Source organism: Pan troglodytes, chromosome 14 (assembly GCF_028858775.2).
Source record: "Pan troglodytes isolate AG18354 chromosome 14, NHGRI_mPanTro3-v2.0_pri, whole genome shotgun sequence".
Lineage (NCBI taxonomy): Eukaryota > Metazoa > Chordata > Mammalia > Primates > Hominidae > Pan > Pan troglodytes.
Window position 1 is genome coordinate 20,341,351 of NC_072412.2, and position 61,890 is coordinate 20,403,240.

The 61,890-nt window shown below is 42.1% G+C and overlaps 2 protein-coding genes and 1 non-coding gene across 5 annotated transcripts; 1 reads left to right on the plus strand and 2 right to left on the minus strand.

Moving 5' to 3' along the window:
- The first annotated feature begins 7,661 nt into the window (after positions 1-7,661).
- Positions 7,662-16,867, plus strand: SAP18 (Sin3A associated protein 18). Of its 2 annotated transcripts, none has more exons than XM_509567.6 (5): positions 7,662-7,722; positions 9,537-9,937; positions 10,142-10,251; positions 16,069-16,191; positions 16,450-16,867. In XM_509567.6, the coding sequence occupies exons 2-5, from the start codon at positions 9,809-9,811 to the stop codon at positions 16,604-16,606; spliced, it is 519 nt and encodes a 172-aa protein (XP_509567.4). In that variant the 5' UTR covers positions 7,662-7,722; positions 9,537-9,808; the 3' UTR covers positions 16,607-16,867. The 2 variants fall into 2 exon arrangements, with proteins under 2 accessions (XP_509567.4, XP_054521047.1); XM_054665072.1 differs by having other exon boundaries at positions 7,673-8,106.
- LOC112205273 (small nucleolar RNA SNORD27) lies at positions 9,151-9,222 on the minus strand. The gene has a single exon (XR_002939174.1). It is a non-coding gene; the product is annotated as a small nucleolar RNA SNORD27 (small nucleolar RNA).
- A 6,009-nt stretch (positions 16,868-22,876) lies between the features above and the next one.
- Positions 22,877-46,167, minus strand: SKA3 (spindle and kinetochore associated complex subunit 3). Of its 2 annotated transcripts, XM_009426703.4 has the most exons (9): positions 45,038-46,167; positions 41,581-41,642; positions 41,300-41,465; positions 36,958-37,369; positions 30,786-30,871; positions 28,899-28,984; positions 26,890-27,093; positions 24,973-25,091; positions 22,877-24,425 (listed from the first exon to the last, which is right to left on the minus strand). In XM_009426703.4, coding segments are annotated over exons 1-9 (1,959 nt in total). In that variant the 5' UTR covers positions 45,861-46,167; the 3' UTR covers positions 22,877-24,424. The 2 variants fall into 2 exon arrangements, with proteins under 2 accessions (XP_009424978.2, XP_003314118.3); XM_003314070.7 differs by lacking the exon at positions 24,973-25,091 and having other exon boundaries at positions 45,038-45,363.
- Positions 46,168-61,890: the final 15,723 nt, after the last annotated feature.

A 61,890-nucleotide genomic window follows, 5' to 3' on the forward strand; every position in this document is an offset into this window, starting at 1 on the left:
GACATGGGCAGGGACGAATAAAAGAATAAAAGCCGGCCATTTCTCCTCTTTACACCGCCCGCTTCCGCCAGCAGTTGCAATCAGCTCCAGTCTCTTTCTGGGTTGTGGAGGTTTTGCTCTTTCCCTCTTCCCAATAAATTTTGCTGTTGCTCACTTTTCGAGTCCCTGCAGTCATTAAGAGCTGTAACACTCACTGTGTCATCTTGAAGAGCTGTAACACTCACTGCGAGGGTCCGTGGCTCCGTTCTTGAAGTCACGGAGACCACGAACCCACTGGACACCAGCACTTTGGGGACACCAGCACTTTGGGAACCCTTGGAGGCTGAGGCAGGTGGATCACCTGAGGTCAGGAGTTCTGAGACCAGCCTGACCAATTTGGTGACACTCTCTCTCTACTGAAAATACAAAAATTAGCTGGGTGTCGTGTTGTGAGCACATAATCCCAGCTATTTGGAAAGGGAGACAGAACAATTGCTTGAACCCAGGAGGCAGAGGGTGCAGTGAGTGGAGATCGTGCCATCGCACTCCAGTGTGGGAGACGGAGACTCCGTCCCCCCCAAAAAAATAGAGTTCTTTTTTTTTTTTGAGACGGAGTCTTGCTCTGTCACCCAGGCTGAAGTGCAGTGGCGCGATCTCAGCTCACTGCAACCTCCACCTCCTGGGTTCAAGCGATTCTCCTGCCACAGCCTCCCGAGTACCTGGGACTACAGGCGCCCGCCACCATGCCTGCCTAATTTTTTTTTTGTATTTTTAGTAGAGACAGGGTTTCACTGTGTTAGCCAGGATGGTCTCGATCTCCTGACCTCGTGATCTGCCCGCCTCGGCCTCCCAAAGTGCTGGGATTACAGGCGTGAGCCACCAAAAAAGAGTTCTTAAGATAGCAAAAAGTAACCACCTGGGCTTGGTGGCTTATGCTTGTAATCCTAGCACTGTGAGAGGCAGAGGTAGGAGAATCACTTGAGGCCAAGAGCTCAAGACCATTCTGGGCAACCTAGCAAGACTCAATCTCTACAAAGTATTGAAAAATGAACTGGATGTGGTGGCTCATGCCTGTAGTACAAGCTGCTCATGAAGCTGAGGAGGGAGGATCCCTTGAGCCCAGGAGCTGGAGGCTGCAATGAGCTATGATCATGCCACTGCCCTCCAGCCTGGGAGACAAAGTGAGACACTTTCTTTCTTAAAATAAATAAATAAAAAGGCCAGGTGACATGGCTCACGCCTGTAATCCCAGCACATTGGGGGTGAAGGTGGCAGGATCACCTGAGGTCAGGAGTTTGAGACCAGCCTGGCCAACATGGTGAAACTCCGTCTCTACTAAAAATTATAAAAATTAGCCAGGTGTGGTGGCATGTGCCTGTAATGCCAGCTACTCGGGAGGCTGAGGCAGGAGAATCACTTGAAGTGTGGAGGCGAAGGTTGCAGTGAGCCAAGGTGGCCACTGCACTCCAGCCTGGGCAAGAGAGTGAGACTCTGTCTCAAAAACCGAAAGAGAGAAAAGAAATGGATAGTCTAAGTAGTAATTGTACTATCTGTAAGTTTAATTCTTCTAGGATTGTTATGGAAATTTACATATTTTTTCGACTCCTTTTTTGAGACAGGGTCTCACTCTGTTGTCTAAACAACAGAGTTGTACAGTTACACAATCACGGCTCACTGCAGCCTTGATCTCCTGGGCTCATACAAACCTCCCACCTCCAGCTTCCTGAGTACCTGGGACTACAGGCACGTGCCACCACAGCTAATTTTTTTTTTTTTTTTAAGAGACAGGGGTCTTGATAATGTTGCTCAGGCTGGTCTTGAACTCCTGGACTGAAGCGATATCCCTGCCTCAGCCTCCCAAAGTGCTGGGATTACAGGTGTGAGCCTTTGTGCCCAGCCTTTACTCTTGGTAACAAGTAGATGCTTTACTGAGACTGTTCACATACAACCCTTTGGGAAACAGAGCCCAGTAAATATTGTGCTTATAAATGCTGTATCCCGTGTCGCCTACAGATACACCTGAAGGAGAGAGTGTCATGAGAGGAATTTGAAAAGCATTAATAATCCCCTAGAGATTCAAATTTATAATCCACAACTTTTATAAACAACCAGAAAGTTCTATGAATAATACATTTCATTAAATCTTCTCCAGAAACACATTTTGTGTAGTGTTCACTTATTTCCCTGCCATTAAAAGGTCATTCTTCTTCATATTAACAGCAGAGAATGCCATGGAGTTGCAGTGATTGACCGAGGCATATTTTTTAGAACTCCTCATTACATATTTCTGATTTTAATTCGGAGAATCTGCCTTTTCCTAAATTCATAATGCTAGGACACACAAAAGAGAGAGAGTAGAAAAAGAAGAGTGGAGAGAGTCTGATGACTTATTTTTCACATACTTCAGATGTTCACTTTTTTTAATTTTTAAAATTATGATAAAATTTATGTAACATAAATGTTATTATTTTAACAATTTTTTGGTGTACAATTCAGTGACTCGAAGTATGTTCACTATGTTGTGCAACCATCCCCACCATCCATATCCAGAATTTTTTCATCATCTCATCTCAAAAAGAAACTCTGTACCCATTAAGCAATAACTTCCCAGTCCCCACGTATCCACCAGCCCCTGGCAGCCTCTCTTTTACTTTCTGCCTATGAATTTGCCTGTTCATTCTATGTGCCTCTTATAAATGAAATCACACAATGTTTGTTCTTTTGTGTCTGGCTTATTTCACTTAGCATAATGTTTTCTAGGTTCACCCACGTTGTAACGTGTCAGAATTTTATTCCTTTTGAAAGCTGAATATTCCATTCTATGTGTATCTTTCCATCTGTTGATGGACATTCAGATTGTTTCTACCTTTTGGCTACTGTGAATAATACTGCTATGAACACTAGTGCACAAATACCTGAGTCCCTGCTTTCAATTTCCTTGGGTGTATTACTTAGAAGTGTAATACTTGTCCACGTAAATTCTAAAAAGAAAGGAAAGATGCATACCCTTAAATATTACAATTTCAGGAGCAACTCAGAGCTGGTTTTACAAGTCCATGTAGGTAGAATGAGGGCTGCTGAAAAAGTATTCCAAGTATTCTAAAATATAGCTGCACTTCTACTGCCTCAAGATGTCGGAAAGTTTCATTTTGATGAGAGCTGGTTATTTGGAAAGGTCCCAAAATGAGAGCTTATATCTAAGAAATTAACCCTCCCCAGTATCACCAATAAAAGGTTGTGAAGTTCTTCATTTTCATAGTTTCAATGTTTTCCCTTTAATGGATTGATTAGAGTGCCCTCATGTGTCTGCATTATTATATTATGGAGGTTTTGAAAAAGATATAATACTAGAATCATCCTAGAATTCTTCTTTATTCAGAAAAATAAAATTTTTAAAAAAGATATACTAGAATCATAGAACTGGGGAGAAAATTTAAATATCTTTTTGAAAAAACAAACATTGCCTGCATGCAACTCTGCATGCATGCCTATTCTAGGCACAATGAAAAAACAAATTTTTTATGGCTGGGTGTGGTTAGTCACACTTGTAACCTCAGCACTTTGGGAGGCCAAGGCGGTGAATTGCTTGAGGCCAGGAATTTTTTTTTTTTTTTTTTTTTTTTAGACGGAGTCCCACCTAAGCCTCCCGAGTAGCCGGGACTATAAGTGCACACTATCACACCCAGCTAATTTTTTGTATTTTTAGTAGAGATGGGGTTTCACTGTGTTAGCCAAGATTGTCTCGATCTCCTGACCTCATGATCTGCCCGCCTCAGCCTCCCAAAATGCTGGGATTATAGGCGTGAGCCACCACACCCTGCCGAGCCCAGGAGTTTGAGACAAGTTAGGCAACATGGCAAAACCCCGTTTCTAGAAAACATTAGCCAGGCATGGTGGTGTGGCCTGTGGTCCCAGCCACATGGGAGGCTGAGGTGGGAGGATTGCTTGAGTCCAGGAGGCGGAGGCTGCAGTGAGCTGAGATTGAGATTATACCAATGCATTCCAGCCTGGGCAGCGGAGCCAGACCCTGTCTCAAAAGTAAGTAAGTAAATAACTATTTTAAAAGAGTAATCTAAATCACACATACAAAAGAGTTTCTAAGATGTACAGCTACAATGTAAAGAATAAAAAACACACTCCTCCTAGTGAGAAAGAGTATATTACCAGTATCTTAGAAGCCGTGGATGCCCTTCATAAATTGCATCACCCAAGCTTACCCTCAGAGGTAACACTAAACTGAATTTAGTGTTTATTTCCCCCTGATTCTCTTTATAGTTTTACTACTCATGTTTGTTTCCCTAAACAGTATTTTTAGGTGAGGGGTTCCTATTTTCCCCCCAAATTGAATAAACTGCATAAATTGAACCCTATTGTATGTGTTCTGTGACTTGCTGCTTCTACTTTTTAAAAAAAGAAGGCTGGGCATGGTGGCTCACGCCTGTAATCCCAGCACTTTGGGAGGCTGAGGTGAGCGGATCACGAGGTCAAGAGACTGAGACCATCCTGGCCAACATGGTGACACGCCGTCTCTACTAAAGATACACAAATTAGCTGGGCATGTATCGGGGGAAAATTCAGCCAGATATCGGGCCGAAATTCACCCCCGATATTTCACGTAGGTTCTTTTCTATTTTCCCTAAGTGTCGGCTAGTCTGAGAAATAAAGGGACAGAGTACAAAACAGAGAAATTTTAAAGCTGGGCATCTGGGGGAGACATCACATGTCAGCAGCTTCCGTGATGCCCCCTGAGCCACAAAATCAGCAAGTTTTTATTAGTGATTTTCAAAAGGGGAGGGAGTGTACGAATAGGGTGTGGGTCACAGAGATCACATGCTTCCCAAGGTAATAAGATATCACAAGGCAAATGGAGGCAGGGCGAGATCACAGGACCACAGGACTGGGGCGAAATTAAACTTGCTAATGAAGTTTCAGGCACGCATTGTCATTGATAACATCTTATCAGAGGACAGGGTTTGAGAGCAGACAACCGGTCTGACCAAAATTTATTAGGTGAGAATTTCCTCCTCCTAATAAGCCTGGGAGCACTACGGGAGACTGGGGCTTATTTCATCCCTACAGCTCAACCATAAAAGACAGCCGCACCCCGAAGCAGCCATTTTAGAGGCCTACCCTCAGGGACGCATTCTCTTTCTCAGGATGTTCCTTGCTGAGAAAAAGAATTCAGTGATATTTCTCCCATTTGCTTTTGAAAGAAGAGAAATATGGCTCTGTTCCGCCCGGCTCACCTGCGGTCAGAGTTTAAGGTTATCTCTCTTGTTCCCTGAACATTGCTGTTATCCTGTTCTTTTTTCAAGGTGCCCAGATTTCATATTGTTCAAACACACATGCTCTACAAACAATCTGTGCAGTCAACGCAATCATCACAGGGTCCTCAGGTGACATACATCCTCCTCAGCTTACGAAGATGATGGGATTAAGAGATTAAAGACAGGCATAGGAAATCACAAGGGTATTGATTGGGGAAGTGATAAGTATCCATGAAATCTTCACAATTTATGTTCAGAGACTGCAGTAAAGACAGGTGTAAGAAATTATAAAAGTATTAATTTGGGGAACTAATAAATGTCCATGAAATCTTCACAATCCACGTTCTTCTGCCATGGCTTCAGCCGGTCCCTCCATTCGGGGTTCCTGACTTCCCACAACAGGCATGGTGGTGCGCGCCTGTAATCCCAGCTACTCAGGAGGCTGAGGCAGGAGAATTTCTTGAACCTGGAAGGCGGAGATTGCAGTGAGCTGAGATTGCACCACTGCACTCCAGCCTGGCGACAGAGCGAGACACCATCTCAAAAAAATAAAAATAATAAAAAAATAAATAAAATTAAAAAAAAGAATACTGGTTCATTTATTTACTTTCAAGTCTTTATAGTATTTCATTTTATGAATATACTCTAGGTAGGCAGTTGAATTGTTTCTACTTATTATGACTAAACACATTATAATATTATTTAAACTGCTGCCTTGTGCTCATGGCCAACAGTTTTTCTGAGTTACACATAAGGCATAGAATAGCTGAGTCTTTTTTTTGTCTTGAGATGGAGTTTCGCTCTCATTGCCCAGGCTGGAGTGCAATGGTGCAATCTGGGCTCACTGCAACCTCCACCTCCCAGATTCAAGCGATTCTCCTGCCTCAGCCTCCCAAGTAGCTGGGATTACAGGCATGCACCATCATTCCTGGCTAATTTTGTATTTTTAGTAGAGATGGGGTTTCTCCATGTTCGTCAGGCTGGTCTTGAACTCCCAACCTCAGGTGATCCGCCCACCTCGGCTTCCCACAGTGTTGGGATTACAGGCGTGAGCCAACACGCCCAGCCAGAATAGCTGAGTCTTAAGGTGTACACATATTGAATCTTTCTAGGTGATGCCAATCAGTTTTCTAAAGTGGATGAGAGCAATCTGTAAGAATTCCCTTTTCTCCATATCCTTGTGAGTACTTAGTTGTCTGACTTTCACATTTTGTTTAATCTAGTAGAGTGAAATGTTATCTGTGTTTAACTTTGCATTTTTATGACTATTCTTGAGGTCGGGTATCTTCATATGTTTACCTTTATTTAATCTTCTATGAAATGTCCATTATTTTTTTGTTTCATTTTGTTTTGAGACGGTGTATAGCTCTGTTGCTAAGGCTCTCACTGCAACCTCCGCTTCCCAGGTTCAAGCGATTCTCCTGCCTCAGCCTCCAGAGTAGCTGGGATTACAGGCACCTGCCACCACGCCCAGCTAATTTTTGTATTTTTAGTAGAGAGGGTTTCGCCATGCTGGCCAGGCTGGTCTCGAACTCCTGACCTCAAGCTATCTACCCATCTCAGCCTCCCAAAGTGCTGAGATTACAGGCGTGAGCCACCGTGCCTGGCCCATCCATGTCTTTTGTCATTTTTTCTACTGAATTATGTATTTTTAAAATAGCAAGGTATAGCATTAGTACAAAGGGGTGCATAAAAAATAAATGGGGTTGAGTACAGTGGCTCGTGCCTATAATCCCAGCAGTTTGGGAGGCTGAGGAGGGTGGATAGCTTGAGGTCAGGAGTTCGAGACCAGCCTGGCCAAAATGGTGAAGTCCTATCTCTACAAAAATTAGCCCGTCATGGTGGCTTGCGCCTGTGTTCCCGGCTACACGGTCCCAGCTACCCAGGAGGCTGAGGTGGGAGGATCGCTGGAGCCGGGAAGTCAAGGCTGCAGTGAGTCATGATTGCATCACTGGACTCCAGCCTGGGTGACAGAGCAAGACCATCTCAATAATAATAACATAAATGTACTCTTTAAAGAGTAATTTTAATTCAGTCCGGGTGTGGTGGCTCATGCCTGTAATCCCAGCACTTTGGGAGGCTGAGGCGGGTGGATCACGAGGTCAGGAGTTCAATACCAGCCTGGCCAAGATGGTGAAACCCCGTCTCTACTAAAAATTCAAAAAAATTAGCTGGGCATGGTGGCGGGTGCCTGTAATCCCAGCTACTGGGGAGGCTGAGGCAGAGAACTGCTTGAACTCATGAGATGGAGGTTGCAGTGAGCCGAGATTGTGCCACTGCACTGCACTCCAGCCTGATGACAGAGCGAGACTCTGTCTCAAAAAAAAAAAGTAATTTTAATTAAAACAGCTATGTATCCACCACCTAGGTTAAAAAAAAATGGAATGCTGCCAACATTCTAGAAGTATTCCATTTGCCCCTCCCTTGTTACAATTCCCTTCTATACTCAGAGGTCATTACTACTCAGACTTTTCTGGTAATTATAATTACTTCTCCATTTTCTTTATAATTTTGTCACCTGGGAATTCTCTTGAACAATATATTTTAGTATTGCCTGCTTTTGAATGTTTTGAAAATGAATTCATACAGTAAATACAATTTTGTCTTTGGTTTCTTGTATTCACCATCATGTTTGTGAGATTCCCATTGTTTCATATGACTGTAGTTTGTAAATTTGTGTTGCTTTATAGTACTCACATTGTTGATTGGTAGTTTTATTGCTGTCTAGTACACCACAATTCACTGAACTGTCCTGTTGATGGACACTTGGGCTGTTTCCAGCTTTTTGTTCTCATGAACAATATAGCTAAGAACATTCTTGTAACGTCTCTGGATACACTTGAGCAATATTTTCTCTAGGGTAAGTACTACTTTCTAAAGCAGGTGTTCCAGTTTACATTCTTACCAGCAGTATATGAGAATTCTCAGTAGCCTACAAACACTTGCTACTGTCGGAGTTCCTAAATTTTTTGTTTGTTTTAAGACGGCATTTTGCAGTTTTGCTCTTGTTGCCCAGACTGGAGTACAATGGCGTGATCTTGGCTCACTGCAGCCTCCACCTCCGGGTTCAAGCGATTCTCCTGCCTCAGCCTCCCAAGTAGCTGGGATTACAGGCTTGTGACACCACGAGTGGCTAATTTTGCATTTTTAGTAGAGACGGGGCTTCACCATGTTGGTTAGGCTGGTCTCGGACTCCTGACTTCAAGTGATCCACCCGTCTTGACCTCCCAAAGTGCTGGGATTACTGGGGTAAGCCACTGTGACCGGCGGTATTTTTTTTTTTTTTTTTTTTTTTTTGAGACGGAGTCTCACTCTGTCATCTAGGTTGCTGGACTGCAGTGGCATGATCTCCACTCACTGGAACCTGTAACCTCCGCCTCCCGGATTCAGGCAATTCTCCTGCCTCTGCCTTCACAGTAGGTGGAATCACAGGCGCCTGCCACCACTCTCGGCTAATTTTTTTTTGTATTTTTAGTGGAGACGGGGTCTCATCGTGTTGGCCAGGCTTGTCTCAAACTCCTGGCCTCAAGTCGGAAGTCAGGAGGTCAAATAATCCGCCTGCCTCCGCCTCCCAAAATGCTGAGATTACAGGCGTGAGCCACCACCACGCCCGGTCAGAGTTCCTAATTTTTGCCAATCTAGTGGGTGTGGTTTAAAAACCAATCAATTGAAACTAATCGTGGTTTTAATGTACTTCCCTGATTTGTAATGCGCTTGCGCACCTTACATGTTTGTTGACTATCTGGATTTTGTCATTGCCAAAGCACCTGTTCAGTAATTTTATCCATTTTTCGATTGGGTTGTCTGTTTAGATCCTATATATTCTGGATAATTGCCTTTGTCAATCATATGTGTAACAAATTTCTACTGTGTGGCTTCTCTCTTATGATGTATTTTTTTTCCCACTCTTCAGTCGTAAGATGGTATCACTTGTAAGTTCAGTCATATACTTGGCATTTTGGGTTCATCATGGAGTTATGTATTTTGGAGGTTATTTTTGTCGTAACCCAGTCAAATCAATTGCTTCAAGTTAGTTGTTTTTGTATCATATATTGCCACCCATAGGTCCTGAAGATATTCTAGAACGTTATTTCCTACAAGTTCTGGATTTGCTGTACGCGTTCAGGTCTCTAAGCCACCCGAACTGTGTGTGGCTGGAAGGATCGCTCCATGACCACCTACGCTGGCGGCCTCTCTTCCGGCTTACCTCAGGGGCGGGTATCGCGGGCCTGTTCTTTCATCAGAAAGATCTATATTTTGCTAATAAAGGAACGTTTTGTGTCCAATAAGGTTTTCGTCATTACGCATGAAAACGCCACCTTAAGCTTACGTCGCCTGTGAATACTCAAGGGAAAAAAACATCCCGACAACCAATTGCTAGGCGACGGACGCTAAGCACCTCCTCCCCGCGGACTCCAGCACCCGCCTTTTCCCGAAGTCGCAACACGCAGGCGCGCCCCGGCTCGCACACCACGCACGGAAGTGCGCCTGCGCCAGGAGACGCCCCGCCCAGCCCCTGGCCGACTATAAAGTGTCGAGCTTCTCCTCGCGACTTAGTGCTCATGCTCGCTGCAGGGGTCGGAGGTCAGGGCGAGCGTCTCGCAGGCCGTAGGAGGAAGATGGCGGTGGAGTCGCGCGTTACCCAGGAGGAAATTAAGAAGGAGCCAGAGAAACCGATCGACCGCGAGAAGGTGAAGGCCCCCTCCGCTTTGGGGTCCGGGAAGAGGTTGGGGATGAGCCCCGCAGGGTGCAGAGGCGCGGCCTGTGTGCGGGAGGAGATGGTGTTTTTGGTCTCGGGGCGGCTCGGAGGCCGCAACGCCTCGGGAAGAGAGATGAGCTCCGGGTTCGCAGCTGGTGTTTTTAACTTCTGCCCTTCCGTTTTCTCTCTCCCTCAGACATGCCCACTGTTGCTACGGGTCTTCACCACCAATAACGGCCGCCACCACCGAATGGACGAGTTCTCCCGGGGAAATGTACCGTCCAGCGAGTTGCAGATCTACACTTGGTGAGGAGGGCGGGGTGGCCTCAGGGACCCGGGCCGGGAACCTGGAACAACAGTTAATTGCCTTTGCCAGTGTAGAGTTACTCTCCTTGATTTCAATTTCATTTCTCCACTTGGGGCCTTCGGACTCAGCTTTCAGGAAGTTAGAAGTTTTTGTTGTTAGGTGAAAGGAGATTTGCCCGTATTGTAACGCTTTTGTGATTAATGTTGCAACTTTTGGGCGGTTAAGAATGGACAGACCCAAGATTGCTATCACTGTTATGGCTGCTAGGTACAAAAGTGATAGGTAGATAATTAAGTTGTTGTATCTACCCTAAAGGGACTCATAGTCAAATAAATTGCCCTAGGACAACATGGTAAGGGAGAGTGATGCTGTCGAGTGGTATTTGTTATTCTCAAAGAGCATTTCCACATAATATTAAGCCTTAGGTACCAAAGCACCAAAAGTGAAAAATAAACTACCAAAACGCGAGTTATTTCTTCTCTAAGGGTTAATGGAAAAGCTTTTGATATGTGTTTAGTGAAGATGGTTCCTGAATGTTTATCTCTTGGGTGTACCTCCCTACAAACTACTGCAGGCTTGTCTTTAGCGCTGCACGTAACTCCTTGGATTGACACCATAATGGCTTTTTAGTATAAGTAAAAGGTGTGTAATTGAAAAATATATGTATATACTCTCTCTATATATTTTTGAGACAGAGTCTTGCTCTGTTGCCCAGGCCGGAGTGCAGTGGTGCCATCTCGGCTCACTGCAACCTCCACCTCCTGGATTCAATTGATTCTTCTGACTCAGCCTCCCAAGTAGCTGGGATTACAGATGCCCACCACCACGCCTGGCTAATTTTTGTATTTTTAGTAGAGATGGGGTTTCACCGTATTGACCAGGCTGGTCTCGAACTCTTGACCTGAAGTGATCTGCTTGCCTCAGCCTCCCAAAGTGCTGGGATTAAGGTGTGAGCTACCGCGCCCAGCCTAAAATAAATTTTTTATTGTGATGAAAAGATATATAACAAGCCAGGCACGGTGGCTTATGCCTGTAATCCCAGCACTTTGGGAGGCTGAGGCTGGCGGATCACTTGAGGTCAGGAGTTCGAGACCAGTCTGGCCAGCGTGATGAAACCCTGTCTCTACTAAAAATGCAAAAATTAGCCGGGTGTGGTGGCGCAGAATTGTAATCCCAGCTAATTGGGAGACTGAGGCAGGAGGATCGCTTGAACCTGGGAAGTGGAAGTTGCAGTGAGCTGAGATTGAGCCACTGTACTCCAGCCTGGGCGACAGAGCGAGACTCCGTCTCAAAATATATATGTGTGTGCCTATATAACAAAATTTGCCGTGTTAACCATTTATTTTTATTTTTTGAGTCTCACTCTGTCACCCAGGCTGGAGTGCAGTGGCGCGATCTCAGCTCACTGCAACCTCTGCCTCCCGGGTTCAAGCGATTCTCACACCTCAGCCTCCTCAGTAGCTGGGATTACAGGTGCCTGCCACCACGCCTGGCTAATTTTTGTATTTTTAGTAGAGACAGGGTTTCACCATGTTGGCCAGGCTGGTCTCGAACTCCTCCTGACCTCAAGTGATCCACCCACCTTGGCCTCCCAAAGTGGTAGGTTTACAGGCGTGAGCCACCGCACCTGGTCATTAACCATTTCTAAGTGTACAATTTGGTGGCATTAATAGCATTCAAATTGTTGTGCAACCACTGTTTCTATAAGTTTTTATCCCTCCCTCCAACAGAAACCCTGTACCCCATCCTGCCTTTTTTTAATTTTTAAAGAGACGGAGTCTTGCTCTGTTCCCCAAGCTGGATTTGAGCTCCTTGGCTCAAGCAGCTGGGACTACAGGCACACACCACCATGCCCAGTGTGCCGGTACCCTTTTAAGGACACTCTGTGCCTATTAATAATTTCCCATTCCTCCCCTGCCCCATCCCCTGGTAGCCTCTAATGTATTATCTGTCTGTATATGAATTTGCCTATTCTGCATGTTTCATTTCAGTGAACTCATTACAGTATTCGTCATTTTGTGACTGGCTTATTTCATGGTGTTTTTAGGGTTAATGTTGTAGCATCCATTTAGCCTTGTCAAGGCTGAATCATATTTCATTGCATGTGTGCATCACATATGTACTCATGTATTGATGGACACTTGGGTTGTTTCACCTTTTTTGCCATTGTGAATAATGCTGCTGTGAACATTGGCATACAAATGTGTTTGTGTCGCTGCTTTCAGTTCTTTTGGGTATGTACCTAGGAGGGGATTACTGGGTCATATGTTAACTTTATTTAATTTTTGAGGAACCACCAAACTTTTTCACAGCAGCTGCACTATTTTATATTCCCCAAAAGATGTATAATTTTAAACTATTTAAGCCCTGTACACTAGAGCTAATCCCTTGAAGATTGGGACCTTACTTGTCTTATTTGGAGGTGCTTGTTAAATTTATGTAGTAGTATGATACCTGTACTTAAGCATCACTCAAGGGTAAGTGTTCTAGGAAGGTTGATTTAGCTTATATGGAAGAACTGTTGAATAATGGCTTGATGAAAATCTCTTCAGAAATTAAAGTGTATGTTTCTTCCAACAAGAGTTCCTATTTGCCAGGTGCTGTGTGTGCTTAGATCCTGAGGGTATAAAGTCAAGAAGGTACTGCTCCTCCCTGTAGTAAGTCCTTTTATCAGGGAAAGCGGATCAATAGAGTGATTTTTAGGGTTAAAATGGCAGGGTGAGGTTGTTCCACAGACCTTCCACTCTGAATCAAGAAAAAAAATTACCAAAAAAATCCTGTCCTAAATTATACCATCCATAAATTGCAACCAAACAAAGAAGGAACAACTTTAAGTTATATCTCAAAATGGTGGCCAAAGAAAAGATTCCGAAAGACTGGATGATTGGTATGGGGGTAACACAAAGGCCTGCCCTCACTCCCAGAAATAGTAATGAGGGAAAATTAGTTAACATATACTGGAAATTCTCAATTTGGAGAAGTAGACTGTGGGGTTAAATAGGCAGTCCCAAGACAAGTTATGGAAACAGGAATGGAAGTCCAGAAGAGCCCAGTAGAGGCAGGCTATGTTCACCGAAGTCAATCAGGGCTCAGCCAGAAAAACAGAATTGGGAGAGATGTGTTAAGAGATTTATTTCTGCTGGGCGCGGTGGCTCACGCCTGTAATCCCAGCACTTTGGGAGGCCGAGGTGGGCAGGTCATGAGGTCAGGAGTTGGAGACCAGCCTGGCCAACATGGTGAAACCCCGTCTCTGCTAAAAATACAAAAATTAGCCAGGCATGGTGGCGGGTGCCTGTAATCCCAACTACTTGGGAGGCTGAGGCAGGAGAATTGCTTGAACCCAGGTGGCAGAGGTTGTAGTGAGCCAAGATCAGCACCACTGCACTCCAGCCTGGGTGACAGAGCGAGACTCCATCTCAAAAAAAAAAGGAGCTTTATTGCAAAGAATTTGGCTTACGTGATTGTGGGGGCTGTCTAGGCCCCTAACTGTCAAATCTGTAGGGCAGGTTCTCTGGAAGGAAAGGCTGCTCTTAGGGCCTTTCAACGAATAGAATCAGGCCTCCCCAGATTATATAGGATAGACCTCTGAATTTAAGGTCAATTGGTCGTTGACTTTAGTCACATCTATAAAATATCTCACAGCAATACCTAGGTTAGTGTTTGGTTGAATATCTGGGGACTGTAGCTTCGTCAAGCTGACACAAGTACTGAACCCCACCCTGTCCTCAAGCTTCTGACTAGTGATGAAAAAGCAACACTTGGCACTCCAATTGTTGGTCTGGAAAGACAGTCCTTAGAAGGTGGGAAGCTTGTGTAGGTTTCACACTGTCAGAACTGATAAAAGGTGTGATATAAATCCCCCAAATTAATTAAGAGCAAGACAATATTGAAAATATTTTTAGAAAGGAAAAAACTCTTTCTGGTATATATCATCATAAGTATGTACTGTGTATCAGAATATAGATTGAGCATCGCAAGTCCAAAATCTGAAATGCCACAAAATCTGAAACTTTGAGAGCTGACGTGACACCGGTGGAAAATTGCACACATAAGTTCTTGACACAAACTTCTTCCTTTTTTTTTTTTTTTTTTTTTTTTTTTGAGACAGAGTCTTGCTCTGTCATCCAGGCTGGAGTGCAGTGGCACGATCTCGGCTCACAGCAACCTCTGCCTCCCAGGTATAAGCGATTTTCCTGCCTCAGCCTCCTGAGTAGCTGGGATTACAGGCGTGCACCAAACTTCCTTTCATGCACAAAATTACTTAAAATGATGTATAAAATTATATTCCAGCTGTGTATAAGGTATGTTTGAAACATAAATGAGTTTCTTATTTAAACTTGGGTCACAACCCCAAGATATCTTACGTATATGCAAAAATTCTAAAATTTGAAAAAACCCAAAACACTTCTAGTCCCATGTATTTTGGGTAAGGGATACTAAACCTATAATTAATACAGAATAGTTAACATCAAAATATCAGGTTAAAAAAAGGTCACCTCTGAGACAGATAAACCAATGTGACCTCAGGTTTTTTTGTTTTTGAGACAGAGTCTCAGTCTGTCATCCAGGCTGGAGCACAGTGGCACAGTCTTGGCTCACTGCAGCCTCCGCCTCCCAGGTCAAGCGATTCTCTTGTCTCAGCCTCTCGAGTAGCTGGGATTATAGGCTACAGATGTGTGCCACAACGCCTGGCTAATTTTTGGATTTTTAGTAGAAACGGGGTTTCACCATGTTGGCCAGGCTGCTCTCGAACTTGAGCTCCTGGCCTCAGGTGATCCACCCGCCTTGGCCTCCCAAAGTGCTGGGATTACAGGCATGAGCCACCGCACCTGGCAAAAAAATGTATACTAGGTTATTTCTAAGATGCTTACATTTTAAAATATTTTTTCAGATTGTTCTCTATTAGCTCAGGGGACTATATGAAAGTTGCATTCAAATCAATATTTGCAGGGTAAGAAACTATTGTGACAAGAGCCTGTGCTTCATCGTAAAAAAATTTTGTATATTTCATTGGCTCTAGGACTCTTATCTGTTGTAAAACTTAAGATTCTATCTAAGAAAGAAGAAACACATCTGGCTGGGCGCAGTGGCTCACGCTTGTAATCAATCCCAGCACTTTGGGAGGCTAAGATAGGTGGATCACTTGAAGTCAGGAGTTCGAGACCAGCATGGCCAACATGGTGAAACCCTGTCTCTACTAAAAATAGAAAAATTACCTGGGCGTGGTGGTGGGCGTCTGTAATCCCAGCTACTCAGGAGGCTGAGGCAGGAGAATTGCTTGAACCTGGGAGGTGGAGGTTGCAGTGAGCTGAGGTCACGCCACTGCACTCTAGCCTGGGCGACAGAGCGAGACCGTCTCAAAAACAAAACATCAGTATGAAAATGCTTTCCTAGTACATTGATTCTAAGATACATTCCAATTTCAGAGATGCTAAAATGTGGAAGGGTACATGTCTTAGAACTAATGGGATACATCTATTTTGCATATTTGGATTTATTTGGACTAGTTACTCTTAGGTAAATCACTAGGCCATAAGGTGTTGTGTAGCAACAGAAGATAGCATATAGAATCTCTGAAGTCCCTTTTAGCACTAAGAGTCTAATTAATTGAAATTTCCAGCAGTAAGGCTGGTACATGGAGATTTTGGAGGCAAATAGTATTTTTAGCTGCTTTAAAATTAATCTCTGGTATAAGACCCTGGCAGTTTCTAATGTAAATCACAACTCAGATATATGTAATTAACTCATTGTCAGTATCCCTTTTAATATTATTGCTGATTAAGCAAATGTAAATGTCTTTTTTAAAAAAAATCCAGGATGGATGCAACCTTGAAAGAACTGACAAGCTTAGTAAAAGAAGTCTACCCAGAAGCTAGAAAGAAGGGCACTCACTTCAATTTTGCAATCGTTTTTACAGATGTTAAAAGACCTGGCTATCGGTAGGTAACTTCTCATTTTTAAGTCCTGTAATCTCTTTGTTTTTAGTATGTTTTAACTCATACAGATAACTCCTTCAATGAATCTTGTTAGTGGGAGAATATGGGTTTATATTAATACGTGGTTTGGCTTAATAAAGTAGTTAAATTTTGGAACTGTGTTATAAAATGATGGAGAAAATCCAGTGCCATATTCACTTTGTAGTACATACTGGGTTTCATTGATGTGGATCCATTAACAGTTGATTTTCTTTCTTACAGAGTTAAGGAGATTGGCAGCACCATGTCTGGCAGAAAGGGGACTGATGATTCCATGACCCTGCAGTCGCAGAAGTTCCAGATAGGAGATTACTTGGACATAGCAATTACCCCTCCAAATCGGGCACCACCTCCTTCAGGGCGCATGAGACCATATTAAATTCTATTTACTATTTCTTGAATTTATTTTTCCGTCAGTTATGTAAAATAAACGTACTCTTGTTCCTCCCCTGATTATTGCCATTAAGCCTTTAAATTCTAAACAAATTATAATGCATCATCTATTTAGGAATTAGATTTGGATGTGCTATTGTATGATTACTAATAGTCTGTATGTTTCAAGCCCTTCTGTAAAATATGAAGAAAAGTGCTCTTAGCATTCTGTGTAAAACTGTACTGTTAAATATATGTGTGTAATCAGCCTGAGTGTGAAAGTTAATGGAGGCCTGGGAACAGGGTTTATACTAAGTAGTGGAGGAGCGTATGGTTAAGCCCAAAGGGGCAGAACAAGAAAGCCACGGGATTGTATGAAATCAAACATGAGTTTGTGGTGTAGACTGCTGTATGCAGTTGGAAAGGACACGTGAGAGTGAGCTCAAGTGGCAGCAGAGGCAGTTTGGAATCGTATAAGCTGCGGCAAGTTGAAGAAGCTGTGTTGGACGAGATTGCCCCGCCTTGATCAGGGTACCATGACATAAAAGGTTAAAGAACAGGCAACACAATGAGCACTTAAGTTTTTAACGTGGGGAATACGGCATTTTAAAGGCTGGAACCAGTTCAGAGGAAACAAGCGTTTCGGTAGAGGTAGAAAGGTTTAACCCTGGAGATCTGCAAATGGAGGGAGGGGTGAAGGAGGAATCTTAAGACCGAGGGAGAAGAGCCAAGGACAAGGTCAGGTTGAAGGAGTAGGAGGTGTTAACACATCCTCTTGTGTGCTAGGTAGTGGCGTGCATCTGATCTGAGAGGCAGTAAAGCAGTGATGAAGACTGCAGCAGAACATTGAAGTCCTGATTGCAGCAGTGACTGCAACCTTGGATAAATTATTTCAATCTTTATTTTGTAAAACGGAGATAACGGCCTATAGGATTGTTAAGACTGAATATTTTAAAAGAGCTTAGAATAGTGTCTGACAAATGAGAAACAATAAATACTGATCATTGGCCATAAAGTGGTATTAAAACGATCTCTTCCATGGCACTACTCTCATTTTGAAGTTTATGAACAGTATGACAGTGTATTGTAAATTCCCTTTAGTTTGTTACAGTAGCCAATTGAAAATGTATATCCCAAAATTAAAAAAAAAAAAGTACTAGCAGCAATAAAATTGCACTAGTTTTATCTGGTACATACAAAAACAGTCATTTAAAATCTAATGATTCTGTGGAATTGGTGTCCCTGTTAGCAATGGCAGAGACCAGCCTGGAGCCTAGATCTGGTGCCTCTTCTGTGCTGTGGTTTACCCCAAACCTTTAGGTTGTTTATTCATTCAGATTAGATAGACTGGAGCCATAAAGTTAATTTGCACCTAGCTTTTTGGAGAATAGCCATGATTAACCTCTATTCGTGGTGGGGGTGGCGGGGAACCCTATGATTTACTATGCAGATGAAGAGGGTAGGAACTAAATAAAGGACTTTGTAAGCCAAAGTGGTTGGGCTGCTTTGTCAAATTCCACCCTTTGCTTGGTTCCAACATGGAATTTTTCCTTTAAAGATTTCAATATTCCACCAAAAGTACAGTTAGAGAATACCTAGTGAATTTATTGAATATAATGCTAAGAATCAAAAGACTTTTGTACTAGTTTACCTCTGGCTTTGGTAAGTGTGGCTTTGAGTAATAACGGAGCTGTTTCCCCACATATAAAATAGAAATAAGTAGTCATCATGACACCGTCTTGCTCAGTGCTTTAGTGTCTGCCCTGGTTGTCTTATTTGCTCCTAGGTATTTTGGAATTAACGTTTTCCCTTTGGGATATGTGTTACAGTACATGATATTGCCTATAATGTCTTTTTAGTTTTTCATGGTGTACAAAAACTGGGACAGTTATGCCCAGCTGATCACTGACTCAGGTAATGTTTTAGGTATCGGTTGTATGCATGTGAGGGGCAGGTGTGAATGTAGAAAGAAACATTATTAGGCTAGGTTTAAAATTCTCTAAAGTTGAACATAATAAGGAGCTGAACTTGATACACCTCTTTCTTGTTCAATTAAACACATTTCAGACTTGTTTTTGTGAAATAGAAGGCAACACTCTAAATCAAGTTTGTAACTATGATTTAAGTGTTTACTTGTGCCAAACACAGATGGTTCCCAAGTTATGATAGTTCAACTTTAGATTTTTCAGCTTTGCAGTGGCACATAAGCAATAAGCCATTCACTGCGGTCCTCAGCTTATTATGGGGCTACATCCCAATAAACCAGCTGCCAACTGAACATCTTATAAGTAGAAAGGGCACTTCTGACTTCTTAGGATATTTTCAACTCATGATGAGTTTATCCAGACATGACCCCCTAAGTAAGGAACATTGATACTGTGCTGAGGAACAACTTTACCAGCATTACCTCATGTAACCACAACTGAGATACAGTGACTACAGTTGCTATTTATAGGTGACAATGAGGCCCAGATTGAGGGGCTACTTTAACAGCTCAAAAATGGGGCATTGGACCTAGGTAGCCAAAAATAGAGGATTAGTTGAAACATTTCCAGAAATAATGTTCTTTCATACTCAGTTTCTTTTATCCTCAGTTTCTTATAGTCTGGCATCCACCCACACTACACTGACACACTATTCTTGTAGTGATGTTATTCCCTACAAGTAGCAATTTTTGCCTGGTTATCTAAAGTAGACCTCTTCAGTTTTTAAACTCAAAATGCCTCTCAAAAAAAAAAAAAAATGACATGGTCATAGTTTCCACTTTGAATGTGTTAAGAGCAGCCAGATGTCTGCCTGTTCTGGTTTGTCTTCTATTACTTAAATATAGGTTGCTTTTGCAAATAACTAATTTCCTGGAGTCTGTAATGGCACAAGCTTGAAGGAAGTTATGTTTATTCTGTTAGAAAGGATTAATCATGACTAGGCAACTATTCTGTGAAGACAAAATCACGGATTCTCCCCCTTAAGAAATCCTTAGGGGAAATAAGCTAAACATAAAAGTAATTTTAATACTAAAGAGTAGTTGTAATAAGCAAAAGTCCTTAGCCTGGGAATGTTAATGCAGACTTTATTATAGGAAGGTGTAATGATATCCCTACCTCATAAAACTTGGGAGGAGTCAGTGAAATTAGGGGAGAGCCTGGTGGGCAGTGAATATTCTGTAAAGGTAAGCTATTTTAAAGAGAAAAAAGGTATTTCTAGCCTCTTCAATTTGTGCCTTCAGCTGTTTAGAATTTCCTGCCCTACCCACGGTACTATGTCAACCCAGTTACAACTAACTCATAAGAAAATTTAACCAGGATTTGGCCGGGTGCAGTGGCTCACACCTGTAATCTCAGCACTTTGGGAGGCTGAGGTTGGCAGCTGACCTGAGGAGTTCAAAACCAGCCTGGGCAACACAGTGAAACCCCATCTCTACTAAAAATACAAAAATTAGCCAGGCATGGTGGCACATGCCTGTAATCCCAGCTACTCGGGAGGCTGAGGTGGAAGAATTGCTTGAACCTGGGAGGCAGAAGTGCAGTGAGCAGAGATTGCACCACTGCACTCTAGCCTGGGCAACAGCGAGACACCGTCTCAAAAAAAAAAAAAAAAAAAAAAAGGAAACGGAATTTGATGAAATTAGAGCAATTTAAGAATGAAGTGGGCTGGGCGCGGTGGCTCACACCTGTAATCCCAGCACTTGAGGAGGCCGAGGTGGGCAGATCACGAGGTCAGGAGTTCGAGACCAGCCTGACCAACATGGTGAAACCCCATCTCTACTAAAAATACAAAAACTAGCCAGATGTGGTGGCACGCACCTGTAATCCCAGCTACTCAGGAGGCTGAGGCAGGAGAATCGCTTGAACCTGGGAGGCAGAGGTTGCAGTGAGCCAAGATTTCACTATTGCACTCCAGCCTGGGCAACAGAGGGAGGCTCAAAAAACAAAACAAAACAGAACAAAACAAAGAATGAAGTGAACCTTCTGAGGGATATTCAAAAATCCTTGAAAATTTTAAATGAGTGCCTATTTTATGTACCAGATGCTATGAACCTGGCAATACAAAGATTTGACACAGATGCAGATCCTTCCTCAAAATCTTACAGTCTAGTAAGGAGGAAAAGGTGCAAATATTGATAAAAGGTGGACAGAAAAATGTCACAAGAAAGAACTGCTACTGAAACTGTGGTAGGATAATGAAAGGTTTTCTACAGATGGCATTTAAGCCTGTTCAACTCCTGAAAGTGGAGTGGGATCTACATTCCAATAAAGTGCACAGCATGAACAAAAGAGGAAACGATGAGCTCACCATCAGTAAAGCACTCACCTACTGACCTTTGGCAGGAGTTCCAGATAAAGAGGAGTATCAGATAATTCTAAAAAACTGTAATAATCTAGGTAAGAATCTGGGTAGTGGTAGAAAGATGTTAAAAGACGGAGCCTCTGTAGGGCTTGGCAACAAACAAGACTTGGGATGGGAAATCGGACATGGAAAGTTAATCATTAAAGCCTCAATTTCCCCATTTGAAAAATTGGATACCTACCTCAAAGAGTTAATTACACATGTTAATAAACGTATAGCATTTAGAACCATCCCTGGCATTGTAAGATCTCAACTCTTTGATGTAATCACTAATTCACACAATAAACCTTTTAAACTGCTAGGTGCTCGGGTAATGGACAAAGTAAGCAAACAAGGTCCTTGCCCTCACTGAACTTTTGTGGTCCAGTGGGGGAGACAAATATTAAATAAATGTATACCCAAATATTTTATTAAATAGAATTAAATTCTACCAAATACTATGAAGGATGAGAATAAGGTGCTGAGAAAGAACTAAGGGGGAAAGATGTCTTTTAAACCAGGAAGATAGGTAAAGTCTTTGATAAAATGATACTTAATCTGAGACATATTAGCCAGGGCTCAAAGTCTGAAGTAACAGAAAACTCCAGCTGGCTCAAGGGCAAGGAGTTTATGCATCATTTAACAGAAAAGTCCATGGTAGAGCTAGCTGACTTCAGGCCCAGCTGATCCTTGAGCCCCACCACCACCTCAACTCTGTTGCGAGGGCTCCTCCACAGGCCGGCCCTCCCTGTACCTCTCCATCGGCTCCAGCTGTACCTCTGCATCTCCAGAAGTGTGCTGCTCTTTCCCAGTACTTCCCCAGTCCCAGAATGGGCTTTCATTGACCTGACTTGACCAGTGTGGTCAAAAGTTGTGATGTTGCTTGGTTGAGCCTGGAGCTGGCCTGTAAGTTCTTAAGGGCAGTAGTTGGGGGGCAGACAAAAACATCAAGTGTCCACCAATTAAGGATGAGGGAGTGTTAGCACAGTGGGTGGGAAAAAGTATTCCAGGATGAGAGCAGCCTGTGTGAGGCCCGGGGGCAGGAAGAACGGAGGAGTGGAAGAGGGTGGTGTGGCTGGAGCACAAGGGGCAGGAGGGAGAAGCAAGCTGGGGTCAAATCACGTGGGGCCATGTAAGCCAAAATAAGGATCTTGGATTTCATTTTAAGAGCAGTGGGAAGGCACACTTGAAAGATCCAAATATTTGAAGCTTGACAAGCTGGAAGCATCAGTTCTAAGAAACAGAAACTAGGATCATAGGAGGGAGGTGGTAAGGGTTAGGGAAATATGACTTGGACAAACTGAGGGGCCACCACTAAACTGGTGCTCCCTTGCAGATAATCAGAAATGCTTAACAGTCTTTATTGCCCATCGATGTGGTTTGGCTGTGTCCTCACCCAAATGTCACCTGAATTGTAGCCCCCATAATTCCCACATGTCGTGGGAGGGATGCAGTGGGAGGTAACCGAATCACGGGGTCGGGTCTTTCCTATGCTGTTCTCATGGTAGTGAATAAGTCTCACGAGATCTGATGGTTTTATAAAGGGGAGTTCCCCTGCACATACCCTCTTGGCTGCCACCATGTAAGACGTGTCTTGCTTCCCCCTTTGCCTTCTGCCATGATTGTGAGGCCTCCCCAGCCATGTGGAACTGTGAGTCCATTAAACCTCTTTCCTTTATAAATTACCCAGTCTTGGGTATGTCTTTATTAGCAGCGTGAGAACAGACTAATACACTCATCTTTAAAAAACCTCTTCACTACATAACCTCTTCTAGCTACTACGCCTTCTCTCGCCTCCCTTCTTTAGCAAAGCTCCTCAAAAGAGCTGTCTAAAGCCACTGTTTTACCTCCTCAGCTGTTTTCTCTTCCATCCACTACAGACTTCTAGTACCAGCACTCCATCAAAATTAATCAATGTTGTCAATAACATCGACTTTGCCAAACCCAACAGTCAATTCTCAGTCCTCTTTTTATTTGAATTCTCAGCAATATTCACAGAATCATCACTCTCCTTGAAATACTTTCTTCCTACTTCACTGGCCTCTTCTCAGTCTCCTTTGCTAGATTACTCTGCCCCTTTCCATCCTCTAAAGTTGGGAGAACTCCAGGATTTGGTCCTTGGTACACTTTGAATATATTCCCTCCCTAAGCAGCTCATCCGGTTCTGTGGATTTATATACACACGGTACACAGTGAAAGGCTGGTATACATTTCAGAGTCAATGGCATACATAAGGCTGACTACAGCTTTACTTTGAAAAACAAAACTAAGTATCTTAACATTTTACATTATATTTAATAAAAATTATACTTACAACTACCCAGTAACTCCTAGAACAAGGACAAACTCAAGTTTTGTTTTGGTGACAGTTTTCTGACAAGATTAATAGAGCACAATGGACAGGTCCCCCATTTGACTTTCAAGGAACAATCATAAAACAGGGTAATCTTTACTGCATCAAATTCCGAAAACTACGCCTTTGAAGTAAGTTGACATAATACTTGTTGTTTCTTCTCAAATTTTTAATGGTTTTCCACAGTATGCTAGGTCCTTATTTTCTCATTGGCTGTAATTTGACAAGTTCTCCAAAAGCACTATCATGAACTTAATTAGATAATACTTTCCAGCTGTACTTAAATCAGAAGGCTCGTAGGCTTGATAAGCAGGTCAACCTGAAGCTACCAGGCAGCTCCGGAGGCTCCCGTGGCCATAGCTAACAGCGCACAGGAGGGCCCCTGGCCCAGGATGAGCCCTCAGAACCTTTTAGAGAGAGTGAAATTCAGGGTCTACTGGGTGTCCAAGCTGCAGAGTGGAGCGTGAGGTCAGCTGCCATGTGATAGAAAGAGCTGACATAAGAGAAAAGACCCCCACACAGTGAAAAGCTGGGAGAAAAGAGAAACAAAACTCACAACCTGACAGCAGAGTTCCTGGTTCCAACTGTTGAGACCTGTCTCCACCTCCAATGGTCACAGTATATAGTTACCCAGGCCTGCAAATCTCTCTCTTTTCCTAAGTAGTTTAACTGGTGTTCTTGTTGTTTGCAAACAGCAACTGCATCTTCAGACAGCACTGAGCAAGTAGAAGGTGTGGGACGGTCCTGAAAGGAGATGATGGGAAGGCAGAGCTGGCTGGCAGCAATGTCTCTCTGGCCAGAAGGTCAGGGGCGGCCTCATCTGAGTAGCAAACACCTTTATATTTTTAAAATCACTTGTCCTACTTCCTGGTACTACTTAAAGCATTCTGTTGATTAAGCTGGGTAATTTAATATCAATGAAACACTAAAGAATGAATGACTGGGCTACATGTTAACAAGACTAAGGTTAAACCTTATTGAAACTTCATAAAAAGCATATTATGATGTTAATGTTCATGTTTGTCTTTAAAATGGGTCAACGTTTAAAGGGGGACAGAGGCAGGGCAATGTGAATGGTAAAATCGGTCCAGCTCGGCTTTCATCTCATTCTGTTCAGTTTCTGTATTGGATAGATCCACTGGAATTTCTGCAACAGATACAAACAACAAATATCAATTTAATAAAATTAAAAGCCATTAAGACAAATGACACAATACTGTGGCTATATATTTTACACTTATAAAATAATTGAGGATAGATTCCCACTGATATCATTAAACTGGATAATTCGGGAATCTGAGATTCAGGGATCACAAGTTCTATATCAAAAGATAGAGACAGGCTATTAACTTAAGCTGGCAAATGTCAATTAAAAACAAAATTTTTACTAATATTCAAATGTTAATTTTTTTTTTTTTTTTTTTTTTGAGATGGAGTCTCGCTCTGTTGCCAGGCTGGAGTGCAGTGGCATGATCTCGGCTCACTGCAACCTCCACGTCCCAGATTCAAGCGATTCTCCTGCCTCAGCCTCCTGAGTAGCTGGGACTACAGGTGTGCACCACCACACCTGGCTAATTTTTGTATTTTTAGTAGAGACGAGGTTTCACCATGTTGGTCAGGATGGTCAAATGTTAATTTTTAAATGTCCTCCTCAAATAACACATGAACTTTCTTTACAAAGGTAACATACTCACCAGTTTTCTTTGTTGCTGACATCTCGGATGTTCTGTCCATGTTTAAGGAACCTTTTACTGGGTGGCACTGCTTTAATTGCTATTGGAGTAGCTAGGTTTGAGTTGTATTTTGATAAAAGCTAAAAAAAAAAAAAAAGCAAATTCCTTTTTATCGAGCCATATGAATAACATAACCTAAATTTGGAAGAAGTTACAAAATGTTCAATAAAAGCTATGGGGTGGGCATGGTGGCTCACGCCTGTAGTCCCAGCACTTTGGGAGGCCAAGGCAGGTGGATCACTTGAGGTCAGGAGTTTGAGACCAGGCTGGACAACAGGTAAAACCTCGTCTCTACTAAACATACAAAAACTAGCTAGGAGTGGTGGCACACACCTGTAATCCCAGCTCCTCAGGAGGCTGAGGGTCAAGAATTACTTGAACCCCAGAGGCGGAGGTTGCAGTGAGCTGAGATCATGTCACTGCACTCCAGCCTAGGAGACAGAGCGAGACTTGGTCTAAAAAAAAAAAAAAAAAGACATGCTAACGGCAATGAAAAGATGGAGATATTAGAAATTTAACTTGGATGCGAAGGACTGATTTTTAAAGCTTAAAATGTATTCTGACTGAGGTTAGTGAAAACAAGTAGCAATATATCCCTGAGAGGAAATTAAGCCTTAACAAAGATGTTAGGGAAAATACACAAAGGAAAGATGTAAAACGAATGCTCAAAAGGAAGGTCATCAATTATAAAAATTATGAAAGGAGAACATGAAGTATCAGCTATAATTTTTTCATGCATAAAGGGGTGATATAGTAAATATAAGGCTTCCTTCCTTTTACAAAGAAATAAGGAGAGATGAAGCAACCATAGGGAAGTGGAAACTATATAATTTTCATAAAGACAGAAGATGCTCCTTCTTCATGCAATTTATTATATCTTCCAGAAAAGCAGAAAAGACAGAGAAAAAAGGATAACAAGTACTTTATTGATATCCTAGCATGAGTCAGTTCTAATGGCATCTGAGTATTTTCCTAAGTGATTTATCCTTCTCATGGGTCTCCATAAGTCAGGAAGATTTCTAGAATGGCTATTAAGAATTCCACACGTGTAAGTAATAATTGCCAAACACTGTAACTTCTATTAAGGAGGGGGACTGTCAAAGAATCAGACTGGTTATTTAGAATTGGCAGTTGTTATAAGTCATTAGTAGACTAATGGTAACTGCTGTTAAATACTACAGAATCAGATATAGTCAGGCATCACTTAACAATAGGGATACATTCTGAGAAATGCATTAGGTGATTTCATCACTGTGTGAACATCACAGTACTTACACAAACCTAGATGGTATACCCTACCACACACCTAGGCTAAATGGTATAGCCTATTGCTCCTAGGCTACAAACCTGTACAGCATGTAACTGTCCTGAATAGTGCAGGCACTTGCTACACAGTGATAAGCACTTGTGTATCTAAACACAGAAAATGTACAGTAAAAATACAGTATCATAATCTTATGACTGCTGTGGCATATGCAGTCCATCATTGACCAAAATGTTATACAGCACATGACTATATTCTAATATACATCAATCAGTGTTTCTTAAACTGAGGTCCAAGAAGTCTCAAGTTCAAGAAACACTGGTATGTTATTCATGATACCCTGGCTCTGGGAAATTGTAGGGTAAATGACTTTTCTGACTTTGCCAGCAACACTTCTAATGGAACCATGATCGACATGGAAACCACAGTTGAACAAGTATTAGAAAATAAGGTCCTGACAGCTCAGAATTTAGAGTCTCTCATCACCAAAATTAGCACACTAGCCCAATGATAAATAAGACAGTTTATATGCAGTTTCAGGTCTTTAAATATTTCATATTGAAAAGAATATCAGCAAAAAAAAAAAAAAAAAAAAAAAAGCCTGGAAAAATAACCTGGAGAATATCTTCTGGAATTTTAGTTACTTCTGGAGGTGTAGGTGTTCTGAGCAGATTCTCATAAGAAGAAATCGTAGGTGAAGAGGGATCTGTTAAATTCTCAAAGCATGTGTCTGAATTTAAGACCAACGAAGTACCATCTTCAACTTCCAAATCATTTGATGAACTATTTGTTTTTGATAATGGGTAATTTGTGGATACCTATTGAATAAAAATAGACCATTAGTCTAGATATGGTAATATAACATAATGTAGTAAATAAAAATAGTTAATCATTTGTTACTTCTATTGGGGTCTCTAATAGGCTCCCATATGCCCCATCTTCTCTGACCAAGTTCTAAACAAAATCAAGAACAAATGGCATACAGAGGACAAAATATCATCTTCATTACTAATAAAGGCTGAGTTAAAGCTTAATGTCAGCAAGGTGCGGTGGCTCATGCCTGTAATCCCAGCACTTTGGGAGGCCGAGGTGGGCCGATCATGAGGTCAGGAGTTTGAGACCAGCTTCGCCAACATGGTGAAACCCCGTCTCTACTAAAAATACAAAAAATTAGCCAGGTGTGGTGGCGCCTGCCTGTAATCCCAGCTACTCAGGAGACTGAGGCAGGAGAATTGCTTGAACCCAGAGGCAGAGGTTGCAGTGAGCCAAGATCGCGCCACTGCACTCCAGCCTGGGTGACAGAGACTCCGTCTCAAACAAAACAAAACAAAACAAAAACCAAAAAAACGCTTAATGTCATAACTATATAGAATGAACCAAAGATTTAGATGGATACTCCCACCCCATCTCAGGAAACAGTGAGTGTAGTCAGACGAAAATCACAGCATGAACAAATGTTACCACATGCACTCCCAAAAGGAAGAAAGCAGATCAGAGGTAAGTTTAGTATGCAGATTATTCATGCTAAATCAGCCAGTTGGGTAAGTCGCTTCATCTCTCTCAGGTCAGAGTTAACAGAGAGAGAGGATAGAGTGTCACCTCAGTAGGGTACCTTCCATGTGAACATAAGGAGTAGATTAATTGTAAATGGCAGGTACTAACAGGCAGATAACCTGATACTTCAACTGATAACACAGCCCTGTGTTCATCCACAGCTGCACTGTCCAATATAGTAGCCACAGCCACATGGGGCTCTTTAAATTAAATTTTAAGCTAATTAAAATTAAATAAAATTTAAAGAATTAAATATTAGTTCTGCAGATATACTAGCCACATTTTCAGTGCTCAATAACGTGATTAGAGGCTACCATACTGGACAGTGCAGACTATAAAACATTTCCATCATTATAGAAAATTCTATTGGATACCCTAATACAGTATTGGTTTTCTATAGCATTGGTTAAGTGACCATACTGACTAAAGAGGGATAAGGTTTTGATTTGATGAAATCTGATTAAATTTATTTGTTGGTAAAATTTAGGGAAAAAAAGCACAAAATCACCCATAATTTTATCACCCAGAGATAACTACACTTTGCTGTTTCTATCCACTCTTTTTCCTTAAAATATGTGTATATATATGTGTGTGTGTACATACACACACATCATTTTCCATATGATTAATATTTCTTGAAAACATTCTTTTTATATGCTCTCATCTGTTTTTCAAAACATGATAGTATACGTAACACCTGATCTTATGGATATGCCTTGCTGTGTTTTAGTTCTTTGATATCATTCGATATTTATACTGTTTCCCATGTTTTCTGCTTATAAATAATGCTGTTCCTTACTCTATAACTTGTTTAAATCTTTGTCCCAATTTGCCTTAGAAAAAATTCTGAGATATGGTTTAAAGGTATGAAAAATATTTTTTAGAGCAATTGATTTATGCTGCCAAGCTACCCTCCAGAAATGCACTGTAAATACATTCCTAAAAGCTGGATTCATCCATGTCTTCTAAACAGACTCTTTGAGCCTGCAAGCAGTAGTGTATTTGAGTCTTTAGGAGAAAGATTGTGGCTTTCAATTTTATGCCAAATTTATGCCAAATTTCAAGTTACCAAAGCTATGCTGTTCTTTGTAGATGGAATTTTCAAACCAGGAGTACAGAATGTAGGTACCAAAGGAGAGTTGGTATATTCGGCATCTAAAAGACACATAAAATGGTCATTAAAAAACTATAACTATAGTATGCTTAACTGGACAGGAAAAAAATCTCATATTTACATATGTAATTATCATTAGCACTACTAAAGTTCAGCAAGGATGCAAGAGTAATACACAATAACAAATAGTTGTGTTGTAATATATATTAAACATAAAAGCAACAAACTATTACACATATAATTTGAAAAAAGATACTTTTCACAGTAGCAAGAAAGACAAGATACCTACAAATATATCTATTAAAAATGGTGTAAAACCTTTATGAAGAAAATTATCAAACTTCTGACAAAGGAGGAGGAAGAGGGAGAACAGGTCACTTGTCTTCCAAGATGGCAGGACTTACTCCAAAGGTACAGTAGTTAAAAACAGTGTAACATTAACCAGGGATGGAAAAATTAAAGATAAGAACAAGAGAGACCCATGCATATAAAGACAAGAGAGACCCATGCATATATAGACAATTGCTATCTAGAACACATAGTATCATTGAGGCAACCTTAAAAAACAACAAAGAGAAAAGGTAAATATGTTAGAAAAACAATCTAACTGGCAAAATATCTTAAGTCTAAAAATCATCAAGTACTGGAAAAGACGGAGAAACAGGAACTCAATACCACTAGTGAGAAGATAAATCTTAACAGCTACTCTTAGCTGACTATTCAGCATTTTCTAGAATAAGTAAAAATGTGCATGCCCTTTGACCTGGCAATTCTACTCCTAGATATGAGAAACACACATATGCACAAGGGAAAATTTCCTTAAGGCACTGCCTATAATAATAAAAAATAAAAACACTACCTCCTAATCAGCAAATGAATATGGCTCATATATACAGTAGAATACTATTTATCAATTAAAAAGGATGAAGTGCTTTGGGAGGCCAAGGTGGGCAGATCGCTTGAGTCCAGGAGTTTGAGGCCAGCATTGGCAACATGGTGAAACCCCTCTACCAAAAAAATACAAAAATTAGCTGGGCATGGTGGTGTAAGCCTGTAGTCCCTGCTACGTGGGGGCTGAGGTGGGAGGACTGGTTGAGCCCAAGAGGCGGAGGTTGCAATGAGTTGTCTACAGCTGTGACCAGCCTGGGCAACATGGCGAAACCCCATCTATAAAAAAAATACAAAAATTAGCTGGACGTCGTGGTGTGTGCCTATAGTCCCGGATACTTGAGAGGATTGCTTGAGCCTGGGAAGTTGAGGCTGCAGTGAGCCAAGATCGTGCCACTACACTCCAGTCTGGGCAACAGAGTGAGACCCTGTCTCAAAGAAAACAAAACAAAAAAATCATAAAACTCTAGGATTTTTTTATCTTGCTTTTTCATGAACACCAATGTTTTCATGTTTGCTGGGACAAATATGAAAACACTGTATGAAAATTTTCTTTAAGTTACTGAGCTATTTAAAAGAAACCAAAATTTAAATTGGCAGCTGATGTATTCCGTGCGTGGTTTATATAAGATAATGCACAACTCTAATCAATAGATTAAAAGAAAAAGTACTATGGCTCTACATCAAAAGATTGGTGAATATGTAAGTTTCAAATTAAAATGTTAATAACAAGCTGACAGATATTGAACATAATCAAGAGTATTAAAAAATACCAGAAAATTTTCTTTCTCTTGGACAAAATCATGCTGAATGAAATAGTACTTAATGTAATCCAATGTTAGGAATTAAACAGATGAAGAAAACTATTAGAATGTCTAAGATGATGAAATCAATTTTGTTCAAAGATAGTTTGGGAAAAATGTTCCTGAGAAGTAACTTGATTCTTATACTTACCACTTTTTTCCAACTGCTGGATGATGGGGCTGGGAGTGGCAAAAACATTATCATTGAGCCTGGATTCTGTATCTATGGCCTCCTCACTGGTGTGATTCATGGGGAAATTACAAGGTTAAAAAAGTTAACATTCAATCTCTGGGAAAAAAAATTTAACCTTACTAAATATCAAGTTTGGACAAACATTGAGTTATGCTTTATGGTATAGAAGTCCCACGAAACAAATTCTTTTCTTTTTTCTAATATATATCCATGGTACAAAAAGGTTAAGGACCATTAAGTTCAACTTATTAGTTCAAAAAGGGAACTATGTAACTCCTGGGGCTTCAAAATCCTAAAGTGGAATTTTATAACCAGTGTACACATATAGATTAAAAACTTGCCATTTTTTTAAGACTAAAATGACTGATCCTGTCATATGATTATCATTGTCCTAGCCAATTACACAGATGTCTGTAAAATAGTTATAAAGAGAATATCACTGAATACAAGATAGTTCAGGACTGATTTTCACTTACAAGTTTCCAGTTTTGAATTTAAACATAATGACCCATGCTGTCTTTAACATCTTGTGTAAACATTTTTTTTTTCTTTCTGAGACATGGTCTTGCTCTGCCGCCAGGCTGAAGTGCAGTGGTGCTATCTCGGCTCATTGCAACCTCCACCTCCCAGGTTCAAGTGATTCTCCCACCTAAGCCTCCCGAGTAGCTGGGACTACAGGCGTACACCACTGCGCCTGGCTAATGTTTATATTTTTTTGGTAGAGACAGGGTTTCACCATGTTGGCCAGGCTGGTCTCGAACTCCTGACCTCAGGTGATCCACCCACCTTGACCTCCCAAAGTGCTGGGATTACAGGTGTGGATTACAGGTGTGAGCCACTACGCCTGGTCATTGTGTAAAACATTTTTTAAAAAGTGTGTATACAGTATGGCACATATACAAAAGAATATATATGTTGTACAAAAGTTCTAAATATAAAAGGGCTGGGCATAGTGGCTTATGCCTGTTGCAGGGCCAAAGTGGGAGGATCTCTTCAGGCTATGAGTTGGAGATCAGGCTGTGCAACATAGCAAGACCCCATCTCTACAAAATATAAAAAAAATTAAAATTAGCTGGGAGTTGCGGCACATACCTGTAGCCTCAGCTACGCAGGAGGCTGAGTGGAAGAACCACTCGAACCCAGTTCATAGCTGCAGTGAGCTATCATCCTGCCACTGCACTCTAGCCTGGGTGTTGGGAATGTTTCATGGAAAGAGTTGATTTGTAAATGTCTAAAACCTTTTACCCAGTCATTTTACCTCTAAGAAAACTCAACAAACATTTGGGCACAGTAGTATTTATCACAGCTTATTTATAATAGGGGGAAATTGGAAAGAACCAAAATATGACAGTGAGACCCTGTCTCTAAAAATAAAAAGAAAGAAAGAATACTACTAGTACCTGTGTAGTCCTCTATGGAAGCTTCCCAACTTGGTACCCATCTCTGCCCTACAGAGGGAAATTTCTGTCTAGATTTGCTTGGTACTTTAACTACTTGTGTACTCTTAATATAATTTTTGTGCTTTTGAACTTTTGAACTATAAATGAAATAATAGTGTTATATATATAACACTATATGCACACTTTGTTTTCCTTGAATTTGTTCATTTAAGTAAAATTTCATAAAGGCTTTTATATACACTGACAATTTTCCCTAAGAAAGATTCACCAGTGGCCACCAGCATTATAAAAGCATTTTCTTATGTCTTATCAACACTGAATATAACCTGTCTTTTTTGGTATTCTCTCTCTTAACATTAATAAGCCTAGTTAAAACTTGGAAATAAAAACATCTGGATATGTTTTAGCCAAATATGCATCTGGATAGTTGAAAAATGACATCTCATTTTTTTATTTGAATTTCCTTGATTACCTGCAAGGCTAAAAGTGTTCATATGCTTATTAGTCAATTGTATTTCTTCTGGGGTTTTTTGTTTTGAGATGGAGTCTCATTGTGTCACCTAAGCTGGAGTGCAGTGGCACGATCTCAGCTCACTGCAACCTCCATCTCCTGGGTTCAAACAATTCTTCTCTATGAGCCTAACGAGTAGCTGGGACTACAGGCGCCTGTCACCACGCCCGGCTAATTTGTGTATTTTTAGTAGAGCCAGGATTTCACCATGTTGGCTAGGCTGGTCTTGAACTCCTGACCTCAAGTGATCCACCCACCTTGGCCTCCCAAAGTGTTGGGATTACAGGCGTGAGCCACCGCGCCCGGCCTCTTCTTTTGTTAATTCATGTCTTTGCTTGTTTTAAAAATTGGGATGTCTGTCTTTCACTAATTACTGCATATGGGTTTTTAAAACATGTTATGTATCTATATAACATATATATGCACATATATTTATCATGTTATAACACTTTTCCTGCTTTGTCGTTGGTCAAATATTTTATGATACAGTGGTTTAAATTTTGTATGTGATTAAATCTATCCATATTCTTTAGTATGATTTCTAGCTTTGATGTTATGCCATAATTTATCTACTTTCTACTGTTAGTTATTTTGGTTCTTTCCAATTCTCCCCATTTAAAATAAGGCTGTAATAAACACTACTGTGCCAAAATGTTTGTTAAGTTTTCGTAGAGGTAAAATAGTCATTTACCTAGGTAAAAGGTTTTAAACAGTTAAGAATCAACTCTTTCCATGACACATTCCTGACAATGATATATGAACACACGTTTCATTGTACTCTTCTAACAGTTAAAACAAATATGCTTTGTACTATTTTGATAGACAAAACTGTTTTTAAAATATTTATTAGTCATATCTATTCCTGTCCATTGCCTAGGCTGCTTTTGGTGTTAGTGGTTTCTTGTTAGTATGTGTGTAATAGCCCTCAATGCAATTATTTTCTTGGTTTATTTTTTGCCCTTTATATGCTTCATGTTCCAGTCTATTTATTTTATTTTTATTTTTTTAGAGGTGGGATCTAGCTATGTTGCGCAGGCTGGTTTCAAACTCCTGGGTTCATGTGATTCTCCCAGCTCAGCCTCCCAAGCAGGTGGAACTAAGGCATGAATCACCATGCCTGACTCATGTTCCCTTCCATATTTCTGAATAGAATAAACAAATATCGTTAAGATGTCTAATCATGTCAATTAATTTACAAGTTTCTTGCAATTACAAACATATTGGTAATTGCAGTATACTCTTTCACTGTTTAAACAGATAACTTATCTATATTTTTTTATTTTTTAAATAATTTATCTAAATATTTAACTTTTTGATCTATCTATATTTTATGTTGACTTGAGGCAGAGATGACTTGATTTTTTTTCCAGTTAACTAATTGTTCCAGTATAATTTACTGAATCATCTTTACTTCAAAAATACCTTCAGGATCACTTGAGGCCAGGACTTAGAGACTAGCCTGGGCAACACAGTGAGACCCTGTCTTTACAGAAAGTTAAAAAAAAAAAAAAAAAGGCAGGCATGGTGGTCCACACCTGTAGTCCCACCTACTCCTTGGGAAGCTGAGGCAGGAGGACTGCTTGAGTCTAGGAAGTCGAAGCTGCAGTGAGCTATGATGATGCCTCTGCACTCCAGCCTGGGTGACAGACTAAGAACCTGTCTCTAAAAATAAATAAATAAATACATAAAGAAAGAAATAGTTGCCCTGTGTAACTATATAAAATATATATCTTCTATCAGCCTCTTACTTGAATTTTATTATTTCTATACGTTTTTCATGTGATTTTCTTGAGTTGCCTAGGTACAAAATGGCCTAGAAGTGCAACACAGAAATATTTCTTATTTCCTATCTCATTACACTGGCCAGAGCATCAAGAATGATGTTAGGCTGGGCGTGGTAGCTCACACCTGTAATCCCAGCACTCTGGGAGGCTGAGGCAGGTGGATTACTTGAGCCCAGGAGTTCAAGAGCAGTGTGGGCAACGTGGCAAAACCCCATCTCTACTAAAAATAGAAAAATTAGCCAGGTGTGGTGGCTCATGCCTGCAGTCCCAGCTACTCAGGTGGCTGAGGCTCCAGAATCACTTAAACTGGAGGCGGAGGTTGCAGTGAGCTGAGATTGCCCCAGTGCACTCCAGCCTGGGAACAGAGCAAGACCTTGTCTCAAAACAGTAACATGACATAACATAACATTAGAAAGGATTCATCCAGAACACCATCTATGCTCAGAGCTTTTTGGAGCTCGTTATCTAATAACTTTTTTTTTTTTTTGGAGAGTTTTGCTCTTGTTGTCTAGGCTGGAGTGCAGTGGCGTGATCTCAGCTTACTGCAACCTCTGCCTCCTGGGTTCAAGCAATTCTCCTGCTTCAGCCTTCCAAGTAGCTGGGATTATAGGCGTCCTCCACCAAACCCAGCTAATTTTTTATATTTTTAGTAGAGAGGGTTTCATCCTGTTGGCCAGGCTGGTCTTGAACTCCTAACGTCAAGCGATCCACTGTGCCTGGCCTGTTATCTGATAACTTTTCAGTTTTCTTCTCTGATTACTGGTCTACCCAGGTTTTCTACTTCAAGTCAATTTTTATCATTTTGTATTATTTTCCAAAACTTTAATTTATCTGAAATTTTCAAATTTCCCAATACTATACCCTACCATATTTTCTGACAGCTTAGAAAAATAAAAACATAGGCCAGGCACAGTGGCTCACGCCTGTAAACCCAGCACTTTGGGAGGCCGAGGCAGGTGGATCACTTGAGGCCAGGAGTTCAAGACCAGCCTGGCCAACATGGTGAAACCCTGTCTCTACTAAAAATACAAAAATTAGCCAAATGTAGTGGTGTGCGCCTGCAATTCCAGCTACTTAGGTGGCTGAGGCACGAGAATCACTTGAACCCAGTGGTGGAGGTTGCAGTGAGCTGAGATCGAGCCATTGCACTCCAGCCTGGGGGACAGAACAAGACCATCTGAAAAACAAAACAAAACAAACAAACAAAACACACAATATAGTGCTTAGTTCTTAATGCTCTTATTTGTATTTATGTTTAGATAAGGACCAGTTCTTAGGTTTATCAATTCTACTCTTTTAAAAATCTTTTGGATTAAAATTTTATATTTAGTGTTTTTATCCCCAGAGTTGTGGGGGTTTTTTCTTTGACATGAATGTTTATTTTCCTTCTTTAATAGTAACAGTTTTTAATGATAAGTATTTATCTATAGACATTGCTTGGCTACTTTGATAAGTGGTATTTTCATTGTAACTCTTACGGTTTTAATCACCATTTCCATGCTAATGACTCCCAAATCTAGTTTAGCACTGAATTCTTCACTGAGCTTTAAACTGATATTAGAATGCCTAAGCATGAAGAGGCACTAACAATGTCAAAATCAACATGTAAACACATCACCTATCCTCCCATACTCCAGGTATTCTTTTCTTGTTCTAACATCATCCCAAGCAACAAAACAGAAACTTGGGGTTTATCCTAGATCATCCTCTTTTCCCATGTCTCCATAGCAAATCAATCACAAGTTCTTACTAATTTTACCCCTTTAATTTTATTCCCTCTTTTCTATCCCTACAAATATCTTTTTTTCAGGCCCTTATCACTTCTATAGTCTCTCACCTGAAGAAACTGACAGCTCACACTTTATTGATAGTATTGGTGATTCGAGAAGATCTGTAATACAAAGTATCTGAAAACCTTACCACTAAAGAACTTATTGGCCGGGCGCGGTGGCTCACGCCTGTAATCCCAGCACTTTGGGAGGCCCAGGCGGGCAGATCATGAGGTCAGGAGATCAAGACCATCCTGGCTAACATGGTGAAACCCCGTCTCTACTAAAAATACAAAAAAATTAGCCAGGCATGGTGGCTGGCGCCTGTATTCCCAGCTACTCGGGAGGCTGAGGCAGGAGAATGGCGTGAACCCAGAAGGCAGAGTTTGCAGTGAGCTGAGATCGCGCCACTGCACTCCAGCCTCGGTGACAGAGCAAGCCTCCATCTCAAAAAAAAAAAAAAAAAAAAAAAAAAAAAGAACTTATTGATGTAACCAAACACCATCTGTTCCCCTAAAACCTATTGAAATAAAATAAATAAATATCTGAAAACTTTTTAAAGCAAAAATGTTGTCTGAAACATTATATTTCTTCTGGAAAAAAAATCAATAAATACAAAAGGTTTAGAAAGCTAGATAAAATATGCCTTTTAACAGAGCTGCTTACCTTTTATTATTCCTCACATTTTTAAGTCCCATTGTGTAATCTTCATTTAAACACATAGTATATTCAGAGATACCAAAGTGTTCTAATTTAGGAGTTACACACTCAAAATCATCCATTTTTAGTGCACATTTTGGAGTTTTTAGTACTTTTACTAGTGATTGTTTGGTAGGTGGGGTTACAATTACGGGCTCTTCCTTATAGTTGTTCACTGCCTGTGGAGGGTTTGGTAGAACTTGGGATACGATGTACCGCTCAAGTCCAAAATCTGAAAGTTGTGGACTACGTGGAGACTTCTCAGAAATACAACTGCTTGCAACAGGAGGATCAGACAGATCATCTTTCACATCAGTCTTCTGAAAATTTTCACAATTAGACAACTCTGGGTCAGAGTTAATGGCTTCTTGCTGGTGTACTAGGAGGAAAAATCAGAATATTCTGGTCAAACTCAAAATGGAAAATTTCACGTTTACGAAAACAACAGAAAACAGCTTATCTGAAATTTCCCGAATCAGCAAAAGTTCCGATTGTCTAAACATTTTATTTATTTAGTATTTATTGAGACAGGGTCTCGCTCTGCCACCCAGGCTGGAGTACAGAGGTGTGATCACAGCTCACCGCAGCCTCGACCTCCTGGGCTCAAGTGATCGTCCCATCTCAGACCCTGGGGTAGCTGGGACTACACGTGTGCCACCATGCTCAGCTAATTTTTAAATTTTTTTTTTGTAGAGATGGGGTCTCATCATGTTGCCCAGGCTGGTGTCAAACTCCTGGGCTCAAATGATCCTCCTGCCTTGGCCCCCCAAGTGATGGGATTTCAGGCATGAGCCACCACACTCAGCTGAAATGTTATTTCAATTGTCCCTTTAATAAAGTTCTGACATGTATCTCTTGTGCACCCATATCCCATTGTGATTATACATTAGAGAAGGAAAGCAAGTTAAAGTGTTACAAGATGAAAAATTAATATTCACAAATAAAAGTCCAATTTTCTTACATCCTTAATGTGATTTACTAGTTTTTCGTAATATTTTTTCTTTCTTTTTTTTTTCTTTCTCAGACTTCAGTGAGCATCAGAATATATTTTCTGTAGCTTTGACTATTGCCCCAGGCTGGAGTGCAGTGGCACAATCACAGATAAGTAGCCAACAATGGGGGAAGGCCCCAGGTTGGGGAGAACAATGAACAACTGTTCTGAGAAAAGGCTAATCACAAACAACCTGCAGGCACAACAACTTTGTTTCTTTTTTTTTTTTATTTTTATTTTTTGAGTCAGGGTCTCACTTTGTCCCCCAGGCTGGAGTGCAGTGGCAATCTCGGCTCACTGCCGCCTCAACCTCCAAAGCTGGGACTATAGGCAAGCACCACCATGCCCAGCTAATTTTTTGTATTTTTGGTAGAGACAGGGTTTCACCATGTTGCCTAGACAGGTCTAGAACTCCTGAGCTCAAGTGATCTGCCCACCTCGGCCTCCCAACGTGCTGGGATTACCCATGTGAGCCACCATGCCTGGTCACAACAACCTTGTTCTGTACCTAGCCCGCCTCCAGCATGACCCTATAAAACTTCCCTTCAGCCTCTGCCTCTTTGCAGACAGCCCCTTCTCTGCTGTACTGCCCATTGCAACCTTGCAATGTATTTTCATACTTTCGCTAATAAATCTGCCTTTCTCTACCTACAACTGTCTCGGTAAATTCCGTTACCACCTGAGACACTAGCCCCAGCTAGTCACACCCACAACACTGGGCTCAGGTGATTCTCCTACCTCAGCCTCCCAGGCAGCTGGTACTACAGACATGTGCCACCATGCTGATAATTTTTTGTACTTTTTGTAGAGATAGGGTTTCGCCATGTTGCCCAGGCTGGTCTTGAACTCCTGGGCTCAAGTGATCTGCCTGCCTCAGCCTCCCAAAGTGTTGGGATTACAGGCGTGAGCCACTGCACCTGGCCTGAAACTATATTTTAAAATTTCATGACAGTATGGAATCAACTGTGTTCCAGATTTAACACAGAGTATGATATTATTTTAGATTCGTAACTTCCAGATGCCTCAGCTAAATAGCAAAGACTGCTATATAAAGATAAGTTTGTATCCTTAGTCTGGAACACCTATATAAAACACCTAGTTGAGAAAAATAATAGGTGAGCATTTCAAAGATATACAGTTTCTCAACCATTAATAGGTTATATACTTTTTTTTTTTTTTGAGATGGAGTCTTGCTCTGTCACCCAGGCTAGAGTGTGGTGGTGCAATCTCAGCTCACGGCAACCTCCGCCTCCTGGGTTCAAACAATTCTCCTGTATGAGCCTAACGAGTAGCTGGGATCACAGGCACACGCCACCACACCCAGCTAATTTTCGTATTTTTAGTAGAGACAGGGTCTCACCATGTTGGCTAGGCTGGTCTCGAACTCCTGACCTCAGGTGATCTGCCCGCCTTGGCCTCCCAAAGTGCTGGGATTACAGGCATGAGCCACCGTGCCTGGCCGGTTATATACTTTCTTGTTTGTTTGTTTTGTTTTAAAAGCCTTGAGTTTAAATCTCTAAAGTTTTATATTTTGATTTCATAGTTTTTGTTCCTTTGAAGAGCTTCTGAGTCACTGAGTTGTTTTGGCATTATGCTTTCTGTTACTTTTGAGAACAGAAAGTTCTTGCTACAAGAGTTGCCAAAAACCTACTGATGTATTTATCACAGGGCTGTCATTTCAGAGATTAATAAATCATCATTATCACTACTCCATAGGAAGATATTATTATCCCCATCTTATAAGTGAGGAAAAAGCAACTTAGAGAAATTACCCAAGGTCACGCATGTAATAACTGGTGGAGCCCGTATTTGAATCTGTGGCTCTTTCACACCAAAGTCAACTGAATTCTATGATTCCACGTGGGGGGTGGTGGTGGTGGTATGGGTTGTTTGTATGTAGGTATGTATGTATGTATTTTATTTATTGAGACAGGGTCTTGCTCTGTCATGCAGGTTGGAATGCAGTGGCGTGATAGTAGCTCACTGCGGCCTTGAACTCATGGGCTTAAGGGATCCCTTCTGCCTCAGCCTCCTGAATAGCTGGGACTCCAAGTGTACACCACCATGCCCAGCTAATTTTGTAAAAGAATTTTTTGTAGAGACAGAGTCTCATTATGTAGCCCTGGCCTCAAGTGATCCTCCTACCTCAATCTCCCACACTGCTGGGATAACAGGCATGAGCCACTGTGCCCATCTCACATGGACTGTTTAACTTACCTGCCACACACACCTTCAATACATACTTGTTCAATTTAATAATAGAAATGAAGACACTGGGCCAGGCGCTGTGGCTCACGCCTGTAATCCCAGCACTTTGGGAGGCCGAGACAGGCAGATCACGAGGTCAGGAGATCGAGACCATTCTAGGTAACACAGTGAAACCCCGTCTCTAATAAAAATACAAAAAAATTAGCTGGGTGTGGTGGCGGGCCCCTGTAGTCCCAACTACTCAGGAGGCTGAGGCAGAATGGCTTGAACCCGGGAGGTGGAGCTTGCAGTGAGCCGAGATCGCGCCACTGCACGACTGAGCGAGACTCCATCTCAAAAAAAAAAAAAAATGAAGACACTGAAGTTAGTCATTCAGAGGTATGGGCATAACAATAACAGTTAATAATTAATCTTGGGTGACTGACATGCTAGGAACTGCTGTAAGCAACTTTATCTTATTTAATCCTTATACAATCTCATGAGATAGATATACTAAACATTCCCACTTTACAAATGAGAAACTGAGGCACAAGGTTAAGTAACTTGACAAAGATAATAATACAGCTATTAAGTGGTGGAATACAGATTTGAACTCAGGCATTTTGGCTCCAAATTCTAAACCACTATGATAGACAGCCCTTCATTAAAATTTTAGAATCAAAAAAGGACTTCGTCAAATTTTATAGCCAATATCTCTTTCTATAGAAGAGAACACTGTGAACAAGAAAAATGAAATAACATGCCTCGAGGTCTCTCAGCTTTTATTGGCAGGGCTACCTAGAAACCACCTATCCCAAGTTTTGAAGATTTATCTTGTAGTTTTTCATTTAAATAGGCCATCTAGCCTAAATGTGCTAAATCTAGCATTGTGCTAGCTTTCATTTGGCATTTTGGAAAGGAGAACAAGGACTGTCTTTATATTACACCCCTGATTAGCACTCCAAAAGCACACCACACAGAGAGAGTTGACTAAATATTTATCAAATAAGCGTCAGATAACGACAGAGCTAGAACTAAAAACCATAGCCAAGGCTACAGTTGTCTTAGTTAATCATGCTGCCTTGTTTCTTCAATACTAAAACAAATGCTATAAAATGAAGTTATTCAAACCTGAATTTTTCTTGACACGTGGACTATATCCATACTTCTGGAAATACTCTCTTATTTTCATAATATCCATTGAATTTTTTTCCATTAGTACTTTTGTTGCCTTTATGAAATCAATGCCTTCTTGATTTTCCAATCTTGCTTTATCAAGAAGAATATTAACATCATCCTTTTATGAATAAAGAAAGTACATTTTAATTTCTCTAACTTCTGACTAAATCTATTTAGGATAAAAAAATTACTCGCCACAGAAAAATAATAAATCAATATTGTAGGAGTGATACCTTTAGAGTCTGAACTTCTGAATGAAGGTCATATAAAATTCTCATTGGATAATCTTCAAAGTCTTCAATATGAATATTGAAAGAAAAAAAGTCCAATAAATGTAAGGAAAAGGAGGAAGAAAAAGAATAGTATACAATCATATACCTTATAATGACATTTTGGTCAATGAAAGATCACATATGACAGTGGTACCATAAGATAATACCATATTTTTACTGTACCTTTTTTATGTTTAGATACACAAATACTTACCATAATGTTACAGTTGCTTACAGTATTCAATGCAGTCGCATGCTATACAGGTTTGTGGCCTAGGAGCGACAGGCTACACCATACAGCCTAGGTATGCAGTAGGTCATATCATCTACCTTTGTGTTACATATGCTCTATGATGTTCGCACAATAACAAAATTGCCTAACGTTGCTCAGAATGTATCCCCATTAAGTAACATGACTGTATAACATACATACTGAAAAGCATACAAATCCTAAGTATATAGTTTAATGAACTTTATAAAATGAGCATACCTGCACAACTGGCCCTCAGCTCAAGAAAAAGAAGGAGAAACAGAGCCTCAGTAGAACTCTAGAAGCCCTCTTATAGTCTCTCCCTTCCCCCCAAGGGTAAACTTTAGCCTGATTTCTTTTTCTTTTTTTGAGATGGAGTTTCGCTCTTGTTGCCCAGGCTGGAGTGCAATGGTGCGATCTTGGCTCACTGCAACCGTCACCTCCCGGATTCAAGCGATTCTCCTGTCTCAGTCTCCCAAGTAGCTGGGACTACAGGTGTGCGCCACTACATCTGGCTAGTTTTATATTTTTAATAGAGATGGGGGTTTCACCATGTTGGTGAGGCTGGTCTTGAACTCCTGACCTCAAGTGATCCACCCGCCTCGGCCTCTCAAAGTGTTGGGATTATAGGCGTGAGCCACCGCACCCAGCCACCTTACCCTGATTTCTAACGCCATGAAGTAGTTTTGTCACTTATGAACTTGATTTAATGGACTCAAATAATATGTATTCTTTTGCGACTGGCTTCTTTCACTCAACTGTTACATTCTTCCACGTTCATAATCTAATCCATGTTCATTATTGTGTAGCATTTCCACTGTGTGATACCAAATTTATTTATTCTATTGTTGAAACACTTTGGATTGTGCCTAGTTTGGAACTATTATGAATACTCTTGCTTTGAACTTCCTAGAACATGTCTTTGGTACCAATGTATTCATATTTCTGTATGTTAAGAGACTTAGAAAAAGTGCTGGATTATATGTTATGCACATGCTCAACTTCAGTAAATACTGCTAGTTTTCCAATATGATTTTTACAGTTCACACTCCCACCAGCAGTGCATAAGAAGTGCATTTGTTCCTGCTCATCATCACTGGCCATCAGAGAAATGCAAATCAAAACCACAATGAGATACCATCTCACACCAGTAGAATGGCGATCATTAAAAAGTCAGGAAACAACAGGTGCTGGAGAGGATGTGGAGAAATAGGAACACTTTTACACTGTTGGTAGGAGTGTAAACTAGTTCAACCATTGTGGAAGACAGTGTGGCGATTCCTCAAGGATCTAGAACTAAAAATACCATTTGACCCAGCCATCCCATCACTGGGTATATACCCAAAGGATTATAAATCATGCTGCTATAAAGACACATGCACACTTATGTTTATTGCCGCACTATTCACAATAGCAAAGACTTGGAACCAACCCAAATGTCCATCAATGATAGACTGGATTAAGAAAATGTGGCACATATACACCATGTGAGCCATAAAAAAGGATAAGTTCATGTCCTATGTAAGGGACATGGATGAATCTGGAAACCATCATTCTCAGCAAGCTATTGCAAGGACAAAAAACCAAACACCGCATGTTCTCACTCATAGGTGGGAATTGAACAATGAGAACACTTGGACACAGGAAGGGGAACATCACACACTGGGGCCTGTCATGGGGTAGGGGAAGGGGGGAGGGCTAGCATTAGGAGATATACCTAATGTAAATGACGAGATAATGGGTGCAGCACACCAACATGGTGCATGTATACATATGTAAGAAACCTGCACGTTGTGCACATGTACCCTAGAACTTAAAAGTATAATAATAATTTTAAAAAAAGAAAAAAAAAGTGCGTACTGCTCCAACAACAACAACAACAAAAAGCGCATTTGTTCCACATCTTTCCAAACACTTGGTAATTTTCTCTTTTTCGTTTTAGCTATCCTGCTGGGTATGCAACTGTACTACACTGAGATTTAATTTGCATTTCCTTGATGACTAATGAAATTTGCATTTCCTTGATGACTAATGAAATTGATGTCTTTTCACATTCCTAATGGCCATCTGAAGATAGTTTTTTCTTTCTTAGATGGAGTCTCACTCTGTCGCTCAGGCTGGAGTGCAGTGGCGGATCTCGGCTCACTGCAAGTTCCGCCTCCCGGGTTCACGCCATTCTCCTACCTCAGCCTCCCGAGTAGCTGGGACTACCGGCGCCCGCCACCACGCCCGGCTAATTTTTTGTATTTTTAGTAGAGACGGGGTTTCACCGTGTTAGCCAGGATGGTCTCGATCTCCTGACCTTGTGATCCGCCCGCCTCAGCCTCCCAAAGTGCTGGGATTACAGGCGTGAGCCACCGCGCCCGGCAGAAATAGGCATTTTCAAGTGACTGGAGATCATTCATTATATAATTAAAGTAAAAGTAGTCTGCAGGGTGTAATATTTTAAAGCACATTACAATTATGACATTTATGAAATAATTCCAAAATCTGAACTACTTTTTCAACAATTAAAAAAATCTCTAATAAAAAGGGGAATGGTGAATTTTGCTTTATTTATATACACATATTTTTTTAAACCCCAGCACTGTTGAGTACTAGTGTTTGTGTTGGCAACATGGTTTAGCGGGAAAAACACAGAGGTTTACTGCAACTGTGGACCACCTGAGTGAGAAAAAAGTCACTATATGTGTAAAGTATTGTGTAAAGAACGTTAAATAACTTGATTCTAAGAGAAACTGTTTAGGTTTACATGGTATTTTACTGACAAGCACACATATTGTATGTGACGAAAGCATATCACGTATAAATTAGTATATGTATTATGAGCTCAATCTGTTAATTTAGGTTCTTATTCTTAAGTGCTGCTGTCTCTGTTTATAACGTAACAGTGCTACTTTCATTATCTCAAGAGAGCCTTGGGGTTGTACATGGGTCTAAAACGGACACGCGACAAGGGTTCCTAGGAATAAACCATAAACAGGCCCGGGAGCTACGCTAACGCCAAACGCCGAGCATTGAGACGCGCAGCACCCGCCCTGCGCCTCGGTGGCAGCCGTCCACGCCGTCAGTGCCTGGCGGTTCCCGTGGGACATACCGTCCACTCGCCACGCCCCTCCGCCCGCGGCGCACCCCACGCACCGTGCCCTGGCCGCCCGCCTCACGCACCGCTTTCCTCTCCGTCCAGCGCTCGCTGCAGCCGGGCCGTCTCGCAGTCCAGCGTGCTGGCCAGAGACCGCAGCTTCCCGCAGAAGCTCCGGATAGGGTCCATGCTGAGCACAGCGGGGAAGGACTCCAGGCGTACGCAGACCCCACCGCTCAGCTCACAGCCTCCCGCCACTAGTTTGAATCTGGGCGCCGGACGCGTCCTCGGCTCTGCGCAGGCGCAGTCCTCTCTCGCGAGAGCCGAAGTCTCTCGCCGAGGCCCCAGGAGACCCCGCGAGACGGGTGCGCTTACGCCACAGCGTCTGCCGGCGGCCGCGGAGACGCAGAGTCTTGAGCAGCGCGGCTGGTGAGTAGCTCTGCGAATTCGGTTCTCTAGGAAGCGCCTTCTTCGCCTGCTGGCCTTACCTGGGCTCCCCGCTTCTCTGGAGGGGAGGCGGTGGGGAACTCCCGTAGGCGTGAGCTGGAGCGCGCGCCCGCTGCTCTCTCCAGGTCCGGCCGCGCCAGTTCGCCTCCTCAAAGCGCGTCCCTCTCTTCCGCAGGCACCATGTTCCTGACTGCGCTCCTCTACCGCGGCCGCATTCCCGGCCGTCAGTGGATCGGGAAGCACCGGCGGCCGCGGTTCGTGTCGTTGCGCGCCAAGCAGAACATGATCCGCCGCCTGGAGATCGAGGCGGAGAACCATTACTGGCTGAGCATGCCCTACATGACCCGGGAGCAGGAGCGCGGCCACGCGGCGGTGCGCAGGAGGGAGGCCTTCGAGGCCATAAAGGCGGCCGCCACTTCCAAGTTCCCCCCGCATAGATTCATTGCGGACCAGCTCGACCATCTCAATGTCACCAAGAAATGGTCCTAATCCTGAGTCGTCACCCTTGGATTTTATGGATCACGGAGCTGCCCATCTTTACCTGGTCCTGGAACTGAAAAACAGTAGCTTCTGTGAAAATGAGCCTTTGGACCAGTCTTTATTAAAACAAACAAACATGAGTAGTCTGCATATAGAATATCTAGGGCTCTAAACCACCCAATACTTAAAAGTCTAATTGCTGTCCTGTGGTTTCATTAGTCTGATAGGAAGATAGGGATTTCCTCAGTCACAGATGATATTTTGAAGGAAAGCTGCAATAAAGCCACAATGATTTGAGGTCTTTGCTTAAGTATGAGATACTTGATGGGGGCTTTATCATGCAACATTAGTTTGCTTACCTTAAGAATTGCCCAAAAATGAAAGAAAATATGAGCTTTTCAGTTAAACATACTCCTAAAAACATTTTCCGGGATTTTACTACTAAAATTGGACATTTAAGCGAAGTAAAAGAGGCCGGGTGCGGTGGCTCACGCCTGTAATCCCAACACTTTGGGAGGCCAAGGCGGGCGGATCACTTGAGGTCAGGAGTTCAAGACCAGCCTGGCCAAGGTGATAAAACCCGTCTCTACTAATACAAAAAAAATTAGCTGGGTATGTTGGTGCAGGCTTGCAATCCCAGCTACTTGGGACGCTGAGGTGGGAGGATCGCCTGAACCTCAGAGGCAGAGGTTGCAATGAAGCGGAGGTTGCAGTGAGCCGAGAGCATGCCGCTGCACTCCAGCCTGGGAGACTGCATCTCAAAAAAGAAAAATAAACGAAGTAAAAGATATTTATCAGAACTGTTAAGGAAGGTGTATTTTTTAGCTATTTTGGCAGGGTGCTGTGGTGCTTGCATGTAGTCCCAGCTATTCAGGAATATTGCTTGAGTCCAGCTTGGGCAACATAGCGAGACCCTATCTAAAATAACAATAATATATGGCCAGGCGGGATGGCTCACGCCTGTAATCCCAGCACTTTGGGAGGCTGAGGCGGGCAGATCACTTGAGGCCAGGAGTTCAAGACCAGCCCAACCAACATGGTGAAACCCTGTCTCCACTGAAAATACATAAAATTAGCCGGGTGCAGTGGTGAGGCCTGTAATCCCAGCTACTCAGGAGGCTGAGGCAGGAGAATGGCTTGCACCCAGGAGGTGGAGGCTGCAGTAAGTCGAGATTGTGTCACTGCACTCCAGCCTGGGCGACAGAAAAAGAAAATTTAGGTGGGGAAAAAAAATCAGAATTGCGTCTGTGGGAACAGGAATAAAGGAGAAACCAGGATTGACTGGGAAGACACACAAAGAACTTTGTCAAAGTTGTATGGCTGAGGCCCACACGGTGGCTCACTTCTGTAATCCCATCACTTTGGGAGGCTTAGGCAGAAGGATCACCTGAGATCAGGAGTTCCAGACCAGCCTGGCCAACATGGCGAAACTCCATCTCTACTAAAAATACAAAAATTAGCCGGGCGTGGTGGCTTACGCCTGTAATCCCAGCACTTTGGGAGGCCAAGGTGGGCGGATCACAAGGTCAGGAGTTCGAGACCAGCCTGGCCAATATGGTGAAACCCCATCTCTACTAAAAATATAAAAATTAGCAAAAAAAATTTAGCCAGGCTTGGTCATGCATGCCTGTAATCCTAGCCACTGGGAAGGCTGAGGAAGGAGAATTGCTTGAACCCAGGTGGTGGAGGTTGCAGTGAGCTGAGATCGTGCCACTGCTCTCCAGCCTGCATGGTGGGAGTGAGACACCATCTCAAAAAATACATATAATAATATAAATAAAAATATCTTTTTTGAAAATAATTTAATATACCATGTAATTTACCAGTTGAAGATGTTTGCTTTCAGAATATAATAAAAATAGTCAAAAACTTTGTGTTTCTAAATACATACTGTATATAGCAGTGTAATACAGTACCCTATACAATATGCATTTGGTGACACAGTATACAGCACTCTATACGGTTGGAACTATTTTATATTTGAGGAAACATTTAAGGAACTGTCCACAGTTACAGCCAGTGATGAGATGGACTTGAGATTGAATTGCTGTATAATACAGAAATCTTGGGTGAGTACGGTCAACAATAATTTATTGAACATTTAAAAATAGCTGAGGCCGGGTGTGGTGGCTCACGCCTGTAATCCCAGCACTTTGGGAGGTCTAGGCAGGCGGATCACGAGGTCAGGAGATCGGGACCATCCTGGCCAATATGGTGAAACCCCATCTCTACTAAAAAATAGAAAAATTAGCTGGGCATGGTGGCACATGCCTTTAATTCCAGCTACTCGGGAGGCTGAGGCAGGAGGAGAATCACTTGAACCAGGGAGTCAGAGATTGCAGTGAGCTGAGATTGTGCCACTGCACTCCAGCCTGGTGACAGAGCAAGACTCCATCTCAAAAAAATAAAAATAAATAGCTGAAAGATGGCCTGGCGCACTGGCTAACGCTTGCAATCCCAACACTTTGGGAAGCCTAAGAATTGGAGACCAGCTTGGCCAACATAGTGAGAACTCTTTACAAAAAATCAAAAAATTGGCCAGGCCCATGGTATGCACCTGTAGTCCTAGCTGCTTGGGAGACTGAGGCAGAAGGATGGCTTGAGCTGGGGAGGTTGAGGCTGCAGTGAGCTGTGGTTGTGCCACGACACTCCAGCCTGGGCCACAGAGTAAGACCCTGTCTCCAGAAAAAAATAGCTAAAATACTACAATTGGATTGTTTGTAACACAAAGAAAGGATAAATGCTTGCAGCGATGGATTAACCCCCGCCAAAAAAGAAATCTTGTTGACTGTTAAATATATAGAAAAAAAAATTCAATCCCATTATTCACTATTTCCCATTAATGAGATAATCTTCATTTTTTTTCTTTTAGTCTCCTTATACATACACTTTTTGAAAATATATTGAGATATTGAGCCCAGGAGCTTGAGGCTGCAGTGAGCAATGATTGTGCCACTACATTCCTGGCTGGGGAACAGAACAATGTCTCAATTTTTTTTTTTTTTGCTGTGTGTGGTGGCTCAGCCTGAAACCCCAGCACTTCGGGAGGCTGAGGTAGGAGGATTGCTTGATGCCAAGAGTGTGAGACCAGCCTGGGCAACATAGTGAGACCCTATCTCTAAAATGAAATGAATCAAAAATGTATTGAGATAGATAAATAGAATTTAGAGCTGAAAGCTGTAACTGTAACATTTAAATATTCTGATAACAAATGGCTTTCCAGAAAGGTAGTGCAAAATTTCAAGACTAATGTATGAGAGTGGGAGTCTTATTTGCCAGCATTAAATGTTTTTCCTCATTAACAAAAATTACTATATTTTGTTAGATGATTCACTTTTTTTTTTTTTTTTTTTTTTTTTTGAGACAGGGTCTTGCTCTGTTGCTCAGGCTGGATTGCAGTGGTGCCATCTTGCCTCACTGCAGCCTCAACCTCCATGCTCAATTGATTTTTGTATTTTTTTGTAGAGACAAGTTTTTGCCATGTTGCCCAGGCTGGTCCCCAATTCCTGGGCTCAAGCCATCCGCCTGCCTTGGCCTCCCAAAGTGCTGGGATTACAGGCATGAGCCACCATGCCCAGCTCCCATTCACATTTTAATATCTGCAATTTGTATAGGCTATGGTGAAGACACATTGTTTTTTTTTTTGAGATCGAGTCTCGCTGTGTCACCCAGGCTGGAGTGCAGTGGCGCCATCATGTGCCCAGCCGACACATTAGGTTTTTAAAAATGATTATTCATGCTGGGCACAATGGCTCACACCTGTTATCCCAGCACTTAGGGAAGCCGAACCAGGTGGATCACCTGAGGTCAGGCGTTCGAGACCAGCCTGGCCAACGTGGCGAAACCCTGGCTCTACTAAAAATACAAAAATTAGCTGGGCATGGTGGCGTGCACCTCTAGTACTAGCTACTCTGGAGGCTGAGGCAGGAGAATTGCTTGAACCTGGGAGACGGAGGTTGCAGTGAGCAGAGATTGAGCCATTGCGCTGCAGCCTGGGTGACAGAGCAAGACTCAAAAAGAAAAAATTATTTGTTATCTTTTAACAAAGTGCCTGAAGTGTAATAAGTGTTTCACAGTTGCTTAACCAAGTTAACTATTTTATTAATGTATCATATTCTTGTTAGTATATAAATACTTGTTGAATTCTTTTCATTGCTCACAGAAATGTCTGTGGTGCATATGGGCAATTTAATATCTCTGAACAGGCAAGGTGGCTCGCGCCTGTAAACCCAGCATTTTGAGAGACCAAGGCAGATGGATAACTTGAGGCCAGGAGTTCAAGTCCAACCTGACCAACATGGTGAAACCCCATCTCTACTAAAAGTAGAAAAGTTAGCCAGGTGTAGTGGCGCACACCTGTAGTCCCAGCTACTCAGGAGGCTGAGACAGGAGAATTGCTTGAACCCAGGAGGTGAAGGTTGCAGTGAGATAAGATTGTGCCATTGCACTCCAGCCTGGGTGACAGAGCAAGACACTGTTTCAAAAAATAAATAAATTAATAAATGATTATAATATTATCTCTGAACTTTTCATACCTGGAAATAGTGGCTGCTGATACTGTTGAGGAGAAAGGTGGAGAAAGATTGCCAGGGGGACCTGCTTAAGCATTGCTATTACTATTGCTCTAATCTATGTATGAGTCAGAAACCTTTGAATTTGGAATTTGTAAAACGGTTATGGTTAACTTGAATCTCAGAGGACATTTGAGAAGCAAAAGGATGCCAAAATAAAACTGTGAGTATGAAGAAATTGAAGGCAACAAATGAAAAGATAGGCATTGTAATGTACAATTATCTTTAAGTTTTAAAACAATCTTGTAAAATAGATATCCCCACACTACAGATGTGAAACTGAAGCTCAGAAATGTCGGCAACATTCCCATAAACAGTAAATGTATAATGTAGGACTAGGCTTACTAAAGACCATACTCATTTTAACACAGCACACTAGGTGCTACAAATAAAATACAGCCATTGGCCAAGGCAATGTTGTAGAAACATGTAACTTTTCTTGTTTTTCTTTTCTTTTTTTTTTTTTTTGAGACAGAGTCTTGCTCTGTCACCCAGGCTGGAGTGCAGTGGCGTGGTCTCGGCTCACTGCAAGCTCCGCCTCTCGGATTCACACCATTCTCCTGCCTCAGCCTCCCAAGTAGCTGGAACTACAGGCACCCGCCACCACGCCTGGCTAATTTTTTGTATTTTTAGTAGAGACAGGGTTTCGCCATGTTAGCCAGGATGGTCTCGATCTCCTGACCTCGTGATCCGCCTGCCTCGGCCTCCCAAAGTGCTGGGATTATAGGCATGAGCCACCATGCCCGGCCTTGAAACATGTAACTTTTCTCTTTGAAAACCTATAACTGTTACCATCATAGTCATCATAGTTCTTGATCTTTTTTGTCAACAGAGGCTAATTGGCCACCCAGAGATGTTCATAATCACACATGTAACAAAACACATCATTGCCAACCTGGGCGTTATGCACAGTCCCTGTCTTATATATGTAATAGATGTCCTGGGGCTCTGTTTTATCCAATTGTTGAGTGAGGGAAAGTGCCATTTCTCAACCTTGCCTGAGCGGTCAGGAAAAGCTTCATAAGAGGTGATCCTTAAGCAAATTCATAGTTTGCCTTGCCAGCAAGTGGGTGGCAGGAATTACAGGCAGAGGGAACGATCTTGTGATTGTTTAAGAAGTTGATAGTATTTTAGTATTGTTAGAGGATAGGATATTTGAGAATGGGGAAGAGAGAAAAGGCTGAAGAAGTAGGCAGGGACTAGAACACGAAAGATCTTGCACGACATTATAAGAAGTGTAGCTTTTATAAAACTGTATCAGTAATGGGGAGTCACTGAAAATTTTTAATTAGTGGAATAATGAAAAACACGATGAAGCCAAGCATAGTGGTGCACCTGTAATCCTGCCTACTTGGGAGGCCTAGGCAGGAGGATTGCTTGAGCCCAGGAGTTTGAAGCTGCAGTGAACTGTGACTGTACCATCGCACAACAGCCTGGGCAACAGAACAAGACCCCATCTCTTTAAAAAGGAAAGAAAGAAAAAAAAGAAATGCATTGGTAATGGTACCAAAACAGATGTATAGACCAATGGAACAGCACAGAGGCCTCAGAAATAACGTCACACATCTACAACCATCTGATCTTTAACAAACCTGACAAAAGCAAACAATGGGGAAAGGATTCCCTATTTAATAAATGGCGTTGGGAAAACTGGCTAGCCATGTGCAGAAAACTGGACCCCTTCCTTACACCTTATACAAAAATTAACTCAAGATGGAGTAAAGGCCGGGCACGGTGGCTCACGCCTGTAATCCCAGCACTTTGGGAGGCCGAGGTGGGCGGATCACGAGGTCAGGAGATTGAGATCATCCTGGCTAACACAGTGAAACCCCATCTCTACTAAAAATACAAAAACAAAATTAGCCGGGCGTGGTGGCAGGCGCCTGTAGTGCCAGCTACTCAGGAGGCTGAGGCGGGAAAATGGCATGAACTGGGAAGGCGGAGCTTGCAGTGAGCCAAGATCAAGCCACTACACTATACACTCCAACTCCAGCCTGGGCGACAGAGTGAGACTCCGTCTCCAAAAAAAAAAAAAAAAAAAAAAGATGGATTAACGACTTAAATGTAAGACCTAAAACCATAAAAACCCTAGAAGAAAACCTAGGCAATACCATTCAGGACACAGGCATGGGCAAAGACTTTATGACTAAAACACCAAAAGCAATGGCAACAAAAGCCAAAATTGACAAATGGGATCCAATTAAACTAAAGAGCTTCTGCACAGCAAAAGAAACTACCATCAGAGTGAACAGGCAGCCTACAGAATGGGAGACAATTTTTGCAATCTATCCATCTGACAAAGGGCTAATATCCAGAATCTAGAAGGAACTTAAACAAATTTACAAGAAAAAATGACCCCATCAAAAAGTGAGTGAAGGATATAAACAGACACTTCTCAAAAGAAGACATTTATGCGGCTAACAAATATAAGAAAAAAAGCTATCATCACTGGTCATTAGAGAAATGCAAATCAAAACCACAATGAGATTCCATCTCAAGCCAGTTAGAATGGCGATCATTAAAAAGTCAGGAAACAACAGATGCTGGAGAGGATGTGGAGAAATAGGAACTCTTTCACACTGTGGGTGGGAGTGTAAACTAGTTCAACCATTGTGGAAGACAGTGTGGCGATTCCTCAAGGATCTAGAACCAGAAATACCATTTGACCCAGCAATCCCATTACTGGGTATATACTGAAAGAATTATAAATCATTCTACTATAAAGACACATATACACGTATGTTTATCACAGCACTATTCACAATAGCAAAGACTTGGAACCCACCCAGATGCCCATCAGTGATAGACTGGATAAAGGAGATGTGGCATATATACACCATGGAATACTATGCAACCATGTAAATGATGAGTTCATGTCCTTTGCAGGGACATGGATGAAGCTGGAAACTATCATTCTCAGCAAACTAACACAGGAGCAGAAAACCAAACACTGCATGTTCTCACCTATAAGTGGGAGTTGAACAGTGAGAACGCATGGACACAGGGAGGAGAACACACTGGGGCCTGTAGGGGCCTAGGGGAGGGATAGCATTGGGAGAAATACCTAATGTAGATAACAGGTTGATGGGTGCAGCAAACCACCATGGCACGTGTATACCTATGTAACAAACCTGCAGGTTCTGCACATGTATCCCAGAACTTTAAGTATAATAATAATAATAAAAAAGAGGGCCAGGTGCGGTGGCTCCTGTCTGCAATCCTAGCACTTTGGGAGGCCGAGGCAGGCAGATCACCTGAGGTCGAGAGTTGGAGACCAGCCTGACCAACATGGAGAAACCCCATCTCTACTAAAAATACAAAAAAATTAGCCAGGCTTGGTGGCGCATGCCTGTAATCCCAGCTACTCAGGAGGCTGAGGCAGGAGAATTGCTTGAACCCGGGAGGCAGAGGTTGCGGTGAGCCGAGATCACACCATTGTACTCCAGCCTGGGCAACAAGAGCGAAACTCCGTTTCAAAAAAAAAATGCATGATGGAAGTGGCTTGGTGGAGGTAGAGATTGGGAATAGAACATACGGCTAGTGCGGTGATCCAGCTAAGTATTGAATTTGGATGGTAGAAGCATAAGGGGGTGAAAAGGTAGAATTAACATAAGTTGCGACCAATCAGATGACTTCTAATTTTCTGCCTTGGAGGGTGTTTTATGATTTATATGGGATAATGCAAATAGCTTCAGTGACTGTTTCTCCAATATATTCATTGGAAAGTTCCCTGGGATGAACTCTACCATTTGCTTTTCTTTGTTTGAAACCAAGCTTGCTGCTGGAAAAAAATCATATAAGTAGGGTTATTACTTTCTGTTAAAATTCATGATCACAATCACTCAGAACTCAACACTCCCTGGCAATCTTTATTTTTAAATTTTTTATTGAAGAAAAAAATTTTTTGAGACCAAGTCTCACTGTATTGCCCAGGCTGAAGTGCAGTGGCAATTTACAAACACAATAATAGCTTGCTATAATCTTGAACTCCTTGGCTCAAGCAATCCTCCTGCCTCAGCCTCCCAAGTAGCTGACACTACAGGCCCACCACCACGCCTGGCTAATTTTTTTAATTTTAATTTTTTTGTGGAGACAGGATCTAGTTATGTTGCCCAGGCTGGTCTCAAACTCCTGATCCTCCTGTCTTGGCCTCCCAAAGTGCTGAAAGTACCTGTGTGAACCACAGTGCCTAGCACCCCAGCAATTTTATCATGTGTATTACGTTGCTAGGGCTGTCATAACAATACCACAGTCTGGGTGGCTTAAACAACAGAAATTTATTCTTCCACAGTTCTGAAGGGTGGATTGGTTCTCTTGATCCTTTGGTAAGGATCTGTTACACACCTCTCTGCTTTCAGATGATCATCTCACTCTCTTCCCATGGTTGTCTCTGTTCATGCGCCAGCCTGGTGTCAAATCTGTATTTCCAAATTTCCTCTTAAAAGGCTAGCAGCCATATTCGATTAAGGGCCACCACAACTGTCTAATTTTAACTTAATTACCACCTTTAAGGACCTATTTCCAAAGACAGTTACATTCTGAGGTGATGGAGGTTAAGACTTCAACATACTATAGAATTTTGTAGGACACAGTTCAGCTCATAACACCATGCTGTATTGATTGAATTGTTGTAATTTATCCTATTCATTGAGATAACTCATACCTTTTCCTCCCTGCAGTAGCCTTCTGCTTTCAGGCCCTCCTCCATCATCATCCCCATCTGTGACCTAACCTCATATACCCTGATAACATGGAATCTCATCACTGTGGATCCCCTTCACCTTCACAACACCTAAGCCTCTGTCTGTCCTCATCTTCAATCCTTTGTTGATATCAAGGATATACCCTCCTTTCAAATGCCCTGCCTGGGTTCCTGTTGAAAACAATGAATTGGGCCGGTGTGGTCACTCATGCCTGTAACCCTAGCACTTTGGAAGGCTGAGGTGGGCAGATCACCAAAGGTCAGGAGCTCAAGACCAGTCTGACCAACATGGCGAAACCCCGTCTCTACTAAAAATAAAAAAATTAGCCGGGTGCAGTGATGCACGCCTGTAATCCCAGCTACTTGGGAGGCTGAGGCAGGAGAATCACTTGAACCCGGGAGGCGGAGGTTACAGTGAACCGAGATCAAGCCACTGCACTCCAGCCTGGGTGAGAGAGCAAGACTCAAAAAAAAAAAAAAAAAAAAAAAAAAAAAAAAAAAAAGAGAATATAGTAAAGGAGGTGGAAAAAAGATAAGTGTTCAGGAAATCCAAGGAAAGAGTGACAACAAACTTCTTGACATAAACCATGCAAGCCAACAGGGGAACATGGCTTTTATTTATTTATTTATTTATTTATTTTGAGACAGAGTTTCGCTCTTGTTACCCAGGCTGGAGTGCAATGGCACGATCTCGGCTCACTGCAACCTCCACCTCCTGGGTTCAAGTGATTCTCCTGCTTCAGCCTCCAGAGTAGCTGGGATTATAGGCACGTGCCACCACGACTGGCTAATTTTGTATTTTTAGTAGAGACAGGGTTTCTTCATGTTGGTCAGGCTGGTCTCGAACTCCCGACCTCAGGTGATCCACCCACCTCGGTCTCCCAAAGTGCTGGGATTACAGGTGTGAGCCACTGTGCCTGGCCAGGAACATGACTTTTAAAGTACTGAAAGTTTTTTATTTTTTAATATTTATTTATTTATTTATTTGAGATGGAATTTCACTCTTGTTGCCCAAGCTGGAGTGCAATGGTGTGATCTTGGCTCACTGCAACCTTTGCTCTTGGGTTCAAGTGATTCTCCTTCTTCAGCCTCCCAAGTAGCTGGGATTACAGGCATGCACTACCATGCCCGGCTAATTTTGTATTTTTTTTTGTTTTTAGTAGAGACGGGGTTTCTCCATGTTGTTCAGGCTGGTCTCGAGCTCCTGACCTCAGGTGATCCACCTGCCTCAGTCTCCCAAAGTGCTGGGATTACAGACGTGAGCCACCGTGCCTGGCCCGAAAGTTTTTTAAAAAGCTGTCTGCCTTAAAGTAAGGTGGGGTTGGGAGAAGCAATAAAGATCAGAGCAGAAACCAACGATACGAGAAAAGTAAAACAATAGGAAAAAAAAGGATATATTCGAACATCAATAAAATTGATAAATCTCTGGCCAGAATAATCAGGAAGAGAAAAGACATGAATTACCATGATCAGAAATTAGTAAAATGGCATCATTAAAATGTTTACAGATTTTTAAAAATATAACAAAATATTAACGACTTTACTCCAATAAATTGGACAACTTAGATAAAATAGACAAATTCCTTGAAAAACACAAACTACCAAAGCCCACTGAAGAAACAGATAAACTAAATGGACTTATATGTTCAATAATTGGATTTGTAGTTAAAAACCTTCCCACAAGGAAGACTCCAGGCCTAGACAGTTTCATTAGTGAATTTTACCAAACATTTCTGGAATAACACCAATTCTATATAAACTCTTAACAGAAAATTGAAGAGGAGAGAATACTGCCCAACTCAGTGTAAGAAGCCAGTATTATCCTGATATGAAAGCTTTAAGAAGACTTTACAAGAAAAATCTACAGAACAATATCCTTTATGAACAGAGATGCAAAACTTTAAAATTTTATTTGAATCCCTACAATATATAGAAACATGACAACATCATGATCAAATGGAGTTTATGCCTTGAATGCAAGGTTGGTTTAGCATTTGCAAATCACTCTAATTTACCTTATTACCACACACACACACACACACACACTCATGATTATCTCATTAGATGTAGATAAAAGCATCTGACAAAATCCGACATCCAATCCTAATAAAAACTCTCAGCAAAGTAGGGCTAAAAGGAAACTTCCTTGACCTGACAAAGTACACCTATGAAAAACCAACTGCTAACATCATATTTAATAGTAAAAAACCTAATTCTTTCCTCCCTAAAATCAAGAACAAGGCTAAAATGACTGTTTTGGGTTTGTTTGGTTGTTGGTTTGAGACAGTCTCACTCTGTCGCCCAGGCTGGAGTGCAGTGGCGCTCTCATGGCAGCATCTCCAGGGCTTAAGTGACCCTCCCACCTCAGCTTCCTGAGTAGCTGGAAATACAGGTGCGTTCTACTACGACCGGCTGATTTTTGTATTTTTGGTAGAGATGGGGTTTCTCCATGTTGCCCAGGCTGGTTTCAAACTCCTGACCTCAAGTGATCCTCTTGCCTCTGCCTCCCGAAGTGCTGGAATTACAGGCGTGAGCCACTGCTCCCGGCCTGATCTATACTTTCAATGCAATCCCAGCTAAAATCCAGTAGGCGTTTTTGTGGGGGTTAGGGGGTGTAGAAATTGACTAGTGGGTTCTAAAGTTCATGTGGAAATTCAAAGGACCTTGAATTACAAAAACAACTTTGAAAAAAAAAGTTGGAAAACTTGCACTACTCAATTTCAAGACAAAACGTAAAGCTACAGTAATCAAGAGAGTGTGATGTTGGCATAAAGACGGACAAATAGCTGGGCGCGGTGGCTCACACCTGTAATCCCAGCACTTTTGGAGGCTGAGGTGGGCAAATCACTTGAGCTCAGGAGTTCAAGACCAGCCTGGGCAACACTGTGAAACCCCACCTCTACAATCTCTACTAAAAAAAAAAAAAAAAAAAAAAAAGAGCCGGCCATGGCGGCAGCATCTGTGGTCCCAGCTACTTGGGAGGCTGAGGTGGGAGGATTGCTTCAGCCCAGGAGGCGGAGGTTGCAATGAGTTCTGATTGCACCACTGCACTCCAGCCTGGGCGACAGAGAGAGACTTTGTCAAAAAAAAAAAAAAAAAAAAAGCAACTGAATAAAACAGAGTTCAGAAGTAGGTCAATTCATATATAGGCTATTAATTTTCAACAGAGATACACAGGTAATTCAGTGGGGAAAGAATGGTCTTTTGCAAAAAAAAAAAAAAAAAAATTGTGCTGAAACAAATGGGTAGTCTTTTTTTTTTTTTGAGACGGAGTCTCCCTCTGTTGCCCAGGCTGCAGTGCAGGCGCATGATCTCGGCTCACTGCAACCTCCGCTTCCCGAGTTCAAGCGATCCTCCCACCTCAACCTTCCAAGTAGCTGGGACCGCAGGCATGTGCCACCATGCCTAGCTAATTAAAAAAAAAATTTTTTTTTTTAGAGATGGGGTCTTGCTATGTTGCCCAGGCTGGTCTTGAACTCCTGAGTGATCCTCCCATCCTGGTCTCCCAAAGTGCTGGGATTACAGATGTGAGCCACTGCTTCCAACCTTCTTCTGAACTTTTTTTTGTGTGTGTGATGGGATCTCACTCTGTCACCCAGGCTGGAGTGTAGTGGCGTGATCTCGGCTCACTGCAACCTCCACCTCCCGGGTTCAAGCGATTCTCCTGCCTCTGCCTCCCTAATAGCTGGGACTACAGGCACCCCCACCACACCCGGCTAATTTTTGTAATTTTAGTAAAGACAGAGTTTCACCATATTGGTCAGGGTGCTTGAACTCCTGACCTCAGGTGATCCACCCACCTTGGTCTCCCAAAGTGCTGAGATTAAAGGCGTGAGCCACCGCGCCCAGCCACAAATGGGTATTCTTTTTTTTTTTTTTTTTTTTTTTTTTTTTGAGACGGAGTCTCGCTCTGTCACCCAGGCTGGAGTGCAGTGGCGCGATCCCGGCTCACTACAAGCTCCGCCTCCCGAGTTCACGCCATTCTCCTGCCTCAGCCTCCCGAGTAGCTGGGACTGCAGGCACCCACCACCATGCCCGGCTTTTTTTGTATTTTTAGTAGAGACGGGGTTTCACCGTGTTAGCCAGGATGGCCTCCATCTCCTGACCTTGTGATCTGCCCGCCTGGGCCTCCCAAAGTGCTGGGATTACAGGCGTGAGCCACCACGCCCGGCACAAATGGGTATTCTTTTTTTTTTTTTGAGACGGAGTCTCCCTCTGTTGCCTGGGCTGGAGTGCAGTGGTGCGATCTCGGCTCACTGCAAGCTCCGCCTCCCGGGTTCACGCCATTCTCCTGCCTCAGCCTCCCGAGTAGCTGGGACTACAGGAGTCCGCCACCTCACCTGGCTAATTTTTCGTATTTTTAGTAGAGACGGGGTTTCACCACGTTAGTCAGGATGGTCTTGATCTCCTGACCTCGTGATCCACCCGCCTCGGCCTCCCAAAGTGCTGGGATTACAGGCGTGAGCCACTGCGCCCGGCCACAAATGGGTATTCTTAAACAAAATATGAACTTTGTTTTTTGTTTATTTGTTTGTTTGTTTTGAGACAGAGTTTTGCTCTTGTTGCTCAGGCTGCAGTGCAGTGGCACCATCTTAGCTCACTGCACCTTCCGCCTCCCGGGTTCAAGTGATTCTCCTGCCTCAGCCTCCCGAGTAGCAGGGATTACAGGCACGTGCCACCACACTTAGCTAATTTTTTTTTTTTGTATTTTTAGTAGAGATGGGGTTTCACCATGTTGGTCAGGTTGATCACGAACTCCTGACCTCAGGTGATCCACCCACCTCGGCCTCCCAAAGTGCTGGGGTTATAGGCATGAGCCACTGTGCCTGGCCAAAAAGTGAACTTTGATCTGTACTTCATGCTTTATATAAAAATTAACTCAAGGTGGATTGTGAACTAAACAGAAAACCTAAAACTATAAAACTTCTAGTAGAAAACATAAGGGAAAAATCTTTGTGACCTTTGGTTAAGGAAAGATTTATTAAATATGACCCAAAGTGATTAATTAAACCAACATTTGAGAAATTAGACGTCAATCAAAATTAACATCTGCTTTTTAAAAGACACTGTTAAAAGAATGGAAAAACGAGCTACACTCTGGGAGAAAAATATCTGATAAAGGACTCATATCTGGAATATATAAGTCATTCTCAAAATTCAATAATAAAAGAAAAACCAAAAACATTTAAATGGGCAAAATATTTTAACAGTCTTCAAAAAAATATGGATTGCAAAGAAAACACATGAAAACAAATTCAACACCATTAGTCATGAGGAAAATGCCAATTAAAACCACCATGATATACACATCCATTAGAAGGTCTCAAATGTAAAAGATTGACATTATCAGCCTGGCGCAGTGGCTCACGCCTGTAATGCCAGCCCTTTGGGAGGCCAAGGCAGGTGGATCACAAGGTCAAGAGATTGAGACCATCCTGGCCAACATGGTGAAACCTCATATCTACTAAAAATACAAAAATTGGCCAGGCGAGGTGGCACACACTTGTAATCCCAGCACTTTGGTAGGCTGAGGCGGGCAGATCATGAGGTCAGGAGTTCGAGAACAGCCTGGCCAACACAGGGAAACCCCATCTCTACTAAAAATACAAAAATTAGCTGGGCGTGGTGGCGAGCACATGTAATCCCAGCTACTTGGGAGGCTGAGGTAGGAGAACCGCTTGAACCCGGGAGGCGGAGGTTGCAGTCAGCTGAGATCGCGCCACCGCACTCCAGCCTGAGCGACAGAGCGAGACTCCATCTCAAAAAAAAAAAAAAAAAGCAAAGGAAAAAGATCTGTACTTAAATGTTCTATCAGCTCCATTATAATAGTAAAAAACTAAAAGCAAGAAGTATCATCTATCAACTGAGGAATGGATACGCAAATTGTGGTATATACACAGAATTTATCCATCATCTATTTTGGTGTTAGGTTTATGCCGTACTCATAAAATGAGTTGGAAGCTTTCCTCTTCTTTTTTTTGAGATGGAGTCTTGCTCTGCTGCACAGGCTGGAGTGCAGTGGTGCGATCTTGGCTCACTGTAGCCTCCGTCTCCCGGGTTCAAGCGATTCTCCTGCCTCAGAGTAGTTGGGACCCAGGTCCACACTACCATACCTGGCTAATTTTTGTATTTTTAGTAGAGACGGGATTTCACCATGTTGGCCAGGCTAGTCTTGAACTCCTGACCTCAGGTGATCCGCCCGCCTCTGCCTCCCAAAGTGCTGGGATTACAGGTTTGAGCCACTGTGGCTGGCCTCGCTTTCCTCTTTTCTCTACTGTCTGAGAAGTTTATGTAAGATTGGTATTATTTCTTTTTTAAATGTTTAATAGACCTCACCGGTGAAACAATCTGGGCCTGGTGTTGTCTTTGTGGGGAAGTTTGTTTTTGAGTTTGTTTTAGCATTCATCATTTATTTATCCATCATAGTGAAACATCTGTCGTTTGTTCTCCAGCATACATTCTCTGCTAACATCTCTGATTTTCCTCCAGGAATCCACCCATCCTCCTTTTTCAGCCCTTTGCTTCAGGTGGGGCTTTTCCTCCGCCTCAAGAATGGAGCTCAGCCAAATAGCACATCACATTTCTGTGGCTACCGTGACTGCTTCAGGGATGGCTATGTGATCCATTCAAAGTCCTTGGTATGCAATGATGCTTTTTTGTGGCATGCTGAGATAAGGACACTTTGTGTTTCTATTGGATATGAACCTTCAAATATTAGTAACTATGGCTGTGCAGTCAG

Coding starts and splice junctions, on each gene's coding strand:
- SKA3 (XM_009426703.4), bottom strand. CDS start 45,860: ATGGTCGAGCTGGTCCGCAATGAATCTATGCGGGGGGAACTTGGAAGT. Junction 37,370..41,299: donor ACGTGTCAAGAAAAATTCAG/GTTTGAATAACT, acceptor TTTTCCTCCTAG/TACACCAGCAAGAAGCCATT. Junction 25,092..26,889: donor TTCCAGAAGATATTCTCCAG/GTTATTTTTCCA, acceptor TTTTTTTTTTAG/CTTTTATCAAAATACAACTC.
- SAP18 (XM_509567.6), top strand. CDS start 9,809: ATGCTCGCTGCAGGGGTCGGAGGTCAGGGCGAGCGTCTCGCAGGCCGT. Junction 9,938..10,141: donor AACCGATCGACCGCGAGAAG/GTGAAGGCCCCC, acceptor TCTCTCCCTCAG/ACATGCCCACTGTTGCTACG. Junction 16,192..16,449: donor GTTAAAAGACCTGGCTATCG/GTAGGTAACTTC, acceptor TCTTTCTTACAG/AGTTAAGGAGATTGGCAGCA.